At 39.0% G+C, this 62,241-nt stretch overlaps 3 protein-coding genes across 3 annotated transcripts in view; 2 read left to right on the top strand and 1 right to left on the bottom strand.

Annotated features, from left to right (window-relative positions):
- Positions 1-4,209: 4,209 nt before the first annotated feature.
- LOC135469031 (BTB/POZ domain-containing protein 16-like) lies at positions 4,210-22,524 on the top strand. The gene is made up of 17 exons (XM_064747548.1): positions 4,210-4,383; positions 4,767-4,830; positions 6,087-6,243; positions 7,046-7,217; positions 8,163-8,266; positions 8,676-9,008; positions 11,221-11,335; positions 11,871-11,940; positions 12,427-12,489; positions 14,065-14,132; positions 15,080-15,199; positions 15,555-15,646; positions 18,981-19,063; positions 20,445-20,522; positions 20,998-21,099; positions 21,530-21,718; positions 22,435-22,524. The coding sequence occupies exons 1-17, from the start codon at positions 4,268-4,270 to the stop codon at positions 22,501-22,503; spliced, it is 1,995 nt and encodes a 664-aa protein (XP_064603618.1). The 5' UTR covers positions 4,210-4,267; the 3' UTR covers positions 22,504-22,524.
- A 4,810-nt stretch (positions 22,525-27,334) lies between these two features.
- Positions 27,335-38,164, bottom strand: LOC135466876 (beta-1,4-galactosyltransferase 7-like). Its single transcript, XM_064744630.1, has 6 exons — positions 38,119-38,164; positions 35,333-35,908; positions 32,409-32,634; positions 30,388-30,471; positions 29,762-29,866; positions 27,335-29,118 (listed from the first exon to the last, which is right to left on the bottom strand). The coding sequence occupies exons 2-6, from the start codon at positions 35,680-35,682 to the stop codon at positions 28,912-28,914; spliced, it is 972 nt and encodes a 323-aa protein (XP_064600700.1). The 5' UTR covers positions 35,683-35,908; positions 38,119-38,164; the 3' UTR covers positions 27,335-28,911.
- Positions 38,165-50,622: 12,458 nt separating this feature from the next.
- The window catches only part of LOC135469131 (sodium- and chloride-dependent glycine transporter 1-like), a 13,975-nt gene continuing 2,356 nt past the window's right edge, over positions 50,623-62,241 (top strand). Inside the window, exons 1-13 of the mRNA XM_064747664.1 lie at positions 50,623-50,839; positions 56,063-56,252; positions 56,651-56,782; positions 57,264-57,473; positions 57,867-57,951; positions 58,382-58,514; positions 58,769-58,903; positions 59,194-59,422; positions 59,787-59,899; positions 60,187-60,324; positions 60,703-60,802; positions 61,257-61,357; positions 61,686-61,847. Coding sequence (XP_064603734.1) covers positions 50,699-50,839; positions 56,063-56,252; positions 56,651-56,782; positions 57,264-57,473; positions 57,867-57,951; positions 58,382-58,514; positions 58,769-58,903; positions 59,194-59,422; positions 59,787-59,899; positions 60,187-60,324; positions 60,703-60,802; positions 61,257-61,357; positions 61,686-61,847 — 1,869 coding nt within the window. The 5' untranslated portion in view covers positions 50,623-50,698. The remainder of the gene's footprint in view (positions 50,840-56,062; positions 56,253-56,650; positions 56,783-57,263; positions 57,474-57,866; positions 57,952-58,381; positions 58,515-58,768; positions 58,904-59,193; positions 59,423-59,786; positions 59,900-60,186; positions 60,325-60,702; positions 60,803-61,256; positions 61,358-61,685; positions 61,848-62,241) is intronic.

Here is a 62,241-nt window from a genome sequence, read left to right as displayed (position 1 = left end):
CCTAATGATAGGACTGGCATGTGAACAATAGTCTGTCCGATTTCCGCAAATCCCGTTCTAAAGCGTGATTACTTGGGCGGCGCTCGTATAGTGATGACTGGGTCCTATTCACCCGAGAAGGATGCATCGTGAAATTTCGGAAAACGGTCGAGTACTATTTAAACCTCCCCAGCGTGTCCAGTAAATCCTCTAGAAAGCTTATGGTTCTATACCACCAGAGAGATAAAATCCAGAGCTGTCCATCATCCCAAAGGCAAATATCCATCCATACATCATCAAGTTCAACTTTACAATGTATAGGTTCTATAGGAGCCTAAACATTGTAAAGGAGTTACTGGACACGCTGGGAAGGGTAATTAGTAATCGACGTTTTCAAAAATTTCATGACGCTTCCTTCAGATGTAGACCGGCCCGGATAGCACAGTTGGTAGAGCATCCGCTTCGGGACCGGTAGATCCAGGATCAATCCTTGGTCGCGTCACACCTAAGACTTTAAAAGAGGAAGTTGTAACTTCCTCGCTTGGCGTTCAGCATGAAGGGGATAGTGCAACGATTGGTTGACCCGTATCAGTATAAATGGCTCGGGCGGGGCGGCTTACTTGCCTTCGGTAAGTCGTCTCAGTGATGCAGCACTAAATAAAAGAGCGGTGGAAATCCGTCCTGCAACAAAGGAGGCACATTACACGTGCATGCACCCTAATGATTCCTTCGTCGTCATATGACTGAAAAATTGTTGAGTACGACGTTAAACCCCAAGCACTCACTCACTCACTCACTCCTTCAGATGTAGGCCTAAATAGGACAGTTTTGAACAACATGCGCTCGAAACCAGTCCGTAAACCCTATATATAGGCCTACCATTTACCAGCCCCCTACATATATATAAGAAGTATATATATATGTAGGTGGCTGGTATTTGGCATATATAATGTTTACACTCGTTTCGAGCGCCTGTGTTCTGAACATACCACTGGCCGTTTGTCAGTTTGCATGGAATATGGTGGGTGGAGTAGTGTCCCCTTGATCTGCCCGTCTTCTAGCTAAACTTTTGTTATTAAACACCTTCTTCTGAACTACGCTCAGTAGTAAATAACCATTCAGTTTTCATTTGAGATAAAAGTTGTTTTATAAGAATGGGATGCATTTTTGACGATATACATATACACCTTAATGGAAATATCGAGGAATATGCATAAATTTAAGACTAGGACTAGTTAAGAGAACATGTATATACTTTGCAATATTTGCTTGATTGGTGTTAACCTACGGAGCAAGAGAATTTATCGCTTTTACATATATGCGACGCCATTCGTATAGGTGGAGAACCAAAGTGACTGGAATAAATATTCGCTCTTTGTCTGGGATATAGATGACGGATAAAGCGGGTCAGAAAGAAAAAAATGGTACTTGTTTCTGCCTCGCTTGGCGCTCAACACTGCGCAGTTAGGGCAAGGAAACAGGACTGGTTGGCCCGGTATAATGTGATCGGGTGGGGTGTCATGTCTGCTGTTTTCGCATATTTCAGTGGTGGCAGCATTTTGGCGGTATATGGACTCGCCCTGACACAAGAGGACACAAAATATGTACACACACCAAATGACTCCTGTGCGTCATATGACTGAAATTAAAATTTTAATTTTATCCTCGACTACAACTGATCTAAAAGTATATTGTGATAGCCGTCGGCGTCGGTCCGTGCGTCCATCTCTCCTCATCCTCGTGAACACTCCATCTCAATATAAAGATTTATTACCAGGGCTCCAAATTTGTACCACATGTACACTTAGCAATTTTGATCAAACAAAAGACACATTTGTAGTGTTATGTATACTCGCGCATTGTATCATGGGATAGCTTCCCAGTGTCATGGCATCCTGAAGTAAACGTTTCCATCTGTTCCAATAAAATCCTGTTTGGTGCTATCTGTTTACCCACACTAGATCGTAACAGTGTTAACACTACATGGTGTCAGAAGTGCTTGGAACCGAAAAGACTTGACATTCGTAGTTGTTAATCGGAACTGGTACAGCAACAGCACATGCGTTGAAATTTCAACACCAGTCACTCTGAAGTGTTCCTTAATCAGGGGAGATCACTCTCATGAATGTTGATAATTTTTCCTACAAAAGTTGTGTCCCCTTGACCAGAATGGCTACAATTGACCGACAGCGAAGGCGATGTTCCTCTGCCACAACCTAGGCGGTATACTGCAAATATACCTGTTCCACGTAAATTAGATGTTTCTAATGGAAATCTTGAGCAAAATTGGAGAAGACTTCACCGACAGTGGAAAAATTACCAGGTTGCATCACGACTAGAAAGTGAATCATCCAGTTATAGATGTGCTGTTCTACTAGGGTGTATCGGAGAGGAAGCTATGGAAATCTACGATGGATTGGCCTTTACAGAACGGAAGATGCAAATGACATTGACACTGTTATAAGTAAATTTGAAGAATTTTGCGTTGCTGAAACTCATGAAGCCTATGAAAGTTACATGTTTAATAAGCGGTTTCAAGAATCGTCAAAGACAATTGACGCTTATATTGCTGCTCTGAGAAAGCTGGCAAAAACATGTAATTTCGACAATATGGAGGACAGGATGATACGCGACCAGGAAGTGGTAGGTGTGAGAGAAGCTGCTGTCCGTGAAAACTGTCCAGCAAAAGACGCTACTTGAAACAAGGGTCCAAAATTGGACATTTTGCTGTAACCGTAAATGTCCGTCTTCACGTACTCTAGCCAACGTGAGCAGTAAAAAGCAGTGAGTAGGACAGTAATTGCGCGTTTCTTGGACCCGTAACAGACGGCAGTGAACATCCGTGGAACGTTGAAGTCAAGGTTGGAGACTGTGACATTCAAAGCAGATACAGGAGCTGACGTAACTGTGATTCCAGCTGGACTTATTTCTGATATGAATGTGTCGCTGAGGAAAACTGTGAAAAAGTTATTCGGACCACGCGGCAAACAGCTTTCTGCACGAGGCGAGTTCGATACAATTCTTTCCAGAAATAGGCAGAACACTGAACAAACTGTTTATGTAGTGAATGGTCTGAGAGAGCCATTATTAGGCCGACCTGCAATCACAGCGCTCAAACTTCTACAACACGTCAATGCTATTGACGAGACACGCAGCTCTAATGAGAAGTACAGCTTGTGTAATTTTGATCAAACAAAAAACACATTTGTAGTGTTATGTATACTCGCGCATTGTATCATGGGATAGCTTCCCAGTGTCATTGTATCCTGAAGTAAACGTTTCCATCAGTTCCAGTCAAATCCTGTTTGGTGTTATCTGTTTACCAATACTAGATCGTAACAGCGTTAACACTACAACATTTGATTTTAATGTTGATCTTCACCTATTTTTTTCAAGGTAGTCGTTGAAGTAGGAATTGACTGCACACATGCAGATTAGACCCAACTTGCTTTTGGCGAGAAAGGCTCCCCCATTCATGCCTGCATAGTGTTTGTATATTACCCTGTTTCTTGCAATAGGGTCTTTAGGTTCAGTTAATAGAGCATGAGTGAAGTTCCATTCCCTGTTGCATGGTGATGGTATTTGATGTAAATTTTGAAGAATAAAAATATTTATTGCGAAAATCCACGGCCTTGATGGAAAAAAAACATGTAGCTATAATTCTGAACGAATGGCGTCAAATGCCTGTGATAGTGTCAGTTCTAAGTGACCTGTGAGATGCCATGCATGTATATGTGTGTGTTTTTACGTTGGGCCTATCGGTAGCCGATAAAAAATCTCGGCCCGCCACACATGTAGGATTGTACTATAATACTACTAATCGGTATGGTCCCTAACCCATTCTCATTTGATGTCTTCAGTTTTAAGAGGAGTGCTGTTTACTTGTTTATTTATTTTGTCATGAAGCCTCCGACAAATACGAAAGGCAAAAGAAGACACACAAAATCCGAGTCGGCGTGGTTGTCAAAGTGCATGGGTGAATACTTTGCCTGATTCAGGACAGACATGAAACTCCATGTCGAGTTTGACGCACGAGAAGCTGTGACATAGCAACCAGTTATTCCTCTGCCGTCGCGCAATACTCATGCAAGCAATGTTTACACTCAGTCAAAAGGAAGCTAAAAACTCAAAAGTTTACATATTGATATTTAAAATTTAAAAATCTATCTTCACCGAGGGCTTATATTGCTGAATATGCTAATGTTTTGTTTTAATTATTTTTTCTATTCCTGCACTATTTTTTCAATGCGGCAGAGGTCTTGTTAATGCTCAAGGTACAGTTGACAAGATGGCGGGTCTTTCGGCGGCAATTGCACCAGTTCAACAACCTCTTTACCCTAAAATGACATCTCATTACCCAAAAGTTCCACCCAAAACACCTAACGCCGCTATAGAATACGCAAGGTAAAAGTCGAAATGTTTGAAGCTAGAGATAATGTCTGGGTGTGGCGTATAAAAGTTTTGAGAACTTTTACCCTGAAACCATTTTATGCGGGGTCCAGTTTTCGTCGCAGAAGCGTAAACTGTTAATTGATGTTAATTGATTAGTTAACTTATCTACATTAATCCGGTTATCCTCATATTTCCTTACAGATTAGGTTGTTGTGCCTCGTTGAATGTTTATATTATGGTGTTTTAAGAGTCGTATTTTTTATGTGGGCGTATTACTTTTATTTCATTCCTGCTTAAAACAATCTTAAATACGCCTAACTATATGCCTAATTTATTTCAATAATTATCGCTTTATCATTAATGTCAATATTTACTGTAAATTGCCAATTGAACAGAGCTATTCAGGAGGCCCCTGTCACAGCATTGGTTGGAGTAACTGGCCCAAAACAACCAGATAAGGTTAGTACTTAAAGTAAAAGAAAGCTAAAATATGAAGTAAGGCTCATCATACAGACGACTTAAAACTATGCATAAATATACTTTCATTTGTTTTTTTTTTTTAGATTTTTGTGAAGAGAGTTAAAGGCGTTTAAACCTTTGAATTCTAAGGTGGGCTTTATGGATCATACTGTCAGAGTTCAGGAAGTCTGACGTCACAGGGAGTTTTGCCAACTCTAATCACGACACTAAATGTTGTAACAACTCTTTTAACCCATGAGTAAAAGATTATTGAAATGATGTGCGCAAAAATTCCTTCCTTCTGATAGACATTTGAAAAAAAAGGTGATGTGATGTCAAAATTCCTTAATACAGTCAGTATGGCCCATAAAGTCCACTATAGAATTCAATTATTTGAATGCCTTTCAACACTCGTTAAAGAATCTAAAAAAATAATTGAAAGTATTTTTACACATGGCTTTCACTTGTCTGTGTGATGAATCTTACTTCATATTTTAGCTTTCTTTTACTTTAAGCCAAGTTCTTGCTTTCATCATTTGACATCATTTAACTTTTTTGAATGCAATTGAATACATAAGGCCAATGGCTTTCGAGTCCTTGTTTCCCATCAGAATATTTTGGAAAATCATAATTATTGATAATGTCACTTCCTCTGACAATTTGTGTCAGAAATATGAAATAATTAGCTTAGATATGAGGGTCAGGGATAATATAACAAGTGATGGGAAAAGAAGGAATCAAATGCCTCTGGCCTAATATGGCTGCAAATTCCTCATCAGTAGAACTAAAATAGTCAAAGCATCGTGTCTTTTGTGAAATTATTAGATCAGTAACCAGTAACATATGAGGTTGGATGTTTGATGGTAGCCAGGCACCACTGATTCAGCAGTTTACTGCTAGGTGTCTGAAATGGTGATTCATTACATATTTCTCCTGTTTTTGTTCGTTTTGTTTTTGTTTTTTTTGTTTTTTGTTTTTTGTTTTTTTTTTTGGAAATAAATAAATCAGAAAGGTTTTGTTTTACTGATTGGTATTTATCCCTGAGCTAAAGATTTTTTAACTAATATGACAGCAGTACGGTATATGAATGAATGTCATGTTAGTGTACATGTAAGGAAAAACTGCTGTGTTCTTTATTATTGAACACACACAAGTGAAAGCGTAATGTCAGTCTAATTTTTTCTGAGCCTGTATTATCAATGTATAGAATTTGTATTTTTTCTCTGTCTGAACAATTATCTGTATTATACTTTCAGCACCATCCCACTACAAGATGTCGTATGCGTAATCAGGTGGGCCTCACCAACAGATGGCGCTTGCCAGAGTATCTTGGGAGTGATCTGTTGGGATCTGCCCAGGCTATCAAAGCTACCAGGTCACCTCTAAATAAGAGCCTTATTAGAATAATGACAGGTGAGACAGTGTCTGAGCTCTGACAAACCTGCAGGTAAAATAGGCCACACAAAGAAGGGTTTTTTTTCTAGAGATTTTTTTCTAGAGTAAAACATAAATATGATGAAAAAGCCAGAAATGTGACTGTTTGGATTCTGTGTACATCAGACAACTCTATACTTCAATATCACACATCAGTTTGAGGTTCATGTGATTTTCAAAACCTAAAAGATCAGATTAAAGTATAAATTGTAAATTAATATGAACAGTTACTTTTTTTTACTCTGTTGTGAATTATGTTCATATATTTTGAATTAATAAATGTAGATTAAAAAAAACAATTTAAAAAGTAGAACTGAGTCTTAAAGGCATTACAGAGGCAGAGAGCGTGATTTATGAACCTTTTGACTGTGTTACAGGTGATATGAGTGTACGTAAACCGAATTATACCTGCAGCCAATAAATCTAGTTTAGGGTTTAAGTTTATTTGTTTATTTGATTATGTTTATACTCAAAACACAACTTTTGGTAAGTTACTAACAAACTTTTCCATGTATGACAGATAACCGCTTATTGTCACTAAAGTTCACATGGACAATGTAGTTGATTTGGTACGTGGGAGAAGTGGGTGTGCAGATCCCGTCCCGGACTGGGGTTGAACCCACACCTTATGTACCAGAAACTACATCTCACTATTGACCCATGCTCCTCAGTGTCTAGGTCATGTATAAAGTTCCATGATATAGGTGTGAAATATGCCCAAGGCCTTGGTATGTGACTTATGAGGGTCTTTCAGTTCATACTCATTGTTTTCTCTCTTCAGCGGAGGGTCCAAGGCACAGTCTTAACCTGGATCTGTCCCAGCCGTACAAATTTCGTCAGTCTAATGACCGAGCTCAGCCTTGTAGAGGCCCTCATTTACCAGAGATGCCAGTAGGTAGAAGCGGGAGTGCGGGGAAAGAGAACACCACACTCACAGTGGCCAGGCCACCCAGGTATAAAAATGATACGTGTTTTACCTTGATTTGAAAATGACCTGGTGACTTGTAACTGGGAGAAATGACCTCCATTGATAGCATGCTTCAGATCAGCTCAAGCAAAAGCATGGTAATATGCATTCTATATAACTCGTCATCCCTGAATATTTGAGATATATTTTATTCTCAACCTTCTTCACATAAGACATCAAAGGATTGTCATGTGCTGAACTCTAGACAAGACCTTAGTTTGGTATAGTGGACTTCCAAGCAAGCTCTTCTAAAGTAAATTTAAAAATTTTTTTTCATTGAAATAAATGCTGTCAAACGTTTGAATCATATGGTGGTCTTTATGGATCATACTGCCAGTGTCAAGATACTACAACGTCAAATCACATTTTTTCTTTATATTCCCCAACAGACAAATTTTTTTAGAACATTATTTAAGTAGTCTTTTATTTGCAGGTAATAAAGGGTATTCCAACATAAAAAGCCAAGTTGAGAGACGTCTTAACTGAAAACTTATTGAGACGTCAGAGTATCTAAAAGACCAGCTAAATCTACAAGTATATGGTTCAAAAAGTCCATCACAGAATTCAGCTATGTGGATGTCTTTAACTTTCTTGTAAAAAAGAAAGTAAACATATTTTTATGCCTTGGATTTTAATTTTAATTAGAGCTGTCTATCAGAGCCTTTACTTTGAAGCTTGCACCAAATGAAAAAGGAAAACAAACATACCTGTATAAATTCATGCTGCACAGTAGACATACAACTATAACAAATAGATTGTCTTGTATGCCTCAAAGCCATTTGTTTTTTGCCAGTCACACATGATCTGTTGTTTGTGTGTAGGTTATATGATGGACAATCACTACAGGTAATTACATGTGTGCTACATATTGTTAGAATCCATGGAAATGAAGGCAGTACCATTCACCTCTTTATTGTTGTCATTTTCTCAGAATCCCTCCTTTGAATAGTTTCATTCCTGGAACAGCTCGAGCCATGACTCCAAAGGAAGTCTTCCAGTGCCTGTCTAAGAGAAGTCAAATCAGTTTAAGCCCAGGTAGTGTAGACAGAATCACCATTTAAATATACACGATGAAAGTTAAATGAACTACAGGATAGCGTTAATGAAATCTAAAGGACAAGGAGTCATGGGCTATCTCTAGGTGCGGAGTCCATTGGGTTTGAGTGTTGCACTGTAACTAACCACTGTATATGGGTACTTTTGTCTACATTCCCCATAAATATAAATCAAAGGAAAATGGTGCAGAGAGCGGAAGGAGTGGGGTAGGGTACTTGGATTTGGGGTGTGTTAAACACATACAAGGCATACAAGTGTGTGTGTGTTTTTTGTATTTCATAAATTTTACATTATCACTGAACTGGCCTGAAATTAACCACTACATCTCTTTTTATTTATTTATTTATTGTTTTTTGTAAAATATATTAATCAAGTTTGCATTTTTCAGATGTCCTTCTCCACTGCATGGATGTGGACTGGGAGCTTCATAGGGCTTACTTACAGAAATCTACAGTGCTGTCAGAAATCCTTAAAGCTGCCGATAACCCTAAACACATGCAGTACTACAACATGCCCGAGGCTGATGCTCTGCACAAACACATCAAGAAAGGAGCATTGTACTCCAACGACTATCACTGCACCAAACACGCAGAAATAGGGCGCACTGGCAACCCTAAGAGAGGTGGGAAGAGCGTGGATAGGTTTCAGTATTCACGGTTCAGAGTGAATAATGTGACGGTGATAGAGCTGGAGATCACTGATCCCCTTGTCACAGAACACGGTGAGCCTAGCTGTCAGCCATGTCACTGTTGCATATTAGCTGTTTAAGTGCATCCCTCACACATCTTATAACTTTTTTTGTAAAACAGTAAAAAGCCGTTTTTTTGTTATTGCGCCACTAGACCACATGATTTGCGACAAAATGTCACAGAAAATTGATTTAACAAGTTTTGTAAAAGTTACACCAGAATCGTAAATCAATAAGTATCTGATTATAATGGCCTGGTTTAACCGATATGTATTTCGCACGAACGAAAGTGGATTGGCAAACAGGTGCAATGCCATATGAACACCGCTTATTTTGGCTTGAGGGGCCTCCGTGGCTCAGTTGGTTAGCGCGCTAGCACAGCGTAATGATCCAGGAGTCTCTCGCCAATGTGGTCGCTGTGAGTTCAAGTCCAGCTCATGCTGGCTTCTTCTCCGGCCGTTAGTGGAATGGTCTTTCAGCAACCTGCGGATGGTCGTGGGTTTCCCCCGGGCTCTGCCTGGTTTCCTCCAACCATAATGTTGGCCGCCGTTGTATAAGTGAAATATTCTTGAGTACGGCGTAAAACACCAATCAAATAAATAAATAAATATTTTGGCTTGATATGTTATTTCAAGTTCAGTCCCTTTAATGTTTCACTGTCCCTGTTTCTCCATCCTAGAGTGATTATATATGGCTATTTCCACAACATAGGTATGTTTCAGTACTAGGCCATCCATGCTTTATATAGTTATTTGGTTGTTGTTGTTGAACACCACAGTCAAGAATATTTCATTTTTGTGATGGCAGTGATTTTTATAGGTGGAAGAAATGAGAGTTCCTTGGGTAAACAAACAACCTTTATTTTTTGGCAAGTTACTGACAGTCTTTCTGATGTCTGATGTACAGATATTTACAGAGCCATAAAAGTGACATGGTTAGAAAAAAAAATTTAAATAGAAGAAAAAACACACACACACAGCTTTCAATGTGTCAGTTATGTTTTTTTTGAAATAAGTTGTGGTCACAAGATAACTGACCAGTAGAAATGAACATCTTGTATGCACAAGATCTTTGTTGACTCATGAGCACGACTTAATAAAGATCTTGTGCACATGATTTAATAAAGATCTCTCGCGTATGACTTAATAAAGATCTCATGCGCACAACATAATTGTGCATTTCTGTTGGTCTATTATCTTTCGCTCTCAGTTATGTTTTATTTTTAATAAGTCATTTGCACGATATAGTAACGATCTTGTGCGCACAACTTATTAAAAAAGAAACATGACTGAAACTTTAAAAGTTGTGTTATTTTTTTTTCTATTTAACTTTTTTTCCCATGTCACTTTTATGGCTCTGTAGATATCTACACCATGCTGATGAAAGACAAATGATCATTAAGAAACATTATTTGTCACAACCCTAGATTTGAGATCTGTTTTATTCCTCACAGCTTAGCTTTCAGAAATAAAGATGTGTAGTCCTCCCTTATAACTAACCTACAACTCTTTTGTCTTTTTGAGTGCACTTTAATGTGTCAGAGCTGTACTTTAAAGAAAGAGGTATCCTTTAGTCTTTTAGTAATTCTGAATTCATATCAACTAGTTGTTTGGGAATAATAGTATCCATGGTGTCAAATTTAACCCGAATACCACATCGAAATGCTTCTAAACACTTTTGTGAGTCGAAAAGTTGGCTGTTTGCGAAGTTTGGACGGTGTCATGTTGTAGCGCTGGTTACATTTGTGTTAATTGCTAAGTTATGGTATTTATTTCTAAAAGACATGATTTTTGTGACATACAGCTTTGACACTTTAAGGACAGCACATGAACAGGACAGATTTCCAAGTTAGTGAATTAGTGATTCAGATCAGTTTGAAAATGTGGAATTCATTATAAGGGCACATGGTCAACCAGTTCCCTAGCTACAATCCACAACCTACCACCTTAGTACATCTATCAGTATATTTACTGCAATTCTCCAGCCTTTTCTCATGTTTACAGGGTGTTTATTCAAGTGTATTCTGATGGCATTATTCTGTGTTGACTAATAAAATTATAAAGTCCTGAAGCTGGCCAATCCAACCAATGTAATTTTGTTTCCAAAAGTAAATTACAAAATGTGCATACATTTCACTGAAAGTTGTTCTTAAATATGGAAATAGTTGAGGAATTAGGGTAGCGTTAATACGAATGTAGGCCTAGTATATAACCTTGTCTATACCTGTGCTTGCCATGCCTTGCAGCCCTGGCGGTAGCTCTGGGTCACCTGTACCGTGATGATGTGGTGGTGGAGGCTGATGAAGCGGCTGGGGTACTGGCAGCTGCTCACTTCCTGGGCTTCCACCCTCTGGCTCAAGGGTACATACTCTAGTGAAATTCTAATGCCTTGTGCTTTTATGTATTATAGTCGTCATACTAACAAATGAGGTACAGTGTAGTATTTGTTTGGACATAAGAAGGTATTAGTAGTTCTTATTCTAAATTGCCAGTTAACATTTGTGTATGCTTTGAACAGGTGGCATAAGAGTGCAAGTAGGATAAGCTTATAGTGCAAACAAAACCTTCAAAAAAATTTTTGTCCAGCTTTTCGCAGAATATTTATATTTACAGTTTAGGTTCCATGAATGTAACATTATATTTGAACACTTGAACCCCTGAACACCTGTGTGAATAAAGATAACTTGAAAAGCTGTAACCCAGGATCCCCTATCTTTAGGATCAGCCAATCAGTATGCTTCTACCAAATTCACTCTATCAGTTTTGTACATAGGTAATTAAGTGCCCTCAGTTAGTTTGCTTTAGATACAGTAACCATTTGTTGTGGGAACTTTTAAGTTACAACATTAGATTTGATAAGGATAATCATACTGGCACATTTTGTTTTTCATTGCAGCTGTGTTAATGTTATGTTGTCTTCCATCAACTACAAAACAGTGTGCTCCTACCATAATGTGGCCACAGAGGTAAGGTTTAAGGCATAGAGGCAAGCATCTTTTCTCTGTACAAAGGTCTGTCAGCAATTCACGGCTAGTCATGGGTTTCCCCTAGGCTCTGCCCGGTTTCCTGCCAACATAGTGCTGGCCTCTGTCGTGTGGCGAAAAAACACCAATCAGATAATTGAGTAAATTTGTCGGTAAGATGAGATATATTATTAACAGGCCACAAATTAAGAGTTAAACTGACCATGTAATGTTTCAGTGGTATGAACAATCCTGGGACACATCCACAAAGCCATTTCTGACAGTCCAAATTTTGAAATAGGATTTTAGAGCTAATTTTTGGGCCATATAAAGTAACACCCCATCATTGTTATCTTATTAAGACAACTGTTTCCAGCCCCAGATATTAAGCATTTGTGACAAGTTTTGTGTGTTTCACATTTAGGAGTTGAGGCATTATGATGTTTTACACTATGTCAGATTTTCCCCAAAATGTTCCTGGTTTTTCAGTTCCAAGAGGAGAAATTAACCACTGCCTGTGAAGGTTGGCTAGAAGTGAATCTTGTGCCAAAGGTGAGAAATTGATCACATGAGTACTGAGGAAATCACCTATTAGTGAGGAACCTTTCCTGTGCAAAGTAACTCAGGTCCAAGCTGTGTAGTCAGTTGTTCATTACGGCCTTTGCGATGATGATTTGTGGGCTAACTGTACAAGTGCATGTAGTACCCATGTATAGTTGTGTAGTAAATTATATACGAGTGGAGGCGGAGAAGTTCTAGGCCTGAGGTACAACAAGTCACCCTATCTGCTTGTTATATAAATGTAAGCTGTTAATTGAGCACGTTCTTTGCTACATAGAGGAAGGTACAAGTCATTAAGCACATGTCATTCTGAGTAATCGAATGACAAGCATCACCGTGTCTGTCAAATCTTCTTTAAGTACCTCACACCATGAACTTTTCACCTTCCGCACGTAAATTATAGCGTTTGTCTTAAGTAGTATCTGTATAAAAGTGTTTCATTTGCACAATTGCATCTAAAGCCTTTTCATTTGTGAAAAAGACAAGAAAAGTATAAGTAGCTGTGCGTATAGAGGATATCAGGTTCAAACTACCCCAACCTATAATAACTGCATTCTTCACTGGCCGTGTGTAGTTTTAGATTAATATACCCAAACTGTTTATGTGTTTGTTAGTTTTACATGAACTTGTAGTTATAGATTCTTATTTATATATCTGTTTTAAATATGCAGTTTCCTTGCTTTTATGAGGCTTCTTATAGAGACATACCACCGAAAAAAATGTGCGGTTATTTTAGACATCATCTACATGAAGCTGAGGCTTCCAGATGTCTACTGACACGTATTTGACTTTGAGTAAACAATCAAATGTTCGGCTTTATCTGGAGTTTCCCTTCGACCATCAGCTCACTCGAGTTGCTGTATTTGGAACACTTGACTTTTTGAGTCATTTATCTCCCTTTGTTGTCTAGACGACGGGAGATGTTCAGCGAACTTGAAATGTCAGACTTACTGTGTTGTAATTATGCTGTCTACCATGTTACTTCAGTTCTGCCGTGCTGCGCCCAGTTTCACTAAGCTCCGTATCATACATGTACGATGCCCTTGTGAAACTGGGCCCAGCTTGCTGGAAATTACAAATACTTTATAAAACTTTATCGATAGAAAGGAAGATCCCATTTAGTTAACTAGACTTATAATTCGCTTTCAGTCTATCTTATTGTTTACGTGTTTGATCCACGAGCGAACGTTTCATTGTGGGAATCTTTGCTCTGCCTCATTTACTTCTTATCTCGTCGGGTGGATAGTTTAGACCAGTGATGGATTTCCCCTTGTAATTCTTTTAATTGACATTTATCTTAAAATATAGACCCAGGAGATTAGTTAGGAGTCAAATGCAACTCATTTTTGTATATAGCTGAACCATGTGGGCCGTATGTCCCTTTAAACTATATCCATTCACAAAAGGCTTTTTCAACATTGTATGCCATTATATGTGCATATATAGGCTTCAGTATGAGGGTGTTATGTCAGATGTTGCAAAGCAAGAGAAATAATCGTCTTTTTTTCATTCTACTTACACGTAGTCTTTCTTGTGTATACGTCATGAGTTATCATTTGCTTCCAGCTTGCCTTTCACATTCAACTCAGACAGCTGTCCTTTGAGGCATTACACAAAGTTATCAAGTCTACCAGGTAGATTAATTAAATGTGTTGATTTATTTCTGTATTTACTTTCTGGGACCTGCTTTACAAAGATAGTGTAACTTGCGTGAACATAACTGTCGTGCTGTGACATTAATACATGTTACATTGTTTTCCAGTTAGCTGCGTGCCACTATAGTATATGCGAACAACTCCCCCTTCCAAATTTTCTAACTTTCAAACAGAAAATCGAAAGTCTTAGCGTTAAATCTCACACTGTTCAAGCTTTTTCTGAGATGATGTAATCACTTGATTTACTGTGAATGACCTGAAGATTATACCCAGGCTTGAACCTGATCATTGCTGTAGTATCTAGCAGGCAAATTACTAATTGTTTCGTATCAATCTGTTGTTGTAACATAGCTGTAATGTTTAGCATCTAACAGCTTAATGTCAATACCATCAAAATTCATACAGAAACTTTCTTTTTAAGTGTGTAACGTACATCCAGTTGGCTCTGCTGCTGATTGCACAGTCTAACATTCATTGCCATACGTTCATATAGTGTGCATATTTGTACATCATATGTGGGAAAGTTTGTCAGTATCTTGATAGAGGTTAGTGGTTTTTCCGTCAATACAACTGACCACATCTGTTGGCATAAGGGAAAAATTCTTGAGCATGAAGTTAAACCATAGTCAGAGACATTAAATATATTTCTATAATTTTGATGAAGACCTTGCAGTCGCTCAAAATAAAAGAACCTTGAAAATGGAAATACACTTAATGAACATCTCTAGTTTTTTAACCTTCCTGGCTTATCCTGCAGTAACTGCCGAGTTATGCTGTTGTTTTTCATATTATCCTGTACCTTCTGTTACGTATGTAATAACATACAGATTTCTGTAATAAAACATGACCCAAGTTTTCATTATGTAATGTACATTATTATATCATGTACTGTATGTTAACACACCTTGGTCTGTTTTCATTTGTAGGTTGTTCACCTTCAATGAGCACAGTATCTATAAGGTGCTTTGTGATTGGCTCTTCCTTCAGCTCAATCCTGACATCCAGCTTATGCCTTGTCAGAGTACCATACTGAGCTACTTCAACAGGTAATCCCATGGGTGTGCTTAAAGTGAGAGAAAAATGGAGAAGGAAGTGTGAATCAGTGGAAAGCTTTATCTAACACTATCTTTATTTATGATAAATATACTTTCATATTTTATGTATTTTATTTTATTTGACAGTTTAATTAAATGCTGCGCATTTTTTTAACTTTGTGGTTTAATGAGAAATAACATGAGTACATATTGGTTTAGTGGTTCAGTGCCCATCCTGAATAAGGAATGTAGCTGAACCAACAAGTGGTGGATTTGAACCTTTAACCTAATTGGCCAGGCAGGATAATAATGCTAATTGACTTGTGATATGAAGAATGCTCTGACAAAATAACACTTTCCTCGTCAGCTTCTCCAAGTCCTGCTCACTGTTGGAGAGAGAAGAGGGTCGGGTGTATGAACCTCTGTTTGCTGCCTTGCGTCTTCATGGCATCACGGACAGTAAGTCTGATACATTCCTGCAGATGGTCGTGGGTTTCCCTCGGTTTCCACCCACCATAATGCTGGCCGCCGTCGTATAAGTGAAATATTCTTGAGTACGGCGTAAAACACCAATCAAAAAAAAAAAAAAAAATCTGATACATTCCTGACCGGTCTTAGCCACACCTTCTATAGGCCATAACGTCTTCATGGCATCACAGACAGTAAGTCTGATACATTCCTGACCAGTCTTAGCCACACCTTCTATAGGCCATAACGTCTTCATGGCATCACAGACAGTAAGTCTGATACATTCCTGACCAGTCTTAGTCACACCGCCTATAGGCCATAACGTCTTCATGGCATCACAGACAGTAAGTCTGATACATTCCTGACCAGTCTTAGCCACACCTTCTATAGGCCATAACGTCTTCATGGCATCACAGACAGTAAGTCTGATACATTCCTGACCAGTCTTAGCCACACCTTCTATAGGCCATAACGTCTTCATGGCATCACAGACAGTAAGTCTGATACATTCCTGACCAGTCTTAGCCACACCTTCTATAGGCCATAACGTCTTCATGGCATCACAGACAGTAAGTCTGATACATTCCTGACCAGTCTTAGCCACACCTTCTATAGGCCATAACGTCTTCATGGCATCACAGACAGTAAGTCTGATACATTCCTGACCAGTCTTAGCCACACCTTCTATAGGCCATAACGTCTTCATGGCATCACAGACAGTAAGTCTGATACATTCCTGACCAGTCTTAGCCACACCTTCTATAGGCCATAACGTCTTCATGGCATCACAGACAGTAAGTCTGATACATTCCTGACCAGTCTTAGCCACACCTTCTAGAGGCCATAACGTCTTCATGGCATCACAGACAGTAAGTCTGATACATTCCTGACCAGTCTTAGCCACACCTTCTATAGGCCATAAAGTCTTCATGGCATCACAGACAGTAAGTCTGATACATTCCTGACCAGCCTTAGTCACACCTTCTATAGGCCATAACGTCTTCATGGCATCACAGACAGTAAGTCTGATACATTCCTGACCAGCCTTAGTCACACCTTCTATAGGCCATAACGTCTTCATGGCATCACGGACAGTAAGTCTGATACATTCCTGACCAGTCTTAGCCACACCTTCTATAGGCCGTAACGTCTTCATGGCATCACAGACAGTAAGTTTGATACATTCCTGATCAGTCTTAGTCACACCTCCTATATGCCGTAACGTCTTCATGGCATCACAGACAGTAAGTCTGATACATTCCTGACCGGTCTTAGCCACACCTTCTATAGGCCATAACGTCTTCATGGCGTCACAGACAGTAAGTCTGATACATTCCTGACCAGTCTTAGCCACACCTTCTATAGGCCATAACATCTTCATGGCATCACAGACAGTAAGTCTGATACATTCCTGACCAGACTTAGTCACACCTTCTATAGGCCATAACGTCTTCATGGCATCACAGACAGTAAGTCTGATACATTCCTGACCAGTCTTAGTCACACCTTCTATAGGCCATAACATCTTCATGGCATCACAGACAGTAAGTCTGATACATTCCTGACCAGACTTAGTCACACCTCGTATAGGCCATAACGTCTTCATGGCATCACAGACAGTAAGTCTCATACATTCCTGACCAGTCTTAGTCACACCTCCTATATGTCATAAAGTCTTCATGGCATCACAGGCAGTAAGTCTGATACATTCCTGACCAGTCTTAGCCACACCTTCTATAGGCCATAACGTCTTCATGGCATCACAGACAGTAAGTCTGATACATTCCTGACCAGTCTTAGTCACACCTTCTATAGGCCATAACATCTTCATGGCATCACAGACAGTAAGTCTGATACATTCCTGACCAGACTTAGTCACACCTCGTATAGGCCATAACGTCTTCATGGTATCACAGACAGTAAGTCTGATACATTCCTGACCAGTCTTAGTCACACCTTCTATAGGCCATAACATCTTCATGGCATCACAGACAGTAAGTCTGATACATTCCTGACCAGACTTAGTCACACCTCGTATAGGCCATAACGTCTTCATGGCATCACAGACAGTAAGTCTGATACATTCCTGACCAGTCTTAGTCACACCTCCTATAGGCCATAACGTCTTCATGACATCACGGACAGTAAGTCTGATACATTCCTGACCGGTCTTAGTCACACCTCCTATATGCCATAAAGTCTTCATGGCATCACAGACAGTAAGTCTGATACATTCCTGACCAGTCTTAGTCACACCTCCTATATGCCATAAAGTCTTCATGGCATCACAGGCAGTAAGTCTGATACATTCCTGACCAGTCTTAGCCACACCTTCTATAGGCCATAACGTCTTCATGGCATCACAGACAGTAAGTCTGATACATTCCTGACCAGTCTTAGTCACACCTTCTATAGGCCATAACATCTTCATGGCATCACAGACAGTAAGTCTGATACATTCCTGACCAGACTTAGTCACACCTCGTATAGGCCATAACGTCTTCATGGTATCACAGACAGTAAGTCTGATACATTCCTGACCAGTCTTAGTCACACCTTCTATAGGCCATAACATCTTCATGGCATCACAGACAGTAAGTCTGATACATTCCTGACCAGACTTAGTCACACCTCGTATAGGCCATAATGTCTTCATGGCATCACAGACAGTAAGTCTGATACATTCCTGACCAGTCTTAGTCACACCTCCTATAGGCCATAACGTCTTCATGACATCACAGACAGTAAGTCTGATACATTCCTGACCGGTCTTAGCCACACCTTCTATAGGCCATAACATCTTCATGGCATCACAGACAGTAAGTCTGATACATTCCTGACCAGTCTTAGTCACACCTCCTATATGCCATAAAGTCTTCATGACATCACAGACAGTAAGTCTGATACATTCCTGACCAGTCTTAGTCACACCTCCTATATGCCATAACGTCTTCATGGCATCACAGGCAGTAAGTCTGATACATTCCTGACCAGTCTTAGTCACACCTCCTATATGCCATAACTTAAACATGTTTAAATTTCAAGAAAGTTCTGTAGGGGCATCCATGGCCTAGTGGTTAGCATGCTAGTACAACACAATGATCAAGGAGCCTGTCACCAATGCGGTTGCTGTGAGTTCAAGTCCAGCTCATGCTAACTTCCTCTCCGGTCTGCCATCAACTTGCGAATGGTTGTGGGTTTCCCTTGGGCTCTGCCCAGTAGCCTCCCACCATAATGCTGACCATAAGTGAAATATTCTTGAGCATAAAGTTCTGGTGGGTTCGCAAAGACGGATAAAACAATGAGTTTGGATTTGATTTTTCAGCTAACCATTTACGCGACATGCAAATGATGAATGTTGTTCCCCAGTCCTGGGTCATCAATATCTTGTCTCTCCACTATCAGGCTGTAAGTATTATACACTCTTGATTCAACACATATGCTTTAATACCGTTATGGAAGAAAATTCTATTTAGGGTATTAATGTTTTGGATCTTGTTTGTGCATGACAATTGATAATTGAAGCCATACTTCTGCTGGGATGTAATGATTGTATATAAATGGAACTGCCAATAGTTTAATCGGCCATTGGCTATTATCATCGGCTAATCATCTTTTCATCACACTATGAGCTGTTTGACTCTGGCTCTGTGTGGTTTCCTATGTGCTGTTGCCCCCTGGCTCTGTATGGTCTCCATCGCATTGTGTGCGTTTTCCCTCAGATTCTTTGTGGTTTCCCTCTGGCTTTATATAGTTTCCACCACACTGTGTGCAGTTTCCCTCAGGTTCTATGGGGTTTCCACCTGTCTCTGAATGGTTTCCACCTCACTGAGTCCAGTTTCTTTCAGGCTCTATGTGGCTTCCCTCTGGCTCTATATGGTTTCCATCACAGTGTGTGCAGTTTCCCACAGGCTCTATGTGGTTTCCCTCAGGCTCTGTATGGTGTGTGCTACACTGTGTGCAGTTTCCTTCATGCTCTGTGTGGTTTCCCTCTTGCTCTGGGTTTTCTCTCTATGCTTTACGTCCTAATTATATTATATTTGTGCATAAACCAGAATTCTGCTGGTGGACTGGGCAGCCCAGAGGCCTGATCCGTTTGCATTGTTTTAATGTGATTGTATGTTAAATGTGATGACAACACAGCATTTCGAGTAATTCTAGACCAGTGACACCTAATAAATTGCAATTAACATCATTGAATTTTTTTTCTTTTTAACCCAATTCTACTTAAGCCACGGTGCTAGGGGGCGAGTAGTTTGCTATTATTTATGCATTTTCATGAAAACTCTAACTGAGGTAAATTGACAAAATGCTGGGTGTGACGATTTGCCAGCTATCACATTGTCGTCAGTGCTCTGGTATCTCTCTCTATTGAATTCCTGTATAACGAGGATTGTGCTGGTGGACTGAGCCTCCCTGAGGCCTGGTCCCTTTGCATTGATTTAATGTGATTTAATGTGATGTGATGTAATGTGTGTTAAATGTGAGAACAACGCATCATTTTGAGTGATACTAGACCAGCGACGTCTAATAAATTTCAGTTAACATCACTGAATTTTGTTTTGCTATTGAATGGCTAATTCTGCTTATTAAGCCTCAGTGCTAGAGGACGCCATTTGCTATTATATATGCATTTATATGGACAGTTAGAATAAAACCCTAACTGAGGTGAATTGACAAGAGACGATTCACCTTTATACTGGAACCCAAATGAATGAAGTGTGCTTTTGAGTGCATCCGTCTAAGCAGTAAGTCACTATGATTTGTGACAATGTTTGTGTGTTGCCAGTTACAAGGAGGAGGTGACATGACAGCATTCAAGAACTTCCCCTCGGCCTCGATAAGACATGGCTTTATTGTGGATGAGGTAGGTGTCATATGGCAGGTTTACTTGCAGAGATGTGCTGTTTTAATTGTCGTGTATGTGCAGTGTAGATTTCATGAATGTAAAGTTCTGTTTTTTATCATTTTAGTAACTATTTTTGTACTCTGTTACTCTGCAGCAACAAACGTCTGAGAGAAGGTGTCAACAAATGTCCCAAAACAGGGCATGTATCAGTTTAAATGGCTGTTAACATAGCATAAAAAAACATAACAGCATTAATGTACTCTTCAGTACTTAGATGTACATGTATGACAGATTATTGATATGTTTGAGTCTAAATTTGTGTTGATCAACCAATGGGGTATCTTGAGCTTGATTCTGTAGGGAAGGCAGCATTTTAAATTTTTACACATGAAGAGACCATTATGAAATGATTGCAGATATACTGAAAGCAAAATTAAAGCTCAACTAAAGATAAACAAGCACCCACTATTTTATCCATCCTTGCTGTTTTCAGAACCCCCAATATTACTCTGAGATCTTATCCTTGTATGGCTTCCATTTTGAGCTGAAGGCTGTAAAACAAGACAAGAAAGGCTCATACAACTTCTTTATGCAGGTATTTCTGGTATTGTTTGTATTTATTTTCCTGACGTGAGGGAATTGTGTTGACATTGTTATATGATATTCAGTTGAAAAGGTAAACTGAATTTCTCATATAGAGTTTCTACATTAACTACTAGCCGGCGAGTCAGTGATCAAGTCCTACAGTATGCATATTTTTTCTTTCCATTCTGTATTGCCTGAGATGTCAATGTGTTGCTCTCCTCACTGGTGCTACATACTATGATTGCATTGGTGGGGTGTCATGTTTGGTGTCGACATCATGGCATTCACGAGGCAGCACAATTGCATTGAAACGGTCTGCTCCAGGACAAAGATCACACCACCATGGTACAACAGAAATATCGTTGATGACCGTGTGAAGTAAGCCCCGATCAAACAAGCAGCCAATTATAAGCATTAGTTTTTTCCTCCCCTCATTTCAGCGTTTGAAGCCAAATGATTCTGTGCTAACATACCGTGACTGCGAGCGTCACACATTTTCGATGAGGCCAGACCGTCTGGTGAACTTCACAGTGAGGGTACAGTGTGAGAAGGAGGGGAAGTACTTTACCTACGTCAGCCCCATGATCTCCCAGAAGTTTGGCCTCAGTGAGAGCATCAGTCAGAGTGAGGTGAGTCATCGGTATACAGGTGCTCAGATGAGACATTAAACACTGTCCAGTGAAACTATGCTGCCGAAATGCTGTCTTTTGGGTCTGAGTCGTTATCACTGATATATTGTTTGAAATAGTGAATTTCATGGTTCATTTGGCCGATGCATTTTTAGCTCTATGTGTGTATGCATTTTTATTAAAAATGCAGAGGACTAGCAATGTGTGTGCGTGTGTAAAATGGCTAAATCATAATGTGATGTAAAATGTAAAATCATGATCACTACACTTAGGGAGGCTTGAAGCACTCGTTCACCCAACCCAAGGTGTTGTAGTTGTAATATGAACACAAAATACATGTATCTAATTATATAATTGGGCCAAACTCCAAAGGATATTTTTCTCTGTAAATGTATACTACACGCCTTGTAGCTGTGTAAGGTTATGTGATTTACAATGGAAATTCCAATAAACATAATTGTGGGTTTTTGGGGGTTTTTTGTGTGGTTTGTCATGAATGTTTACAATATTTCATACTCATATTCAGATCACAGTGTTTATTCTACGTTATGTGCTAATGTTTTGTTCAGTGGACACGATTTGGCAATATTCATCTTGGAATTATCCATTTTAAAAAAAAGCCCATGTGTAGTAATGTGAATAAAATCTCTATACTGACATTTTATGTTGATGTATATTCAACACATAAATCAGTTCTCTGTTTCATGTGTTTTCAGTCTGTAACCATTGATAACCTGGAGACTCCCTTCCACACAACATTTGCCGTCTTATTTCCATCTTCATAATCAAGGCCAACAGCAGAAGTGTGAAAATTATATTGAATAGAAAAGGAATTTTGGGTAATATAGGTTACAAAAAGAAAGGTTTGTGTTGGTCACGTTTGTAAGGTCTCTATGAAGCAAGTGAAGTGAAGTCCTTTTTCATTCCTTTTTTTTTTTTTTTTTTTTTGGTATGTACTTTTGAATTTTATTATATAATATTTTGAATTTGAAAATTCCTTGGAAACAACAGTTAAAATAATTTTTTCAAATACTGTACATTAAGATTATGGCTAATACTTGTATGCACTATTTTAATGTGTTGTGCATCTAGAGGCTGAGCAGCTAGAGATGTTGCTGGCTATGTATTGGCTAATCGCATTTTTGTATTGATTTCAGCTGGGTTCAGTGAAAGAATGCAGTTAAATTGTGCAAGTCTTATTTTGTAATCCTGCTATTTTATTTATATTTGTATAAATATTTATATTTTATTGACTATGTAAGTGATATCCCTACATGTTTGTTCGTTGTTCCTTTGACTGAATTCTTCAGTCAGTAGTTTAAGTAAGTAAAGTGCTGCGGTCAGTGTGTGTGTACATATGTGTGTGACAGTAGCAATGTACACTCAAAAATGAACACACACAGCAACATGAAGTCACCAAATGCCAAAAAGAATATTTTGACACATACATGTGATATATATTATTGTCTTTGTGCCTAATAAACACTGTTTAAGTATTAAAATAATGTCTATACACTTCAATATAAAAACTCTTTCATATAGATATATTTTTTCTGTTGTATGAAAACTTAAGTAATTTATTATACACTTTTTATAATGCATGTATTTATTGTTTACTTTACATGTAGTTTATTAATGATGTGACTTTATGAGATGAAATCGTGTTTGTACATTCAAAGAATGTCAGGTGCTTCCGTCCAGCCAAGATAAGGGAGGTAACCTGTGACTTTGTGTTGATTATGTGATGAGCAAGATATAGTAATAAATAAAAAGTGCTGGGGAAAAAAGTGATGCTGTAATAATTATGTTCTGTGAAGGTCAACCACAACAACATTTTCCAGAAAGAGAATAACAATGTGAAGGGTTTCGCCATTTTCTCCTCAGCCCGTTTTATGAAGAAAGAAATGTGTGTACTGTGTGCATATATATAACAAAATCCATTTTTACTTGTAAATAAAGTGATTGTATTCCAAAATACCTCATAACTATTGTAAACAGTTGGTGAACCTATTAGCACGTGATACACTATTCCAATGTCACTGAACTACATGTAATACTAAACCCAGTTTGTCAAAAAAATATTACAGAGATAACTTTCCTCACTTACGAGCCAAGTTATAAGTAAACTTGGATGTCTAGAAGTGGCCCGTAGGACTATTGGGAAGACTACAGTACATGAGTGAATTATCTATTTACATTTGAGGCTTTGTAATTGCCATCAGTACTGTTTGTTAGTTGTTTAACTATTATTGTTTACATTTTTAGTACATGTAGAAAGGTAGAATGTATTGCCAGTTTGTATTGGATGATCTTGCCAATATGATATGTTTTTTTTTTAATCAGTGTAAACTCTGCTTTTGTGGAGTATATATATACCTCGAATTTATGTAGTGTAAATGTATATATCAAATAGCATTTGTTGTTCTGCCTCATCCGTAGATGGATAGCATTACAGAGGTATTTTGCCCAATTTAATGGATGGCCTTCGCTCAGAGAACAATGAGATTGTATACAATTTTTAAAGTCTAGTATATGACTTGATTTAGGTATGGCTTTGTTTTGTTTAGACTTGTGGTTGGTCAGTAGAAATTAGCCAGTTGTGAACATTTGAACATTTCACACATATTACATACATATCTATATCCTAATACAGTTCTTTCGTTTTTTAACTCTTCACAAATCTTGTGTAGTTGCCAAACTTTTTACAGATTGAATCTGTCTGAGCTCCGCCAATAAACATTTTGGACTTGGATATACCATGGTGTAATACTTTGTTTTCAGGATATCTTGATTTCAAGGGAGATAACTCCCTAAAGCTTGTTATGGCGCAGTCCTGCTGGTCGTATAGGATACACGGTTAGAATTTTGAAAGATAGTGGATGAATTGTCTTTACATCATTATAACACCTTGGCTTGTAAGTGCGTACAAGTTCATCTGAATCTTTTGATATGTTTTCTAGACCTACTTGTGAGAATGACTGATTATAAAACTGTTTACCAGCAATGATATCAATATCCGTGTTTCAACCATGGAGTAAATATTTGAATTACAGAGAAATAATTACTGTTAAAGAAGTTATTTTACAGGAAAATGTTTAACTCTGCTGAAAAGATGTCATACTAAAGCAGCCCAAAGTATACAGAAAACAAATAAAAACCTATAAAATGAAACTGCATGTCACTAATAAGTAGGCTACTGCCCAGTAGTCCATTAAATATTGTCTTCAAGATTGTAGAATTTTACAAAATGTAGAATTCTGTAACAGAATTGTGCACTTTTGTGACAATAAGTGTCACTTATCTTCAGTCAATATGGTGTGCCGCTGTAGTGTAAGTGAAAAATTCTAGACATAGCCGTTTAAACAATCAAATAAATGATAACGGCACTGGGACTGGTCTGTTAGAGGGAGACACTGTTATGACGGGGTCTATATATTACACTGGGACTGGCCTGCTAGAGCGATACACTGTTATAAAGTGGTCTACATACTGATCAAATATGAAAAACTTTCTTTGTGAGAAATACATTACTATCCTCCACATACATAAATCCATGATAATTAAATACCATCTTTAAAGTAAACACATTGACATTATAGAGTGTTACAAATCAGTAAATCCACAGTGCACTTACAAAACAATGACAAAGATATTGTTCAAATGCATTTTGCTTTTATTTCAAAGTAAAAGCATACATGTACAGTGCCCACATGGGACAATAATATTTGTCCAAGAGCACAGCCATGTACATGTGGATAAATGTAACCATCGATTTCATATTAAATATACCGGTGTATGAAAGACATGCATAAAATAAAGAATTAAAATAATTGCACTACTTTGTACATTGGACGAAGGCCACTGAATCATCCATATTGCAAGATCTCCACAGGAAGTCCCAAGAAAGTGGCCCCTGATCTATGAAATATGGTAAAAACGTGAAACTAAGTCTGAAGTCAGCTTATATCAAATGCATTGTGTTACTAATCCCAGGTGCCCCCTTCGCATTCGAAGGAGGGAAGTATTTGAAGGATTCAGTCAACCTTTCAGTATGTGATAATTAATGTGGGGAAGCTCTGTGGTCAGGGTGGTGAAAATGGAGGTGGTTTTCACGTCCAAAGGCCTTATATTCATAAATACTTATGACATGTATATAATACTACAATACATTAAATGTACAATGATCATGTGAGCACTGCCCAGCCTTTAAAAATGTATACATGCAGTCCCTACATGTGGGCTTAAAAAAACCCAACATGATCTTATTTTTTTCGAGAGACGGGTGGAAACAGACCTGTTAAGACTGCCATAACAATTTTTTCTGACATGTTTGGTAACTGTAAATCAGAGTTTTATGTGAAATTCTCACAAGGCCATGGAGTAAGAGGTTTTAGTGAAACTGGAAACACCATGTAGCGTCACTCGTACAGCTCATATGGCTAACTAGCAAAACAGTGTTTGCCAAAACATCTTGTTCTCTGAATGCAGAAATAACTCGGCCTAATTGGTTTAAATTAACAACATGGCGACAATTTCAACTTGACATAGACAATATGTGCGTTTAAGTTTACCGGTAATTTGAAGTGCCATAAGTCAGTTATGCAACATCACAAACGTAGAAAGGTATTACTTTTAAACTTTAATCTGGATACTTTATCAATGCAAATGTCATTATATTTGGTCAAGTGTCATGATAATCAGAACTGTCTGAACTAGCAAGAGCCCCCATGACGCTCTTGTTGGACAATATGTGACAGTCATGATAATGGTATTGTTGTTAGACAACATGAGATGATATTGTACTAGATGGACAGTATGTAAGTGATGATAGTGGTATTGTTGATCGACAAAATGTGAGTCATGAAGGTGGTATTGAAGTTAGATAAAATGTGAGTCATGAAGGTGGTATTGAAGTTATACAACATCCGAGTCATGAAGGCGGTCTTGTAGTTAGACAACATTTGAGTCATGAAGGCAGTATTGTAGTTAGACAACATGTGAGTCATGAAGGCGGTATTGTAGTTAGACAACATGTGATTCATGAAGGTGGTTTTAAACATACATATAAGTTAGGATAGTGGTATTGTTAGACAACACGAGTCATGATGATACTGTTTTGGATGTACAAAACGTCAGTGATGATAGTGGCGGTGTTGTTAGACAACACATGAGTCATGATGATATTGGTTTAGATGTGCATGTACAATATGTGAGTCATGACCATGGTAATATTGTTGAACGACAATATCTGTAGTGGTACTGTTGTTTCTGTTAGATTCTTTGGTCAGTGACCCTCTCCATTCCTCCTACATCAGAAACAAAAATGATTTACAGATCAAGTACATTTGGCTTCCTAAAGCTAGATAACCTGATACTACTCTGTACAAGCCTATTCTATCAAACGAAGAATTCCTATAAACATACAGGAATACTACCTGTGACACACAGAATCGATATCGAGTCCTGTACTGGAGTCTGACAATCCACTGCGGATGTTAACAAAACCTTGAGTCCGTACCTGTAAAAAGTGAGAGCTTGAACCAGTTCCTATAATAAGATTTCAAATTTTCAGGCTTTTCCAAGCCCAAAACTCACATTTTCCACAATAAATACAGCAATGTACCATGACCTTATTAGTTCAGCTAGATAATAGCTAAGTAAATGACTTTTCTACTTCCTTTCTATTTCCAAGCTTTTCAAAGTTTTCAAGATTGTATGAAACCTGCTATAAGCACCCCCAGTCCGACCTTCATGACCTTAACGAGTCTCAAGGAGTCTTGACTAAACAACCCAAGATAAAATTACTCTGTAGGTCGTAAGATTAAAATCCAGTTATAAACTTACTCCCGTGAGGAAGTACATACATGTACTTGTTTCACATTATAATTATAATACATGTACTAACAACTGTAAGTTTAAGAGCTGAAAGGTGTTGACCATCACCTTCAGCCTTGCTACATGTAATACTATGGCATCGATCTTTCATATGGTAGTCCTCGATCAAAATCACAGAAATAGATCATAGAAAGTAAATTACAAATACATTTCATAAAGAACTAGAGGTGGGAAATTGTTTATAACCTTTACAATGTCACACCACAGTGAAGAATTGTGACCACGTAGTTTTGCAGAATACAAAATAAGCAGTTGTCAATTTGTTTGGAAAGTTTGATAGTTGGCAAAGGTCGGTGGTGTACCTGGGCACCCTTTCCTTAAGACTGACTGCCATCTTGTAAGCAAAAAATTCTTGAGTGTGCCGTGAAACTGTAATTAATTTAAAGATAATAACAAAGATTATCTGGATCTTGACTAGATGGAATGGCTGAGCTGGGTTCTAGCCAGTTTCTAGCCAGTCATTTCCTGTAAAATGATGATTGACTGATTGGTGCCCATTCAAGAAAATTTCACCAATACAACAGCAGTCAGCCATGTCAAGTTTTAAGGGTGAAGGAAACCAGAGTGCCCAGAATAAACTGCCAACCTCTGGCAAATAACTTCCCAATTGTGACAGAGTGATAGCAATCCATAATCGTGGATGTCCAGTGATGTCGAATGAACATAATGTAAGCTGAAATGGCCCTATGAAATGTAGTGAGAACAATGGAGGAAGGAGAATTCCCAAGAAAATATTTCATGAAGTCTTCATGGGGAGCCCCTGTGGTCGAGTTGGTTAGCATGCCAGCATAGTGTAAATACCCAGGAGCCTCTCACCAATCCAGTCTCTGTGAGTTCAAGTCCAGCCCACGCTGGCTTTCTCTCCGGCCGTACGTGGGAAGGTCTGCTAGCAACCTGTGAATCGTCATGGGTTTCCCCCGGAGAAAATCGTTGTCGGTTTTCTCCCACCATAATGCTGGCTGCCATTATGTAAGTGAAATATTCTTGAGTATGGCGTAAAACACCAATCAAATAAATAAACAAATAAAATGTTAACAAAGAATAAACATTCGCTGTACTAAATGTACACCTACATGTACCTCTATATCACTGATATCACGTAAGCTCTTGTGTACTACGTACAGGCCAGTTACCAAAGGGGTAGGGGAATGAAACATACATGTTGTATGGAACCAAATTTTTTATGTAACAATTACATACACCAAGCAGGCCTGGAACCAATGGCTATATGCAAAAATATGTCAATCATTAAAACCAAAAAAAAAGGGAAATGAGACAAAAAAATCCTGTTCATATAATTAGTTATCTGGCAATACTTTCCCTTTACTGTCCAAGTATTTGGCATGATCTTCAGGTTTTAAACACCAAGGTGTGACAGTTAAATCACAGCTAAGCATGATATTCATTATTGTCAGAGGAGCCCCGTCTATCGTCAGTTTCTTTAGGCTCTGTACCTTGTATTGTACAGTGTTCACCCCTGTCTCTCTGTCACGCCGTCTGGTAATCTGTAGGTGGGGAAAACATCCCAGCAATTATAAAATGACAGGCATGGATTCTTGACTACTTGAGAGATGTACTAAGTATGGACACGTATTCCTCATCTTGAAGCTATCCGAATATACATGTGCATGATACTTTACATCATATTTAAGAATAGTTTATTTCCGCATTGAGGGTCATGGTGATACATAACAGAACTAGGGAATGGCCTTGCCATGACTTTTCAAAACCTCCCAATTTATATAAATGTTGCTTAGCTTAATATATTCATTTATTGGAATGTTTCATGCCATTTTCAACAATTTTTCACTTATACAATGGCAGTCAGCACTATGGTTGGAGGAAACCACAGACCTTTGGCAAGTCACTGGCAAACTTTCCTACATGTGACACAATACCGGTGGAGGACCAGTGGTTTTCAACAGATTGTAAATTGTGCTAACTGTGATCGCAGGGGAAATTTTTACCTCCAAACTTAAGTATGAGCTCAATGAGATCTGAACACATGACCTTCCTCATAGGTCAAATTCAGGTTTGAGCACTCTTAACAACTCGGCCAGACCTCAGTGACAAAATGTACGGAGAAACACACATTTGGATACAGATTATGTTTATGTATGTCGAATGAGGACATCTTTTTTTTTTTACCTCTTTTTGATTGAAATAACGCTTGTTGTCTCTGGACCTCTTACGTCGGTCATGGATGTGGTGAAATGTCTTCTTACCGGTGGTGATGCCCTCTGGTCTATACACCTGAACATGAAATACACGAAATGTTTATATGTTGATGGCATCAGTAAAAAAGTGGGGTGTGTTATTAGGCATATGAACAACACACTAGGCATATGAACAACACATTAGGCATATGAACAACACATTAGGCATATGAACAACGCATTAGGCATATGAACAACACAAGATCTGGTTTATATTAAATGTATTCACATTCTTATCACGCATGAAAATACACAGCTAAATTATAACTGTTCACAAACTAACTGTTCTTTTAATAAATACAAGGTACCGAAACCTTACGTAAATGTGAGAATCACTGAGCGTTTAAATTTAAATCTTAGTATGTCTGTCATCTAATCAGGTGAAAAATAATTTAAACTTCACATACACACATTTCTAGTTAGTAAAATTTAAGCAATTTGAACAGTATTATGAGGCGTATTTGGTCACAAATTTGTGAAAACATGTAAGTCTACATAAACGGTAAGTTCTGAACAATAAACATAGGTTATAGGTATATACAAATCCCCATTCCTTACTGTCAACTTGGCCTGCTTCATGCGGACAAAAAACTCATCGTCTTCTCTGCCCCACCCCCAGTACTTGTTTGACATTCCATCCACCTGTCAATCAAAAACAACATTTAATAGGCAACTGTCAGTCAAAACAGGTAACCATGGAGAAATCAAAAGATTTGCAATGTAATGTTACAATGAGGACTTGCGTTATAATTAAGAGCTCTGTGACACAACTATGCCAGAGAATGTTATAAGAGTAACTCTGAAACAAACATAGTGGGACAATTTGCATGTACTTTGGAGAGCAACCTTCTATGTCATATTTGAACATGCTCAGTAAATTTTCATGTATACATTAACTGTAGAAATTCAGGATGAATTGGACCTGCTAAACAATTCATTATTGCTCCAAAAAAGAAAATGGCAGACTCCTGGAGGTGATATTTTCTGAAAGTGCATAATTTGCCCATCCTAATTCTTCAAAATTTTCACATATAAAAGAGTAACTTTCAGTGCAATTTATGCACATTTTTCATTTGATTTTGGAGACAAAACTACATTGGTTGCATTGGCCAGTCTCAGGGCTTCACAAAAAGCATAATTTTATCAGTCAACACAGAATAATGCCTTCAGAATATGCTTGAATAAACGTCTTGCAAATATGCGAAAAAGCGGAAGAATTACAGTAATTGAGGAAAAATGCAAAAAAATTCAATCTATATCATGTAAACCAAAAATGTATGCTCAGTTTTTGGCGTGGTAATCCTGTATAACGAGAAAAGCCTGGGAATTCCGGATGCATCAAACAGGATGCCTATGCATTGTCAGTGTAACAAAGCATTCTGTATACACACATATCCTGAATGAAAGACTTCCATTCACTGATTCACTTCCATTTCAACAAAGATGTATTGTCAACAGACTGCAAGCCGACTGTACCGCAACATCCCGAAAAAAGCTCATGTCATCTAGCACTCATGCCCCTCGCTAAGTGTACGGCCCTCGTCAAAAATCTGATCAACCTGTCACATAGTGCGACTCTCACTGCACAGAGCTCATCATCACTGTTAAAACTATTAACATTGTCTTCCATGTACTCTACTTTCATGGAATTTAAGGGTGAAATAGATGTATTCTATTTATTTATTTGATTTGATCAAGAATATTTCACTTATACGATGGCGGCCAGCATTATGGTGGATGGAAACCGGGCAGAGTCCGGGGGAAACCCACGACCATCCGCAGGTTGCTGGCAGACCTTACCACGTACGGCCGGAGAGGAAACAACCGCGTTGCTGAGAGACTGCTGGGTCATCACGCTGCGCTAGCGCACTAACCAAATGAGCCACGGAGGCCCCTAGATGTATTCTAGATTCTCCAGCACTTTCAACATGTTCAAGGACTATCTGATTGAAGTCAGTCCATTTCAACATAATACCAATGTAATACTAAGCTTGAAAAATTAACTCAATTTTTATTACTTTCAACGTCAAAGAAAAAACAAAACAGTGCCTTCAAGAACTAGTGGGAATTGTGAAATAAATAAATCTGACACGACACCCCAGCCTCATATTGGCCCAGCAGTTTATACTGAAGTATTAGGTATGAACCAAACTTGGATAAGACGCCAGCACTAGTGTGTGTAATTACGTTTAAATATCCTCAGTTTTGACTGGGGAACCCCAGTGTCCCATGCTCTGTACTTTACGGTGCAGTTTCACAAAGTGGCGTACAACATTTTTTACCGTACATTTGTCGTACAATATTTTGTATGTCACCATTACCATCCCACTGTCGTATATGTGCTAATATCGTACATGTGCAACATCTTTGTGAAACGGGGCCCATATTAACTTTTTTAATAGACAATCTGAGTAAATCACCATTTCATGCTATTTTAGCTATACATGGGCTAAAATGTTGAAATTGTTGTTTGATACGACAGCAGTGTCATCAGTGTTACCTATACTGACAAATACTGAAAACACAAATTATACCACATAGCTCTAGAGGGACTCACAGGAGAATAGCTCTCCCCATACCTTTAAAAACTGGTCCCTTGTAAGAAGCAGAATACCACCCACAAATGTGGGGTAATGATACAGAGGGTGAAGCTCAGGGGCGGCTACATGGAAAGGTCCTTCCTTCGGGTAACCATAATCCAGGTCAAAGTTCAGAGGTACAAGGTCAACATCATGCATGGCAATGTAATCAGTGTCATTGGCCGACTCCAAAAACCCAACATTGATAAGGGAAGCACGGTTAAATCTGAAAACAAGAAAATATTGATAGGGTGAGGTTTTCTTTTCAGAAACAATTTACCACGTACACAAAATTATTTGTACAATTTGAAATATCTTAAAATATTGGGGTTAAAAAAAACTTTAAAAAAAGTATAAAAACTGGGCAGAGAATAGGGGGATCACCTGCACAGTCTAGAATTTCATTTCCATATCCTGGCTAACACAATGACGTACCCAAGAATCTACATTATATATGTTATTTATTTACTTGCTTGGTGTTTTATGCCGTACTCAAGAATAATTCCCTTATAAGATGACGGCAGGCATTATGGTGCAAGGAAACCTGGCAGAGCCTGGGGGGGAAACTCAAAACCACCCCCAGATTATTGGCAGACCTTTGCATGTATGACTGGAAGGCCAACACAAGCTGGAATTGAACTCACAGTGATCAAACTGGTGAGAGCTTCCTGAAACATAGTGCTGTGTGCGCTCGCTGAACATGCGGACACGGAGGCTGGTATAGTGTACTGGCCCTAGAAATGTACTACACACTAGGGTGGTCCAATAACTTGCTCTATAGAGGTCTATATAATGAGGGTGAAATTATAAGTTATCCGCCTGTTGAGAAGGGTATATGGGAATTCACACCCAGGGTTCACATCCCCATATATCCTTCGCAACGCGCAGATAACGATTTTGCCCCTACAATATTTATCAAACAGAAAGCCATTCTTGAGTATGTATGAGTATATGTAAAGCTGAGCTAAGAAATATCATGCAAGCTAAATTACATGCAAATAGGGCTGTATGGTGGCGTGACGTCACGATGACGTGCCATGGAATGCAGCGTCACAAAGAAACGTTACTTCGTTGAACCCGTCATGCTCATTTACGTCACAATGACGCACCATGAAATGCAGCGTCACAAAGAAACGTTACTTCGTTGAACCCGTCATGCTCATTTACGTCACAATGACGCACCATGGAATGCAGCGTCAGAAAGAAACATTACTTCGTTGAACCCGTCATGCTCATTTACGTCACAATGACGCACCATGGAATGCAGCGTCAGAAAGAAACATTACTTCGTTGAACCCGTCATGCTCATTTACGTCACAAGGACGCACCACGGAATCAAGCGACACAAAGAAAACTGACGTCAGTCGAACTCGTCATGCTGTGCTAAAACATCTCCATAACCATCGGACAACGATTTTGTCTCCAAACGCCATTACAAAGCCTACTTCAATTTTAGGTAGGCTATCTATATACCCTTGGGGGTTCATTCCCAGTGGGCTTTATCCGTGACCAGCCCTAACATGTGTCAAGATCTATTGTGTAAGCACGCTTTGATCAGAATGGCAATCATTCTATTAACCAATCAGATCAAATTTATTCCAACAATCTATATATAATGCATGCACTGTCAACTAGAAATTAAATGAGTGAAGACTGCTAAAGCAAAAACTTAATTATATGATGAACCATGTAACTGAATTTAATAAGAACCTCTGCGATCTATTCATCTTTTGTAAACATTTATGTTCACTTTGCATACCGGTATTCAGAAATGTACATGTAGGTATATGTAGACCTTTCATGTAGGATGAATGTAGCAACTTTCGCCGTGGCAGAGAACATATATATAGGGGGCCTATATAGGCGTACTAGTAGCCCTTATCTTGGGCCTTCGTATAGAAAACAAACTGCTAGTTGAATTAATAATTGTCCATTCCTTAATGATAAAATTAACTGGACCAGAAAAAACGCAATCATAAAAAATTGGGCCGTTATCTCTGCGATTGGCCTGAGAAAAGTTTAGAGCTCACCAGAGACGACGTCACTTGGCCTAGTTAATGCAGAATGTATACTGGATGCCGATGAACGGGTAGTTACAGCGGTTACACCTCAAGTTTGACTTGAGGTGACTAAGACAGAGCTAGTTTGACTAGGCTTTGTTCATGATGAACTGGCAGTTACAGCAGCGGGAAGTTTGACTTGAGGTGACTAGACAGATCTAGTTTGACTAGGTTTTGTCGATGATGAACTGGAAGTTACAGTAGCAGGAATTTTGACTGGAGGTGACTAGACAGAGCTAGTTTGACTAGGCTTTGTCGATGATGAACTGGAAGTTACAGTAGCGGGAAGTTTGACTGAAGGTGACTAGACAGACCTAGTTTGACTAGGCTTTGTCGATGATGAACTGGAAGTTACAGTAGCGGGAAGTTTGACTGGAGGTGACTAGACACAGCTAGTTTGACTAGGCTTTGTTGATGATGAACTGGAAGTTACAGTAGCAAGAAGTTTGACTTGAGGTGACTAGACAGAGCTAGTTTGACTAGGCTTTGTTCATGATGAACTGAAAGTTACAGTAGCGGGAAGTTTGACTTGAGGTGACTAGACAGAGCTAGTTTGACTAGGCTTTGTTGATGATGAACTGGAAGTTACAGTAGCGGGAAGTATTGAAGGAGGTTGTATTCCAGGCACACTAGGCTTTGTTGATGACATACCAGCAGTCATGGCTTTCCTCATTACCAACTTTTCACCCTTGGATACAAACTGATACACAGCAATGCTCGTCACACTTTTGTGACCTGTACCTGCCATAATTTGAAGTTGAACTGTGACAGTATTGTGGCCCCTGTGGCACGGATGCTGTGATTGGTTTATATATGAGAATCCCGCACAATGTATGGACAATTCCTTATATCTGTGTGACTTACCTAAAATTATCAATCTGATTGATGACAAATATCCTATGACGAACTTTTTTCTTGGCAAGAAATTCATGAAGAAGAGGAGCAAACTCAAGCAATTCCTCAAGTCTATCTCTGAATGGTATAATGACCGCTAGCTTGTGACGTCCCCATGTAGGGTTATCTCCCTTGTCAGGTAGCTCTTCCCCGTAAGTTGCAGCTTTGTCATGGACACTGGAATGAACATTTCTGGCTTCATCTCTAGCTGTGTCTTGTAGTGGAGTAAACGCCAAATAGAGGCAGACAAGAATTGTCAGTAAAACACAGAGAAGTAAACATTTTACTCTCCTCATTGATCTGCCAAATATTCTTGCCATTCATTACCCTGTGGTACCCAAGTCCCCAACCGTATGAGACTTGGACAGGTGGGCAAGTATCTTCTACAGGTCAGTGTTTGGAGATTTTTCGATGTTTAGAAACCATAGTTTTGTTGAGATAACAGATAAGTGCAGCCATAGTTTGCCAGACCAAAATCAGACCATCCTTTCTGGAGTTTCTTCACTTACTGCAAGCTGAGCACTACCACAGTGGACAAGAGGTAACCTACAAAACAAAGAAACAAACAATCACTGAAAGTGTGAGAAAAATCTCTACATTATATATGGTTTAAAACAACTTATTCCACATGTATTGAACCTCACCTCAGTAACAAATGCAGATAGACTAGCTCTGTAGGGCTGTGATCACGTATACCATCATAGCCTGGTCATGTTGATCACCTTGAAAACCTCTATACTCCTGTATGGTCTAAAATGGATTGACGAATTGTTAGGACCATTATTAAAAAGCATCTGTCTGTACTTTAAGCTGTCAATTCCAGGTAGGCGACCCCATCTGGCAAAACTGGTTGACACTAGTTACCATGCTGGAATGCCAACTCCTCACAGTGCGGAGAAGTGAGATAACCAAGGGGCAACTTTCTGGTCTAGTTTTGCATGCACAGGCACTTGGAACCGAGTAAAATAAAATACTACAATATACAACACCCTGGGATAGTAGGTTATTATATTATAGTAGGGTACCATATATTGTGGCTTTTTATTTTTGTGTTTACATGACTGACATAACTAGCATATTTTGTCCAGAAACTTTTCATTGATAAATCTTGATTGCAGGTTTACACAAGGTCATTAGTGATGATACTGATTATAAAGGAAAAGCTAATGTGTGTCACATGGTTTTGCAAGTCGAACTTAACATGGATTTGCATTCCAATATTTGTCGGAGTTGGAATTTGTCAAATTTTGACCAGTTTTAGCTAGGCCCATGTGTATTTACCAGTGATGTCACATGGGGGACACTAACATGTACCTGGTATTAACAGATTAACAGATTGGGAACACCATGCGAAGTAATGATGTATTCAAAACAAGCATATGGAAAAAGATGATGGTATATGCAGCCCTAAAGAGTCACACATATAGGCCTATATATATAGGCCTATACATATAGGCCTATACAAAGCAAAGGGGTTATTTTAATTGACAACAACACTTTTCGCTTGGGTTCGAGCATCACCTATAACATTTTTAGCCACATCATGATGGTGTCCCCTTTTTTGCTGGCTGGTGTCGACTTATTTACACATATAAAATCCTACATACATATATATACCAGTGGCATCGGAAGCAGTACAGACGGCACGGCCATGGCAGTACCACTTTTCATGAATAAAATAAAGGATAAAATAAAGTAAATCAAAAGTAAAGTCGAACCAATTTAATGGCGGCCAACAAAATGAAGGCTCATGCATACAAGCATGCACTGTACATGATGTTAAGCACATCAAACGATAATGGATCTACGTGAAGACTAAAAACCCCATAAAATGATTTCCGGACATCTCCAGCTGTCTAGCATCACAAAGCTTACAGAGCATATGCGGCCCCTGCACCCTCGCCGTTCATGCTGGGATAATCAACAAATTGCCGGATCACTTTTAATTTGCTCTCGATGCGCCTGTACACACAGCGGACAGCTCTACTAGGCTGTTTGTAAACAACATAGTCCCATACAGCGTCTAGCGTCTTTAGAGTTTTGACACTAACAAAAATCGTACTCATCAAAGATCCAAGTCGATTGTGTTTGATAGCCATCTTTCCACTGCTCCAACAATGAAGCAGGACTATGACATGCGCATAGCTGCTAAAGACGGTGGTAGTGGCCGAGAAGTGTCTGCTGTGGAAGCCTTCATGGCTATGATAAATCTTTTCTAAAGCGAACAGGGACATATGGTGGCAGTGTGGTGGGTGCGGAAAGCAGATGTTTCGGTTGGTGTCTTTTATTTGCACGAGACTTGTTTGATAACAAAGACAATCGACCTGAACTTTTGTTGAGTACCAATTAAACACTGTTAGGGTCGAGACTTCAATGACGCTAGGCCTGTATAAGAAAAGGAGTTCAGTTGGAGTCTAATGCAGAGACTGATAAAGATAGAGAGAGGTGGTTTGTCCTGTTTGTCCAATTTCACGTTAAGGGCTTCTGGTATCTGACCTTATAAAAACGACACATGCCCCATAGAATTAGTTATAAATTCGAACTGGCAGAGATGTTCTTGTAGCTAGTACGTGTATATGTATATTTGATATTGCGCGAAGCCCAGATTTCGCTCTGATGATTTCCAACAAACAACTACATGAGCTGCATTAAACTCCTTCAAAGTGGTCGGTGATTTCGCTAACCGATGGATTCTTATTCCTTTCGAGTGACAGAAATAAAAGTAGATGGCTAATCCATCAGATAGCATAACTTACAACAAGTGACAAGTGATATCATACACGTTGATCCTGTCAGTGGTTGTCACTCTCCACGATGTGGTTACGAAGGTCATTCTCCTTACAAAAATCTGCCGGCGTGAAACGGAAAAGGGCGATGTTGTCCGATCAATGTAGACTGGCATGTTGGCCTGTGAGCTCTTTTAGTCTGGCAATCGAAGGCCTTTTGCTTATTTAGCTATAATTAATGCTAAGAGTACATTAGAAGTTGTGCATATAGATTGCAGAGTCCTGTTTTGTGTATAGGCTACAGTGTTAATAAACATAAAAGCGTGATTGAGGAACACTCCAAATATTAGCCTATATACATGTGCATTCCTATTGCTAATGGCGAGGCTAACGTAGCTTCATACATGTATACACGTTGGCAGTTCCTGATATACATGTATACGCTAGCAGTTTTTCAGCTGGCTTGGATTAATATTTTTGCAGTCATGGTACCTTGACTTAACCGTGACCGAACCGACAATGGAATTAATCTTGGAATATTAACATAAACAATTAATGAACATATAGGATTTGACACCATGTATTTGTAGACATAAACGTGCTTTATGTCTTCCGACATCCTCGGACCCTCTGGACTGCTTAATTATTCACCCATGTGTGTTTGGGCCTACCTGTTTCCTTCCGGCTTTATTACTTGGGAGTATGTAATATTATAATATAATCCCTTGATTCTGGTTGACAGCCCGAAAAAAAAATTATTTGCAAAGGGCTTCCACTGATATTATGAGGTACGCGCCACCAGCGCACACTTTGGGGCCTCGATACATGGACTATATGCATGTCAAAGTAAGGCCTACAGTGGAAAGTGGGGCCTCCGTGGCTCAGTTGCTTATCGCGCTAGCGCAGCATAATGGCCCAAGAGTCTTTCACCAATGCGGTCGCTGCGAGTTCAAGCCCACCCCAACGATTGCGCGAAGCAATGGAACGATAGCGCGAAGCAATGAAGCGATAGCGCGAAGCAATGGTACAACAGCGCGAAGCAAATGGAGCGATATGGATCGATTAAGCGATGACACGATCATAACTTACTATGTGCATTCTTTGGTAATTATTGACTGTTTTAAATGGAGATTGCATCAAGTTTTATTACGTACTTTCATGGTTAGTTCACATCTTGCCTGAAGAATTCATCCCAGGGGCGTCGCTAAGGGTGGGTTGTTTGCAGACGACACCCTAATGTGAAGAAATGAAGAAAAAACTACTTTATCAATGAGCCACAGAGAGAAAGGGGAAGAGGGCGTGAAAATGAAAAGTGTAAGAAATGCATGCACATGGGCTTACGTGTTGAATTCATGAATACTTGAATGATTTGGCTTTAATGCCACGTTGGCTGTATGTCAGTATATTGTGGCGAGAACACTCAGGCGAAGGAAATATCCATGAAAAATTTTCTGGCAAAAGTGGTTGATCGTTATAGACATCTTTAATAAAGTAAACTTAATGTATAAATCATGAATGTAACTACAAGCTGGCACAATTTTCTATATATACCAACTTCGGTAATTTTACTGCGATCATTGCTCACAATGCAAGCAAAGTAAACATGAAAGTTTAATAAAGGTTACATAGGAGGTGTATTTTATTGTTTATTGTGATGGAATGGTCAAGCGGTGTGTCTAAACCTGTCTATATAAGACACGAGAATATCATGTGATATAAGCGACCCCTGATCCCTGATGTCAGTGGGATGTATTGAAATTCCTTTTAACCTCACTCGCGACACCTATGTATCTACACGTGACCTAGTTATTGAGAAATCCCAGTTATTGAGAAATCTCAGAGGTCCTCAGGAAAGGGGTTTGAAGTGGGTCACACTTGCAAACTGTCACACCCTATATAGAGTAGGTAGAGGAGGGTCAGCAGACCTAATGACCCGACCATTTAGTGCATGGTCATGGCATTTCTTGTTCATGATCTTAACTATAAATACACTATACACTATATTATATATATTCATTTATATTCTTGACTGGTGTTTTACGCCCTACTCAAGAATATTTCACTTATACGACTGCGGCCAGCATTACGGTGGGAGTAAACTTTACACTACAATTAGAAGGAAGTTATACTTGTATGATGAAACCTTTCCTTTCGAACGAATGCGGGAAGGACCATGCTAGGTCAGGTTGGCCTTTTTAGATTTCTGTGCACTGAGTATTACATATAAGATAAAATTAACTTGTGGAATGTCACAGCATTACAATACTGAAAATGATATCTGGGAAATGAAAGCTTCCCGAAATTGAATTAATAGAATGTGTGTGTGATATTTAACAGAATAATCTGTTGCAATATCAGAATACATTCTAGCATCACTCAGTCAGCAGACTTTCTGTTAAAATGAACAGATTAAGTTTTTGAGTGTATAGGACACAAACGGATTAGACTGTTTCTCCTTGTATTACATATGTTTATTTGATCATCGTTAAACGCCATACTCAAGAACTTTTCACTTACGCCATGGCAGTTCTAGTTTTATGGGTATAAAATAGAGTGCCCGAGACAGACAGATGTGCAAACCATATACTGGTGGTAGACCAGTGTCTTACAACGAACTTCACACTACGCAACCGTGGATGTCTACACGAGCGTCTTGTCGCAACCGTTTCTTGTCACCAACGACCCATAATCACCGAGAACTGGGGTAATTGTCCAATTCGTATTACATATCTATACTAGTGACGAATATCTGTATCAGATTACATACCGGTAAGTTTTGTTACGCCATGTTTTGTGCAAATTTCTAGTCGCCTGTAAGCGGTCATTTCGGTGCGGCTACCTTTGGGAAGAAAACATGTTGTTGTTGGACTTGACATCAAGGTCGGGATAAACAAAGACAAGTTGCACTCAGTGCAGGAAGTCACTGAATGTTGTGGCAGACAGAACGTGACAAATTCGTCTTACTGCACAAACGCCGTATACGCCACATAGTATAGCTCACGTTTTAACCTGCATGGTTCCAAACATTCCGTAGAAATGTCACGGTTTCGCTTGTAAATAAAACATGTTTTTAATAAATGATATTTTCTGTTATCTAGATGGTCGTCCTTGATTGCCCTTGGTGGTCTAGGTATCATACCTGTGCGGATCATGTTCCTAGCTGATGAGAAGTGCTTTTGTTCTGAACCTATACTTATAAACAATGTAATGAGGTCGATAATGATAATGACAATTTATCCTCGAAAGATGTATAGTTACCGGTAATAACCTGCCACTCCTTCTATCTCCATTCACTCTCTCCACCGACCTACTTTGACTGCTTGGTCTTGTATTGTTTACCATTTTATCATTCTAACCTTTTCCGTCATTCACCAGAGCTGTTTATAATACTAAGTACATCCGGATCAGGTACTCATATATATTTTTAACTCTCAATACAAGTACATAAGGCTTGCATGCTTCTTAGTCTGAAAGTTAAAGGCTATTAATTGATATACACTGTTAAAAGTTATTAGGAATCAAACATATATCTACACAACCTAAATTACTCACGCTTTATGGAATTGGCCCCAGCCCACAAGGCGTTGACCAGTGAGAGTACCTGTTAGAACGAAATGAGTTTACAAGCACAAGCCCTTGACCAATGAGATTACATGTTAGAATTCAATTCAAATGGCCACTGGGTTCATTTATCGATGGAGGATTGGTTAATTTTGTGATGTATCTGCCGGATATATAAGCGATTGGGTGGTTGCATAGCTACTGGATGGCTGGATGTATTGCGGATTGGGTGGTTGCTTAGCTATTGGATGGCTGGATGTATTGGAGATTGGGTGGTTTCTTAGCTACTGGGTGGCTGGATGTATTGGAAAATGGGCGGTTGCATAGCTACTCTATGGCTGGATGTATTGGTGATTAGATCGTTGTTTAGCTATTGAGTATAAGAGTGAATTCATTCATCACTTAAAAGAAAAGAGGGCCTCCGTGGCTCAGTTGGTAGGCAGCTAGCGGCCGCTGTGAGTTCAAGTCCAGCATATGCTGGCTTCCTCTCCGGCCGTACGTGGGAAGGTCTGCCAGCAACTTGCGGATGGTCGTCGGTTTCCCCCGGGCTCTGCCCGGTTTCCATCCACCATAATGGTGGCCGCCGTCGTATAAGTGAAATATTCTTGAGTACGGCGTAAAACACCAATGAAATAAATAAACAAATAAAAGAAAAGATAACATTGATCAAATGTATATATATGCATAAAATAAGTTTTCCTAATAAAGCTTCGAATGCATTTTTTAGACCTTGCATATCCGAGACATCGCAGAAAATAGAAAGGGCCACCACAACATCAATGTATCCTTTATGAATATGACTGCACGGTGCTTCCATATTGTTACGTAAGGAACACCAGTTTTGATACTAATGTAACATGATGTATTTCCTCCATATCTTTTATTTATCTCCCCAAGGAAATACATGCAGGCTGTGAGTAATTGAATATGTTTACGTGTTCCAGACTGGGTGGTTGTTTAGCTACTGAATGGTTGGATGTATGAGTGATTGGGAGGTTGTTCAGGTACTGGATGGCTGGATGCATTGGTTATTGGGTGGATGGTTGCTTAGCAACTGGATGGCTTAATGTATTGGTAACTGAGTGGCTGCTTAGCTATACTGGATGAATGGATGAATGGGTGACTGAGTGGTTGCTTAGGTACTGGATGGTTGGATGTATGGGTGATTAGGTGATTGTTTAGCTACTGGATGGCCAGATGTGATGGAGACTGGGTGGTTGCTTAGCTACTGGATAGCTGGATGAGTTGGAGATTGGGTGGTTACTTAGCTACATGATGTGATGCTACTGGATCGCTGAGTGTATTGGTGATTGGGTGGTTGCCTAGCTACTGGATAGCTGGATGTGTTGGAGATTGGGTGGCTGCTTAGCTACTGGATGGCTGGATGCATGGGTGAATGGGTGCTGCTTAGCACTGGATGGTTGAATGTATGGGTGATTATGTGGTTGCTTAGTGGCTGGATGGCTGGATGGCTATTGAGTGTATGCGTGCATTAGTTCATCACTTAAAACAAAACACAAACAAAACACTGGACCAAATGTATATCAATTTGAAGTTGGAGACTGGGTGGTTACTTAGCTACATGATGGCTGGATGTATGAGTGATTGGTGGTTGTTTAGATACTGGATGCCAGATGTGCTGAAGATTGAGTGGTTGCTAGCTACTGGATCGCTGAGTGTATTGGTGATTGGGTGGTGCCTAGCTACTGGATAGCTGGATGTGTTGGAGATTGGGTGGCTGCTTAGCTACTGGATCGCTGGATGCATGGGTGAATGGGTGGCTGCTTAGCCACTGGATGGTTGAATGTATGGGTGATTATGTGGTTGCTTAGTTACTGGATGGCTGGATGGCTATTGAGTGTATGCGGTGCATTAGTTCATCACTTAAAACAAAACACAATACTGGACCAAAATGTATATCAATTTGAACAGGCGCACGTTATTTCAATGACCCACAGTTGTATCCACTGACTTTACGCCAATCATGTTTTGATTTTAGCCATATGTGACTTGGGTACGAGTGGCGTGACAACCGTCTTTCCCTTTTCCCTAGATCTAACATGGCGCATCCCATGGCCGCGTGAGAAATTTAAGTTTATATATATAGAGTTATCAGTCTCGTCAGAATATAACTGCTGTGGTCCTATAGATCTGTTTCCACCTCCCTTTGGAATAATAAATATTATATTTAAGGTTGCATTTACTTTTTAATGTTAGTTTAATGTTTCCAGATATATGTACATCGCATAAGAATCATTCACATCTTATACGAATCTTATACACCTTATACATATGAACATTGCTGCCTGTGCAACGGGTGTTATTATAATTATAGCCATATTGGGCTTCCATACTGTTCCGTGAACAACGCAAGTTTTGATACAAGGATGTATTTCCACCATATTTTTTATTTGTCTCCTGAAAGGAAATACATATATTTTAAAGGCAGGCTATGAGTAATGAAATATGTTCACGTGTTATGTATATGTTTAGATCTACATATAGGATGTAAGTAGTGCTTGTTTACTGCTAAGCGGAAGAACAGTCGATAAGATCGCCGATGAGCAAAAACAGGACAGCGTTTCCATGTCCAGGAAGAAAGGCCACAGGATAAAAATAAACCGCTCTATCGCTTTCAGGGGAATCGCCATATCGTTTCTAATACACGCCTTAGTTCGCCCCTATGCATGCGTGCACCAGCTATGACGTCTTGGATAATTCCTAAAGAAAGCAATAACATTGGGATCATCAATAACTGTTGGACAGCTAAGATTGTTAAGGGATGCAGAAATCAACCAATGACATTTCTAGGACACAATGATGTAATGTATTATTCCGATGCGAGACTTTCCAATGCGGTCTTTTCAAACCAATAAGACCTTGCATCATTTAAACTTGTCCTACATGCAACAATACACGTTCATATACAAAGCCCAGAGAATATTTGTCAAAAATCTTTGTGTTAAATCACTGACCAATGTGCTTCATTTATTTACCGTATATATAGAGTACAAAACAGAAAGATACATTTGGTTGAAACATTTGAACAGATAAACGTGCAGAAGGTATACAAGAGTACTTCTGTATACATGACTGCCTATGTAACGGCCTAGAGTACAGACTGGCAGTGAATAAAAGATCTTATACATGTAAAGGGGTACTAATTGCACAGTCTGCATTATGAATACAAAAAATTAATTGAAGAACAACACATCATCTACAGAAAGGTCAAGAACAATGCGGGTTTCATGACATTTTAAACTAATGGTTAAAAAGGCCATCTATCCAATAAGATTGGTTTAGAACAACAACGAGTACCTATTCTTGCACACTTCCTTTTCATTATATGCATAAATGATATTTGTAGTCTAAGTTACAAGTTTTCTTAATTCATTCTTAGAAGTGCAATATTTTCCTTTGAAAATCCTGTAGAAATAATCAGTCTAATGTCCTGCTATGGATTTGAAAAGCTCAATATACGTCTCATTTTATACAGATCTAGCAGAAGGCAAATATTACAGAACAAAGCTCATTATAAAAAAAAATTAACTGCATCTTGCGGAGAGATTGATGAGGGTCCACTCTTTCAAGTTCTTAGCACTGTTCTGTTCGTCATTTCTTAGAATTGCGATTTCCAGAACCAGCACCTTTGCTTCCTGTTAATGTTTACACACTGCGCTCTGCTAGAAGTAAACTTGTGTTTCTCCTCAATGCAATGTCCTGTTGTTGATAAAGGATCCCCATTGGTTGAGATATATTTTTCGCATGAGCGTAGGTTTGACCTACTTTTAAGAGGAGGCTCAAGAGGATGGGTGTATATTTACATCCAAATGCATCCCTAATTGTTACATGATCTAAGACTGTGATTTCTAACCAAAAATCTCACAACTCTTACGAGGTCTGCTTTTATTTGAAGTGTGTTATAGTCCTTTATCTATACCATAAGCTACTCGCATTCATTATGCACATCGGTAGACCGTGACATCATAAACACGTTCATATTTTTTTCAAAATGTGAAGAATAAAACATTTCGATTCCAGTGACGTTAACAGACCCATATGGTCTCCACTAAGGCGTCGGGAGTTTCTTTCACTCAGATTCCATTCGAACCCCCCAAAATGCACACATTTTTTTATTGTCACACGTTTATTGCAAGCCTATACAACTCTTTCGGTTCTAACTTCTACATCTGCTCCAAAGCTGCCTATACTAACTTGGTATAGTGCCAGGCAGAAAGTTTCCTTCTCCTGCTGCTCTCATGCAGCCGGTAACACACAGGAAGGCTTCTTGCCACAGCGGTAGGCCAATACACATGACGCGCCGCTGTGGTTTAACCTCAATGGAAAACTACGCAGTATTTCGCAAGGGATAGGTACCCATAAGGCACGGGTCAAAGTTCAGAGGTCTATAACAACTGATGAATGAAAGTAGTGCTGTGTGAACATAAAATGTGTGTTAAGATCAATCTATGTACTTATCACGTTGTTATCAAAAAAAAAAACATAGATTTACTTAAACTTAGTGACCTACTTAAAGTTCAATACTCGTGATAAACTATTTCACGGTGTTGTACTATATGTACATCTTTATTGCTGTAGGCAATACGAGCGCCGTATGTCTTTGATAAATCACAGTGGAGTGCACGGATGAGGGAGTGTCAGGGGTTTAAGTACACTCTCCTCACCCATCCACCCACCCATGTACCAGCTCAGACTCTACACTACACAAAATTATCTACACTACGTCAAACAGAAAAAAGTATAAAGTTTGACCGGAAACGGTTTCAGCGCTTTTTCTTAAGTGCATCCATACTTTCAATTTGATTATTTTTAATTAGGTAAAACAGTTGATGTAATTAATGTGCGTTGAAGAGCCTCGAAGGAAAGCGGCGAAAAGCAACTTTTGCATTATTTATGACAAGTGTAGATATGTTAAACATCAGTTTTAAAATAAATCTATGAACTTGTTGTTGTACGCCGGGCTCAAGAATTTTACACTTAGGTATAGGCTATACGACGCAAAAGAAACTTAATGAGTAGAGACACCAAAGCACCAGGAGTACACCACCGTCCTTCACTATGCACTTCTCTCATAAACCTCCTGACTGAAAGCCACAACCGAACTGCATCAATAGCTGAGTTATGAGCCTTTTTTCAACATATTTATATGCTTATAAAAGAATAATGGTGAAATGATTTTTATGTTCTAGCAAATGGTTGATTCATTGATGAGTCAGTGAATAGTAAATTATTCCGTACTATATAAGGAGCATATATACATCAGCATAAAGGATATATAATACAGCACGATATCATGACAAAAATCAAAAGTGCTCTCAAGTTTGAATAGTCTATTGCTTAAGTTTAACAGTATGGTTATTACATATGTCAACGTGTAACCAAAAACGGATTTATAGGTCTATGAAGTTATACCCAAAAATCACATAAACAAACTACTTATCAGATAAACGTCTAACTTAATCCACACTGTTTTCACATTTCTGACTTATTGATCCAAAAATATAAAATTTTGGCAGTTTTTAATACACCTCAAAAAATACATATATATGTACACGTACATGTGCTCACATATATTCAGAAGCTGATACGTATGTGGCCCGTAGGTCATAGTCTATTCTAGTGCACAGTCGAAGGAGCCCGAGGGCTATTCCATTGATAGCACAGAGTAACTCCATATAAGGGCAGGTCATTTGAGTAAATTTTATGAATGGACCAACATGCTTTGCATATTTACTGTGATGTGAAGGATCTGAGAGAACCACAGAATGATTCGGCATTATCCCAGCCATATATATTACAGTTATAGATAGGCGATATAAAGAGTACAGGGATGTATTTGCTCGTATTTGCTGGAAGTATTATGTTTTCGTATCGAATGATGCATTTATAACAGTTATATCGCATTCACGGGATGTGATTTGTCGTATCGAAAATAGTACAGATCTGTTTTCATAAGCTGTGTTCAGACGATGCGATTTGTCAAACACTTACAAACGCATTAATTAGTGCATTCCTATTACTAATTGAATTCGACGTGTCGACACTGCACCGTGTGGAACACAGCTTAGAGTGATAATATTGTCTGTACACATATATTACGTACAAAATCTTAGTCATCTTGTAGTGCTAATGGGAGTTGTAATGTTTGTGGTAATACCATGTACCATTCATTGCTGATGCATATCCAGCACGCAGTGAGTGCTTGGGGTTTTAACGTCGTACTGAACGACTTTTCAGTCATATGACGACGATCCAGGGTGCAGATATGACTAACCAAAATCTCAGTGAGCAATGCTTGTACATCCCCGACAGGCTTGTACAAATGTATGATATGAATGTGGTGTGAAACGTGCTAACCGTCAACGGGAAATCTCGCAATCGAAAGCAAACACCAGGCTAAAGATGAACCAAACCGCATGCCTGGCGAGAAAACTATTTTAACTACTTAACGGGGCTTGAGGTAGCCAGACATATAGATAGAACTTAGAGAACCCATAAGGATACAATGATGCACTTGTTTCTGTTTGTTACACGTTAACACAAAGTGTATGTACATAAGGTGATAAATGCAACGGGCACATTAATGTTCCTGTACAAATTTGTTACAGTTTTTAAGTACCTGTGGTACACATCTTGTGTTCCGGTACTTTTTTTTACACTGTTGCCTTTGGAGAGTACAAAGAATCCATCAATGGAAACTCGTTGGCAAATATGTAGGATGAGAATGAAAACGGGAATACAAGTGTGTATTTATGTATTTGATTGGTACATGTGCTATTTTCAAGAATATTTCTTTTATAAGAAGTTGGTCATGTTTATGTGGGAGGATGCCAGAAAAAAGCTCGGGAAAGAATATATACATGTGTATGTATACATAAATGCTGATGTTAAACCGCTGCTAACCCACCCATGCATCCAGAACTGGATTCGAACACGCGACCGATATGCAGGTCAATAAAGGGCCTCTATCTTCTGTAGCGAGACCGATAGAGATGACATATTCAGCGAAGGACATAAATGTGAGATATAATAGGATACAATGACAGGGCTAAAATGTGAGATATAATAGGCTGTACAATATTTAAGATAGCATGTGAGAGATAATTGGCTACAATGACAAGCTAAAATGTCAGAATTAATAATTGTATGTGTATGTATTTCGAATGCAGAAGTCAGGCTGTTTGCGTGTATTAAGTTGCGAAAACCTGAGGTCAGAAAGTGTCACGATATAGCTGCCAGTGTTTTGAATGCAATTTGCTCGGTTGAGGAAAACTTTAAATCAAATTATTTTCCAAGACAATGTTTATTGCCCTTCTGATGACGTATAACTTTATATCAGTGTTTTCTTTGCCTTTAAGTTGTGCCTATATACAGCAGCCCAACTGTAATAATCTGCCTCTGGTGAAACATAAAAGCCAGTTCATTCGAGTTCAATTTACGTATAATGCAAACATCAGTCTTGCAAATTTTTGTTCCGCGTACATACTTTTGTGATCCACTGCCACCCACGCTGAGCTTACGCTACATGATATAATGTGTATTAACGTATATGTCCTGACCGTAAACAGTCCGCACCTTTATGGATATGCATACAATGGGGGTTCAAGCTGTTACTTAAGAACTAAATGGGTTTGTATACGTCAAGCTACCAGGACCGATCAATGAGCACATTTACATATGCATTACAGGCCGTGATCAATATTTCCATTTATTTTTTACTCCCTATTCTCCATCCAAGCCCCCCCCCCCACTCCTCCCCCAACCTAAAAACATAAATAGGTCCTGGGAGAGGGGAACATCGCTATTGTAAAAGGTCTGCTGTGTGGCAGCGCATTCTTGCTATAGTGTGTATCTGTTCGAAGAGTGTGGTGCTAATTCTACCGGTGAGGCACCGCTGTAAATAAGATAACCTAGTAATTGTCAGGAGGGAAAAATATAAATGTATATATGAACTGGTCAAAATAATTTCGAAAGTGACGTTAAACAAAATCTCGTGCTTCTATATTGTCTAAAACCATGTTTTTGTTTTATGTTATTTTGTTGTTTTTTTTTCGTTTGTTTGTTTTTCTTTGGGGGAGGTGGGGGGCTTGGAAGGAGAGTGGAGAGTAAAAAATAATTGGACCAAGATGAAAATAATATTCAGACATACATACATATACATTTCCAATCCAACAGATAGAAGAGACAGAGACTGTCCATCCATAAAGCCTTAATCATGTAAGCCTGTTGGAAGAAGGCCTTAAAATAACTGGCGCACAAACTGGCGGGCGTTAAGTTTGTTAGATAAAGCTAACCTACACCTGGTCTCCGAAACAATCTCCACCCGCACAACAGTATCTATACGGTTTTGTTTACATGATCTGGATAAACAAACATCATGCACAGGCGGATGTTATCTTATATGTGTGTATGTAGAAGAGACCGTATAGGCCTACATGTAGAGTGTATGCTACAGATAGAGCATTTCCCGATAAATAGAAATATGTCAATCAATGGACTCAGAAAGCTGATTCAGTTTAGTATAGATGAATGTTTTCCACCAAGGTGTGTGTTGAGCGACAGTAAAAAATGGGTTTGTATAAATAGAAAGAAAAAAGAAGACAAAATGAACAAACTTCCAGAAAGTGTACAAGCGGTAAACACGGAAGAAGGCACACGAGTGAGCCTCGTTGGGTCGGTGCCAATATGTCTACGTCATTGTAGCGTCACTCTGTCCTGAACATTGATCATTCTCGTTCCGGGCCAATGATGTATAACAATTTGAATGGCGGGTGCCCGGGAACCAAAATGTTTATCGATATCCTTATTTGTGACGCGACCTGCATATTCATGTCAATGTGCTGTTTATGAATGGTTCCTGAATACAAAGAAACCACGTGACGACAATATTTACGTGAGTCACTCCCGCGGTAGTATTTATACCGGCACATTGATTGTACTCGACAGAAACATTGCAGACCGTCTTTGAGGAACATTGATCTCCAAAACCTTATTCTAGTCTCTTTTCGCAAGATTTGTACTCTGAAGAATGGTTTTGGGTTATAAACACGCTGCTGCGCTGCCACCTAGTCTACCCCACGAGCCGCCGGTCGAGCCTGGAGAAGTCAAAGTGCCCCTGAATGACGGTACAGAACTCCATTACACTTTCCACGAGGTTGAGCCTCTGAAGGTATGTGGGTGGATTCCCAAATTCACATATGTTTGTACACTATACAACGACCAAGTTATTTATAAAGAATTTGAAATTTAACCCGATTTATAAATGGGTGTATTGATAAACATATTGTAGATGTTAGAATTTATTGAGTGAAATTGTGTTACAAACAATACATTGTAGTTCATTAATCCCACGTGGCTAACGGTTTTACTGAACGTATAGCTTAATACCCAAAGTCGATCGGTTCTTCGTTTTGGCATTATTTCCGATTATCTCTCTTCTAATATGTACAGCCTGTACCATTAAATATTTTCTCACAAAAAAACACCCCGTACAAATCGGCTTTCTCGCGATTAAGATATGATGATGATAATAGACTACAATGCAGTGTCTTGGTAGAATGGCGTCACAAGTATTGGCATCATATCGTCTTCTGCGTAGACATCACGGATTTTAGAGAATATAGGAAAACCATATTTTCATGTAAATGTAGTTTCATTCCATATGGTTCAATTACAATCGAAGCTAGGGTGGATTTTCTGTGGTGCTAGGCTCAAGAATCTAGTCTTGTTTGTAAATAAAAACCAAACCAAACCGGTTCCCAGTGTTCAATTCATGGGATTGGCTGTTTAATAACTGGTTTGTTCGAGTCTGACCCTCCGAATATTGATCGATTGTGGTCTCGCTGCATGATGAAATCGTCTGTCTGCTGGAAAGAGTTTACCTTGGCCAATTTAGGGCTAAAAATACACTTGCCTGTTAATTTCCACTGCGGTGGTATCCAAATATCGATCTCTTCTAGTGATGACGCGAGAGAGAACTCGTGACAATGGAACTGATGCCGTGATACTCCGACCAGATGCCCACGTCATGACGGAAAACTACCTCGGGTCGACTACGTTCTCATAAAACCTTGGCACGTTGCCATGGAGATTGGTGTTGGGCTGAAGAGTTCGAAGACCTTTGCAGAATCCGTCTATTCTTAGACAGAGATAAACCTGCTGTTTAACCTTTGGCACTGACCTTAAATGGCGCTCTGTCTTCAAGATAAAGGTTAACCGCGTCGAGGTGTAGTTGAAGCTTAAAACGACTGTTAATTATAATTAGTACATCTGGTGTGACATGCTGTATTGTTATTGGTTATTCCCTGATGGAAGGATCAAAGAATAAAAATACATATTAGCATCGCGGAACGCACATCTCTTACTTGCGTCGACATCGCGCATAAGGGTAGCGATTGTGCTCTGGTTCATTATAGCCTTTGGCTTTTTTTAAATTTTTTTATGTGTAATTAGAAACTATCATAGAATCTAATATAATATTGCCCATGGCAAATACGCTAAAAGCTGGTGATATCTGTGTACCTCTATGCAAGCTGTGACGCCACACTGTGTCAGGTTATTATCCAAACAAATTATACATTCCGTTGACAAGTAAAGCGAAAACGAACAACACATCCGGCTTGTCATCACAGAAGTAACTTTTGTCTGCCACGCCTACTTTTACAGGATCTGCCAAAATGTTATTCATTGCTCCCTTGTGGAGAGACAGCCGTTTGTGTTTTCAAAGGAGGATTGGTACGCTTTCGTATATCCTGCTGAGATTACTTTGCATGCATGGAATCCGTGTCAAATAACTCGGTTAAACCCCCCCTCCCCACCCCCACCCCATGCGGATCCCCTCCTAGAGAGCCTCACTTCTGGCAAACTGCGAGGTGACTGGCACTTTTGGGCAGCGTATCCGCGGGGTAACGATCGTGTTGTGTTAATACAAACCTGCAGGTAACAACAAGCAGGATATGCGGGTCTACAGGACAACAGAATCAAAATATTAACATAATTGTTGTACGGTGGAGCGAAAACAAAGACAACAAATACTGAAAACAAGGGATCTCAATTTTATATTAAACATTAAATAACATCACAAATCTATATGTAGTGTTACAAAAAAAAATGAAAAGAAAAGTTACAGTGAGTTGCAGGAACTTTAACCCATTCCTCTCCTTAGCGTTCTAGGGAAAAGTCATAAAATGAGAGTGTGCTGATCATTACATGTTACCTATGCCAAAAAGAAGACCATTTACCATGGTAAAGTTTATTGCTGTCACAACTATACCAGGTAAGATAAGGAAAAGTCTATAACATGTGGCTAAATAACGTCTACAGTAATGTTATAAATACAGACTTCGTCGTTCTGTAGTAGACCTACATCGTGCATGAAGCACGAACTCCCGTGGAGATAACTTCAGTCTTTGTGCCCTTACGGACAAACTACTGAAAAGCAATAGCCTCTTCGATGCGGTTCGATGATTTACCTTTCCAGTCTCACCTGGGCATTTAGTGAGATCACGTGATAATCTGGCTTGCTGGCCTAAAATGGCGTTTGTGTTAGTGCGCGTCTAGTTTATCTAACGGAAAACGGCAGACATTCAACATCATGCCTCGTTTTCAGGAGAGGATTTTCACCGTCTTTAGCCCCAAGACGCTTAACGTAAGTTAATATCGATAAAACAAAGGGCAAGCTACTCTCTTCAGTCTTTCTGTCAAGATCGCGTTCTCAACACATAACAACAACGCAGATAGCCACGCAGCTTGGCTAGGGTCAAACCTTACAGGCCTGCATAATTCAAAAAATACCTCTAAGCCTATACGTTTTCAAATCTCGTGAATATTACTGGCGATACATAGTGCCTTTGTCACATTGAAAACATCTGTCAAAATACCTATCAATAGTCAGAGTTTCATCGGTTAGCTTTTGGACAACTAACATTATGGAACAGTGTCTGTAAGCCTATACGTAAGCCCAGTTTTCAGGGAATTTCTGTTGAAATCCACATACCCATTTTTCGTTTTGCTTAACACTTTTCTCTTTTGTTAACTGTTACATAATATGCATGTCACGTTTAGATCTTTGTTTAAGATGGCAGGTTCATGAAAAAATGATTGAAGAAATGACCTTCATTATTTAAAATATACTGCACGACCAGAACCCGGAAGAGAATGTATGGTGACCCACTGAGTCGAATTAAGACTCGCATATTCTCTCGCATACTAAGTTCATAACCGCTCAGATGTCTGCTGGTTTACCTCAAACCAAATAAACATTTCAAATTTGCTCATCATGCTACATTTGCTTTAATATGGCCCTGATGCCGACCTTAAGTAAGCTTCCTTGCTATTGACATGTAGCTTATCAAAGTGTCCCCACCTGGTTTATTTAAAAACGTGACAATAAAACAGGAGTATTTATTCAGGTTGTCGCTTCAACTTCACTGAATGTACCTTAAACAGCATGCATGTGTTCCCTCCCCTCGGCAATTTACACGACCAGCTGAATAAGGAACCCACACGTGTAATTAACTTCGTTCTCTCCGTTTGTATATCCATGGTGGTAAAACCAGTACTGTGTTGTAGCCATACAGAGGGTTTGGTTAGTCTGAACAAAGTCTAGTGCACATGTATTGAGTGAGTAAGAGGGGTTTAAATAGAACGTAGTGTCGTAATCGTGACTACTTTTATTTTCGTGTGGATCAACGCCCTAAAATGAGCGCATTAGCGAATAACCTCTAAAGCTTATTTAAACACCTAAGGTTATGTCGTCTTGAAACGTATGCCCTGCTTGAGGAAAATGAACTAATTCCGTCCTATGGCAGTGTTCATGATCAGTGACAAGTCTGATGTCCGCTCGGTCATGCTGATATCAAGCCCATATATGATTCGAGGCTGTAAATTAAACAGTTGAAGTCATGGCATGAAGTAAAACAGCAGCGTACATTCTATATATCCACGAATGTCACTGTATATAATGCAGTTTTTCCGTTTTTATATAAGTTTATGTTCGGTACGATACAAAATGAAATGTTTGCGTGCGAAGAAATAAAGCATGCCAAATATGTTCATTCATCCACACATACATCCTGATAACAGTTCTCCGGAAGTGTTGAATGAGATAGCCAGAATGTAAATCGGATATTTTTGCAAGTATCGTTCCATGCAGAAAATAACTCAGGCAAGTTTGGCTTTGATATCGTGTCTTGTGTGGGAGTGAGCAAACATCCCTGGAATTTCCACGGAAGTCAAAATGATTGTTACCTTTACGTGGAGAATGAAACGTACCTACCAAATTTAAAGTAAGCCGATTGACAATTTTTAAGTGAAAGTGAAGTGTATAATAGATTAGGCCCACAGCGTGTAACACATATTATATTATCCCAAATAGCTTCAGCGTACATGTTACTAAGTAACGTACTGAACTCGCTCATCAGCATGGACTAAGGTTACTATTTACTGACCACAGATACATACACAGGCTCCATTTAGGCATAGTTGACGTAGTCACATTATGAGAAATAGTATATTAACCTTCAGAAATGTTAGAACAAAAACATGTTTGCATACTTGTTTACTCTGCCATGAACAATTCGTGGTTAATGTAAAGGACGTTATTATCACATTTGATCGCCTCCATCCATGCAAGAAAACGTTTAATAACGTTTGTATAGCAAACTTAACAAAACTTCCGTAATACGAGAAACGGCTTGGACGTCTATAAACGTTAAATGTCACAACACGTATGTATTAAACTTAGCAATTTAACATTAATAGAGCGTATATGCCTGACGCATGTCTAGATTTGAGGTTTACAGCAAATGGCATTGCAGAACCTAAACGGGATATCACTTAATTTCACCTAACTTCACCGCCACTTTAACTTGAATCCTACTCAAATGCCCCCATGAACCCCCGTCTCCTTTTCCCAGTTCTGTGCAAAGGAAAATTGGCTGTCTCCACCCGCCACCCCCCTCCGGAGGATTTGCAACAGATGCCCCGCCCTCAGGAAGTAGATACCCCGCTAATAAATGGATTAAGTTATATAAACTGTCAAAGAAACTGAAGCTGACAAAGTTGGCAGATTGTGACGAATCCATGCAATAAAACCTGATTAGGACGCTGATTAAGAGTAGAGTTTGACTGTTATATTTCACCGCGGCTTCCATGAAAAGACTCTGCAAACTAGAAGTCTTTTACCATGACTGTAAGCAGATCTGTTGTCAACGTGTCTGCACGCTGATGCCAACATCTTTCGTGTGTAATTCGAATCCAGTTCACGCGAATTTTTGCTACTGATGTTGTTGCTTGCATTCTGCAATAGATACTGCTTTGTCACATTTGCACTACCTGTATGGGAGATATCTAAATCTTGATGTAATTTCTTGACAATTTTGATATATTCCAGGGCGACATCGCGAGCAATGACGCTAAGGACGCCGAAGCGGCTGGTGCTAGCAATGACACAATTCTTAGCACCGACAGTAACCGTGCCACATGGGGAGGGAAAATGGAATTTCTTCTCACGTGTATTGGTTACGCCGTTGGGCTTGGTAACGTCTGGAGGTTCCCTTATCTTTGTTACAGAAATGGCGGAGGTGAGAAAATATTTCATCTTTTACTGCAGTTTAATTCTTGTCTTTAGGGCAAATTTGTAGCCACCACTGGTAATGATGCCAAAAAATGGGTCGATGACATCACGTTTGAAAACAATACATAATTCTGGAGAAGTTACCAAATGGTTTCTCGATAGATTAGCACTACCGGCGCATGATTCTTTCGGGGTAGGAGGTAGGGATGACGTCATATATTATTCAGACAAACGTCATCCAATCGTCAGTAGGTTAAATGCTAAAAAACGCACCAATTGAACATCATCGTCACCTGACCCAGTCATACTAGTGGAGACATCTAGTGGCCCATTCTGAAGCTATTCTGTACATGCCCTCCTGCATTAAGTACGAAATAAGTAAATGAAATCTTTTGATAATTCCAGGCGCTTTCCTGATTCCTTACATCATTATGTTGGCCTGTGTGGGTCTTCCCTTGTTCTTCATGGAGCTTGGCTTTGGTCAGTTTGCCAGTCTCGGACCTATCACTATCTGGCGTATTAGCCCTCTTATGAAAGGTATGGTTCAAACCAAATTCTGTAATTGCTAAGTTTTTTCAAATTAACATGTAACTGAAATGCTATTTTGGAACAAATTTATTCCTCGTGACCACGTAGAATGCTTGCATGACCTACTTTTGGGCAGCCACATCGGATTGCTGCGGCTTCATCAGCACATGTTAGATGGCTGACTGGCTATTGTTCTATGAGGGTGATGATGTCACGCGCAACCCCTCTATTGTCTCAAAAACATAGCATTTACAGATATACTTAATTATTTGCCAGTCGTCGTCATTAAGCGCTTGATATCTCCAGTGTCTCTAAATAAACACGTTGTTCTCCTTTATACAGTTTCACGTGGACCGATTCTTGGCGAATATATATTATCACCATTTTACGGCTGCTGAATATCCTTTATAACAGTAACACAAGTGTTATTTCTTTGATATAAGAGACTAGATTAATGTTCACGGTATGTCACATATGTCTCTTGTCACAGGTCTTGGATACGCGATGGTGATCGTCTCTTGGATCGTCACGCTGTACTATAACGTAATCATCTCTCACACGTTGTTCTACTTGTTTGCCTCGATGACCCGAGAACTCCCGTGGACAACATGTGGCAACTGGTGGAATACCAAGGCCTGTAAGCCTTACAACCTCGTCGATAACACCACATCTACTACCATAACAACCACAACTACCACTGGTGAGTCAAGTCAAGTCAGTCAAGTGACATGATTTAAGAGTTTGGATATGATTGTACATGTACTGACAATTAATGTTTCTGTCCACATGGCCTTCTGTTAAAGCTATTTTTTGTTAGCTACAGTGCCTAGTTATTAATCCAGCAACACCTCACTGAAATTCGTGTTTGGTGTAGGGTTTTTTTTACTTCTCGTCTTGCAAAGTTTTGGGTTGTATAAAGTTTTAAAAAATCGATTTATTTATTTACCTACCGCCATACTCCAGGGGTATTCCCTGACACAATGGCAATCGATTTTATTGGTGGAGGAAACTTGAGCGCCAGTGACGTATAAGAGATGCTACATGATCACGTTGGCCATGGGTAATCCAATGAAATGATAATCTTCTGTTTCAGTGGCGACCACTGTGCTCGAAGCCATCAGTTCCACAGCCAAAACTGCGGTAGAGAAGGCGAAAACCCCAGCTGAAGAGTATTACCAGTAAGTTCTTTGCATGTCCCCTGCAGGCGGGTTTTAGTTTAAATATCCAAGACAATATCTGGATATTTCGTGCCATGCACTGGCGATTTAGGAATGTTTAGCCTGACAGAGTGCTTGGTTAACACAATAGTTAACAAGTTATGTGAAATGATCAGCTGATTGTTATTCTCTTGCAGAGGATAGATGTAACCAAAGGCTAAATTATTTTCCTATTACACCTGAGAAACTTGACTGGTATATTAATTCTTTGAAACTATCATCTTGATTTGAAAAGGTCAAACCTTTGTCATCATCTAATCTTGGCATTCATCACACAAATTTTAAAAAAAAAATTATTCGGAAAACAACATTAAACATAAGTTAAATGAATAACAACGGAGTCATTAACATTTAAACCCAGAATATATTATAAACATATTGCACTTTCCAGGCGATACGTGCTGGAACAGAGTTCAGGCATGGAAGACTTCGGCCTGCCCAGCTGGAAGCTTGCGCTGTGCCTGTTGTTGGCATGGATTGTTGTCTACGTGTGCCTTATCAGAGGAATTCAATCCCTAGGAAAGGTAAGCAAAAACACCTTTGCCTACTGGTTATATGCAGAAAAAATTAAGATACATGGATGGGTTTTTTTTCCCAACTGTGATATGAGAGTGGTTTTACCCCTTGAGATAGTGGTCTTCAATTTAAAGAAACAGGTTGGTGTTTGCTAAGCACAGGTATTGGTGTTGCAAATAAGTCATATCTCTTCACTTAAGCAGAGAAGGTTTATGCATTCTTCAAATTTTGTTCTGAGTCTGACGAATTCTCTTACTTTCAGGTGGTCTATTTTACCGCTATTTTCCCTTACGTCATGCTGACCATTCTTCTCGTCCGTGGAGTAACACTAGAAGGCGCTGGCAAGGGAATAGAGTTTTATCTGAAACCAGATTTCTCCAGACTGGCAGATTCAAGGGTGAGATATTATTTACAGTCTCTATTAAATGAGCTAAAGCCTAATCAAGTCATCCTTAGAATACATTAGAGTAAAATGGAATTAAATATTAGAGTAGCGTCTATATATGCTATGCATCTGGTCTATTCCATAGCCAGATTGTTTCCAAAGCATCGTTGGACGCACAATGCATTTCATCAGGCAAAAGAAAAAAAAGTTTCCTTTCTTTAAAGATTGCACTTGACCGCGCCCCCACCGTCTCTCCAGTTTTAATGTCGTGTAATAATCATTTGTTTTTCATTGTTTTACAGGTATGGAGTGATGCTGCTACCCAGATCTTTTATTCTTTGAGTACCTGCTCCGGTGGTTTGATCGCCATGTCCAGTTTTAACAAGTTCAATAACAACTGTTACAGAGATTCACTGATCGTCTCTCTTATCAACTGTGGTACAAGTATCTTTGCCGGCTTTGTCATCTTTTCCGTCCTAGGGTTCATGGCTCATGAGAAAGGGTTAGACGTCAAGGACGTAGTTGATGAAGGTAAGAAAAGCCTTTTGATTTATTACTTTGGTTGTTGTTCGACGATATGGTCGATCATTTTTCACTTAGAGAAGAGTTTATTTTGACATTTGTTGATACATTATCTATAAATATAATGCTGTTTCAGTTGTATACAGATAACTGATGATTGAAAAAAAACTGTATAAAATGTACATTCATTCATATTTATTGGATGACATTTCAAGTCTATGTTAAAGGCATTCGCCCTGGAGAAAAAAAATCGTTTCCACATGCCCTATGAAATTGGATGCACGGCACACTGAGAGTAACCGAAGGAGTTTCATCCATATTGTTATTAAGATTTAGGCATTTCCTTCACACCGTAAGCGTTTGTTCTTGACAGGACCTGGTTTGGCCTTTATCGTCTACCCAGAGGCTCTTGCGAGAATGCCCGTGTCACCTATGTGGGCTATTTTCTTCTTCATCATGATGGCAACCTTGGGTTTTGGATCTCAGGTAAGACATTTTCTTTGAGTTGTGATGCTTTCAAGAGTCACAAGACGTGAACTATTGCAACAATTAGTTGATAATAAAGACGACGTCGACCACGGAGTTGTTAGTGAACGAATCAATGTATCTGCGTGTGTTATTTATATCGATTACTTACACATTTTTATTTTGATACTATAAGGCTTTCCCTGCTACAAAACATTGATTGAAATTTCTGGTATTGTCGATTTCAAATGGAGCTTTATATAATACATTACATTTAATACTGCTTCTTTATGATTTTATTTAATCAGTTTTCCATGGTCGAGAGTGTCCTTACCGCCTTTATTGACGAATTCAAAACATACCTGAGTGGTCAGAGAGAGTCTTTGATCTTCCGAACAGTTGTCATCTTTTTGTCCTTTCTTCTCGGGCTTCCCATGGTTTGCAAGGTATGTCAGATGTTTTTCCTGCCATAAGCCAAATACAAACTCACAATATTATGGATAGACTGATAAAATGAATGTTCCTGTTCGGTTCACTGCCGTATATGTATGTCTACGTGTTTAAACACGGCTCTTTTTTCTGGATGAAACATTTATTTTCAAACTTACATGCTCTTCTTCTTTTTTTCGTTGAAAAAAAATAATAAAAATTTATTCTAGTGTTATTTAAAATCTAAATCAGTTCAGTGGAAAACCACTTACTGTTACTTATGTCGGTGCAACAGTTTTTCTGTGCTGATTCTGCATACTATGCCGTCATTCAGCTTCCTCTTTGCTTTTTTACGGAGGATCGATGTATCAAAGTTTTCCTTGTTCTCCTTCCAGGGTGGTATTTATCTACTGAACTTGGTTGACTACAGCTTAAGCGGATTTCCTCTCCTTTTCATTGGTTTTTTGGAAGTCATCACCATCAATTGGTTTTATGGTATGTACCCTTCATACTATATAACTACCGTATATTACCATAGTGTTTGTTTACTCTACACTGCACCTTTCTCGTGTAAACTTTCGTTTTTATGAAGGCGTTTTTCGAAGTACAGAACATCCCGAACTGTTCAAGTATTCCATTAATTCACCACACGGTGGGTCGAACTATACACTGCTAGGAATTTCTCAGAAACATAATTTGATTAATGAAAAATGATTCAATGTTTTATTTGTGCATTTTTGCTTGGAAGGAAGTTGATCCAGTGAAGCATTTTGTAGAGATATAAAATAATATTACTTCTAAAATGATGATATGGCAATGGAACGGTCACGGATGAAATGATACTGAAAACAAATAAAAATGATCGCCGAATTCATTGATTGGAACATAATCTCTTAGCTCATAATCAAATCAAGAACACATTTATAAAGTTTCTGTTCTTCCTTTTCAGGTTACAAAAATTTTGCTTACGATATTCAGCTCATGTTGGGACACAAACCAAACATTTACTGGAAGGTCTGCTGGCTGGGACTTTCTCCTCTGTGTATATTTGTAAGTGTACTTAACCTGTTTACACATATATTTAATGTTTTTTTACCTCAAAGACAAACTATGGAAGTCAACTCGAAACTCATATGAAGTTGACGGAATCACCTGTGTCATAAACTTATTGTGTAGTGTTCCACGTATATGACGTGATCTGAGGACAATACTAATTGAGATGGTTAAGAAGGTCAAATAAATAATAAATAAATAAAAACATCTATATAACAATATATCAGCTATAAAGCGGCGATGTAATAAATATCATGGAACATAAGCTTTTGCTAACTAGACTGATGACTACATATGATTAATATATTGGTTTTTGATTTTTCAGGTGATTATTATCTTCAGTATTATCCAATACAAGGAGCCTCATATGAGCTCCTATTACTACCCCGGCTGGGCACAGGGCATGGGCTGGTTGATGGCAATCGCGCCTCTGATGCTTATCCCATGCTGGGCCTTATTCGTATACTGTAAAAAGGGAGGGTTTGAGGTAAGCATGCGTTCTTTCTTTTTCCTTTATTCATTATGATCGTTACCCCATAATTATGATAATGGTTTAGATAGCTATCTGAGGGAACATATACGTACCAGTAATAAACCAGTGTTCTTGCTGCTTAAAATTTAAAGGTAAATTAACGAGGAACTGTTTCCGCCTAAAATGTATTTTTGTTTATTTCTGCTGTGACGTTTTATGGAAAAACTGTAACGTATTACTCATTCATGGCGAGAGAACAATGCTCAATTCATCCACTACTGCGCTGGAACGGTACCTCACTGTAAAATAACATTGCCAAATTTCCTGAATTTTACTTGTATATTATCTTTATATTTGATGCAATGATATTTATTTATTTATTTGATTGCTGTTTTACGCCGTACTCAAG

Source organism: Liolophura sinensis, chromosome 6, assembly GCF_032854445.1.
Source record: "Liolophura sinensis isolate JHLJ2023 chromosome 6, CUHK_Ljap_v2, whole genome shotgun sequence".
NCBI classification, from domain to species: domain Eukaryota; kingdom Metazoa; phylum Mollusca; class Polyplacophora; order Chitonida; family Chitonidae; genus Liolophura; species Liolophura sinensis.
This window is presented reverse-complemented; position numbering and strand designations above follow the sequence as displayed.

Excerpts from the sequence above, each read along its gene's own strand:
- LOC135469031 (XM_064747548.1), top strand. The coding sequence starts at position 4,268 with ATGGCGGGTCTTTCGGCGGCAATTGCACCAGTTCAACAACCTCTTTAC. Across the intron at positions 11,941-12,426 it reads ACCATAATGTGGCCACAGAG|TTCCAAGAGGAGAAATTAAC; the intron begins GTAAGGTTTAAG and ends CTGGTTTTTCAG. Across the intron at positions 12,490-14,064 it reads AAGTGAATCTTGTGCCAAAG|CTTGCCTTTCACATTCAACT; the intron begins GTGAGAAATTGA and ends ATTTGCTTCCAG.
- LOC135466876 (XM_064744630.1), bottom strand. The coding sequence starts at position 35,682 with ATGGCAAGAATATTTGGCAGATCAATGAGGAGAGTAAAATGTTTACTT. Across the intron at positions 32,635-35,332 it reads AATCAGATTGATAATTTTAG|ATTTAACCGTGCTTCCCTTA; the intron begins GTAAGTCACACA and ends TCTTGTTTTCAG. Across the intron at positions 29,867-30,387 it reads TGAAGCAGGCCAAGTTGACA|GTGTATAGACCAGAGGGCAT; the intron begins GTAAGGAATGGG and ends TTTCATGTTCAG.